The sequence below is a fragment of the Lissotriton vulgaris genome, chromosome 1_1 (assembly GCF_964263255.1).
Source record: "Lissotriton vulgaris chromosome 1_1, aLisVul1.2, whole genome shotgun sequence".
Taxonomy (NCBI): Eukaryota; Metazoa; Chordata; class Amphibia; order Caudata; family Salamandridae; genus Lissotriton; species Lissotriton vulgaris.
In genome coordinates this window covers 1,723,943,204-1,724,015,292 of record NC_141685.1, presented here as the reverse complement: position 1 = coordinate 1,724,015,292, position 72,089 = coordinate 1,723,943,204, and positions in this window count along the sequence as shown.

Here is a 72,089-nt window from a genome sequence, read left to right as displayed (position 1 = left end):
CTCCTTGGTGACGTCTTCAGTGCCTCAGTTAAGTATTTAGTGGTTGCTAGCTGGTTACTTCGTGAGGGTTGTTAAAATCCTTTTTGGTTCTTGGTTTGGTTTGGTTTCGTAAGATTATCACTGGTTGTTCTGGTTATGATAATCTATTTGGTTTAGTTTGGGTATCGATACATTTGTTCGCTTTTGGTAGGCCTAAGTTTTTGGTTCGAGTGCACATCCCTGTTTGTGTTGTTTGTTCTGTGTTCCGGATTACAAAATGGTAAGTCGGAGAAATTGTATGTTGTCATGTTTTGGTTGCAACAGCGATTCACGATTGGAGGACTAATGTCTGGTTCCTCCGATTGGGACTCCTTTATATGATCTTTACTGTAAGCATGGTGTGGGTCCTATATCTTATAATGAGGTATGGGTCCGATACACTGAAAAGGATGGTGTCCTTAGTTGGCCACTGCATGGTAGTTTTGAACCCGAAATCCTTGACAATTTAGAAGTGAAATTGTTTAAGAAGAAAGCCCGGCCGGCAATGTTTGATTCTTTCCGTTACTGGCGAAAAGAGTCTAAACAGAGAGAGATTAAAAGGTTGAAAAAAGAACAGAAAGAGCAAGAGTTAACTTTAGAACAAGCGGCTAAGCAGCTGCAAGATAACGAGTCTGAGAAGGCAATGGAGATAGCTACTAGAGAGCGTAACTTAGCGATAGATAAATGCTATCCTGCCTTGCCATCGAGTACGACTAAGATAGTAGAGGACCCTGAAAACGATCCTCTGTTGTCTTACTTGTTACGGTCACCACCACCGTATGCACAGGGTACTACGGCTCCACCTGTACCAAATGTTCAATTGCCGGTTGCTGGACAACCTGGCATTCCTGCTCCTGCCCCTCAGAATCAAGCTCCTGTACCTCCTGTGGTCAATGTGAATGTTCCTACGGCACCTCCTCTTCCTGGGTTGCCGACTTCTCTACCTATACCTGTATCGCTTACACCTACTGTTCCACAAGCTATCTTCCTCGATACTCCTACTGTCCCGCTATCCGTTCCAACTGCTACTGTGTTCTCTGCATCTGCCAGTATGTTGACTCCGCTTTCTGTTCGTCGAAGAATCACTGATTCTGTCTCTAACATTCTGTCTCCTTTCTATAAATCTTTGATTAAGACTCCTGCTTCTGACTCCGTACAAAGACGTAGTCAGCTCCCAAGTACTGAGGAACGGGGAATATTAGATTCCACGGCTCTCAGATGGATTTCGAAAAGTAGGAGATATAGTACGAGAGATGTACTAGATACATTTATGCAGTGGAATGAACCAACGCAACGATATGTCTTTGACGAGATGTGCTCTCTTTTACGTGAGGAACTAGAAGAAGATGACTCTGAATCGAATTTAGAAGACTTAATTAAGGTTCAGAAAGAGTTTGCTGCAGGAATGATAGTAGGTCAAAATATAAAAGAAGCGATGGAACTGATTTTAAGTTATAGGAATGATCCATCACTTCGTTCACCGAGAGACTTAGAGAAAGGTATTACGAATCAGAATCGCCAATATCCAATGAGGGAGGTTCCTCCAATTTGGCGCGAAGCTGTGCAAGCTGATGCCATTAATGGTATTCCAGCCGCTCCGGCGCAATTCCAGAGAGTATGGATACACATTCCGTGGAAGCGAGCCGAAGTGTTAGCAGTGAAGCAGGCCTTGCCAGACCCGCGTAAGAATCCTGCTGGATACTATAAGGAATTAGCGCAAACAGTTGAGGCCTGTGTGATGAATCTGGCGGACATTGACATGTTATTTGGCAATGTAGTTCCGCAACCAATTTGGGCTAAAATTCGTAAAGAGAATCATCCAGTTGCCTTAGGTGGTGATTGGGCAGCTATCATTGCAGCGGATGGTCAGCAAATAGGTGGTTCCAAACCCGAACCTCTAATTGCTAATCTTCCAGGTAGAATAATCGACTTAATGAAGACTCTGATGCCCGCATTGCGTGTTAATTGGGACAAGTTGTCGCATGCAGGCAAAAGAAAGACGAAAGTGTCTACGACTTTTTCACGAGGTTCGAAGAGACTTTTGTAGATCATAGTGGTCAGGATATGAGCACAGAAGGAGGACAGAGACTATTCGTCGATAAATTCGTACATAATTTGTTACCTGAGCTGTGCAATAAATTAAAAGATTCCGAGAGTGCGTGGGCTGTTTCTACAACTGCGCAAATACTTGCAACTGCACAGTATTATGAAAATAGGGATAAAGAAGAGAAAGAGAAATCAGATAAAAAGACGAAAGACTTAAAGACTAAAGTTCTTTTGCAGCAGGCATATCCACCTCGCATAAATCAGACTAATACACAGCAAGGATCGTATCAAAGGACAGATTATAGTTCACCTAGGCCACAATACCAGTGGAATCAGTGTGCGTATTGTAAGAAAGAAGGTCATTATAAAAATGAGTGTCCAGTCCTAGCGCAAAATAATGCAGCAGCAGCTCAGAGAGGTCGTGGTGGTTTTGTGCAGAATTCTAGAGGTCGAGGACGAGGTGCTATGCCTCCACAGACAAATGATCGCCCTTCCAATCACTTTGATCAACGAAATGGACAGTCGGCCCAACAAAATAGATCTCAACAATATCATGTTGAAGACTATTGTGAACATGATGAGGGATTTCAACAAAATGAGTACTAGGACAGCCATGGACAGAGAGAGGGAGTAGTATCAGTTCCAGTGGATCAGAGTGGGCCTTATGTCGCAGTAGCAACATCAGGTGTAGTCGAACCGTTTCTGTTGGATACTGGTGCCGCAAAAAGTTCTATCATTCATGCAAAACTCCCTGGCGCACCTTTGTCCGGCTTAACAAATGTTTCTGTAGGTTTTTCAGGCGCCCCTGTTTACAACCCGGTATCTGGTCCTTTGTCTATTTCTGTTGGACCGTGTCAATTGAAAGCACCCCTGATTTTGACGACAGGTTGTAATGAAAATCTGCTTGGTTTAGACTTGTTAAAACGACTATATGCGACATTGTACTGTTCTCCGGAAGGAGTACAGCTTACGTTGGGTAAAAGAATCACCTCTCCGATGTACTTGTCTATGGATGCACTCCCGCCAGAGCTGCGTTCACTCCCTGATACTCTTTGGGCGACTGGTCCTAACGATGTAGGCCTTTTAGAAATACCACCATATGTAGTCACTTTGAAAGCAAATGTAAAATTTCCACGAATTCCTCAATACAAAATATCTAGTGAAGGTGAACGTGCACTTTTATTGATTGTACAAGATTTGATTAAGAAAGGTGTGGTTGAAGAAACTAGAGGAAATGTCTGTAACAGTCCTGTATTACCGATTTTGAAACGTACTGACCCGACAAAACCTCCAGTATATAGGTTTGTCATTGATCTCAGAGAAGTTAATAAGATTGTAGTTCCGCAGTTTCCTGTGGTTCCAGACATTACTGCCTTGTTAACGTTGATTCCTGCTACAGCTACATGGTTTTCAGTCATTGACTTGAAAAATGCCTTTTTCAGCATTCCGATAGCCGAAGAAAGCAGAGATATTTTTGGCTTCTGTCTAGGAGGTCGAAGCTTCAGATTTAAACGCGCTCCACAAGGCTATTGTGACAGCCCTTCCATTTACAGTCAGGCATTAAAAAGTCAGTTAGATTCCTTTGTACTTCCTCCAGGTTCTGCTCTAGTGCAGTATGTAGATGACCTTCTAGTGGCTGCCGATGACAAGGAAACTTGCAAAGCAGCTACAATTTCGTTATTGCATCATTTGTCTAATTTGAATCACAAGGTGTCACCTTCCAAAATGCAATATTGCTGCCAAGAAGTGACCTACCTAGGTCATCTCTTGTCAAAGGAGGGAAGGAAGTTGACCCCAGAAAGAATAAAAGCAATTACGCAGATGAGTGTTCCTCGCACACAGAGAGAAGTACGTGCCTTTCTAGGTATTACCTCTTACTGTAGACAGTGGATCCCAAATTTTTCTCTTTTAGCAAAACCGTTGGTAGCTTTGACTGGGAAAAATGTTCCGAGTCCGGTGCCATGGTCTGCTGAATGTCAGGAGAGTTTTTCTGAGTTACGAAATGCACTTTGTTCAGCTCCTGTATTGGGTACACCCGATTACAGCAAGCCATTCACGCTCTATGTTCACGAAAGAGAAGGTTGCACGTTGAGTGTTCTGACACAGAAATTTGGTGATAAACAACGCCCTTGTGCGTACTTTTCATCAACATTAGATCCGGTAGCTAGAGCGTTACCTAGTTGTTTGAGAGCTACAGCGGCAGCTGCGGCTTCCATTCGACAATCTGCTGGTTTGGTGATGAATAACATGCTAGTGGTCATGGTTCCTCATGCTGTGGATACACTCATGAACAGAACTAAGACACAACACCTTACCAGTGCAAGATTATCTGGCTACGAGCTGACATTGCTAGCGAGTCATATTCAGATCAAAAGATGCAATGTATTGAATCCAGCAACACTGTTGCCGGCTAATAAAGAGTCAAGTGATTCCGAACCTCATGATTGTTGTTTCAGAACCGAGGAAGAGACAAAAGGACGAATTGATTTGAAAGACACTCCATTGTCAGATCCCGATGGCACGTTGTATGTTGATGGGTCATGCTTTAAATTGGAGAATGGTGATGTGACTGCTGCTTATGCAGTAACGACTTTGAGTACGATTGTGGAGACTGCAAGAGTGAGTCAGAATTCTGCCCAAGCTGCAGAGTTAATCGCTCTAACAAGAGCGTGTGTTCTAGCTAAGGGAAAGAGAGTGAATGTGTTCACAGATAGTCAGTACGCGTTTGGCGTGGCCCATAGTTTTGGCCGTTTGTGGAAAGAAAGAGGTTTCATTACGTCCCATGGGACTAAGATTCAACATGGTCAGTTAGTTAACGACTTGTTGGAATCTCTAACCTTGCCGACTGAAGTTGCGATTGTGAAATGCAGTGCGCATAAAGCAATCACGGATGATGTTGGTCGTGGGAATGCTTTTGCTGATGAGACTGCTAAACAGACAGCTAGAAATATGATGAGTAGAATGTATGTTGCAACATCTGCAAGATGGATTTCCGAGTCTGGAATGTGTGAGGATACAGTGGAAAGTGTGAAAGAGATTCAGAAAGAGGCAACTGAGGAGGAAAAACGTGCATGGAAAGAAAGTACAGGCAAGTTGGATTCGAGTGGGTGTTGGATTGACTTGTCGGAACAACAGCGTTGGATGTTGCCTGATGCGTATGTGCTTGCAGTGGTGACAATGGCGCATGGAGTAGCGCACATAAGTTCCAAAGGAATCTGTAAAATGTTGGCCCCAGTTTGGAAGAATGATGGGATTAGTAAATGTGCAGAGAGAGTGGTGAAAAATTGTATGGTATGCCTGATGCATAATCCTGGCAAGGGAACTCCTACTCCTGCTGGTCATTTCTCTCCACCCTCTTGCCCCTTTGAAGTGATTCAGTTAGATTTCATACACATGGATCGTTGTAATAATCTAAAATACGTCCTGGTGGTAGTCTGTGCATTTTCCAGATGGATCGAAGCATATCCACTAAAGGACAATACTGCCCTATCTACTGCCAAAATTCTTCTCAAAGAATATTTCCCTAGGTATGGAATGCCACGGATTGTATGGTCAGATAACGGAAGTGAGTTTATAGGGAAAGTTATGCAGAGTGTGTGTGCCGGTTTGGGCATTAAACAGAAGTTTCACAGTGCAAACCATCCCCAGTCTGCTGGTTTAGTTGAGGGTTACAATGGCACCCTCAAACTAAAACTAGCCAAAATACAGGCATCCACGGGTTTATCCTGGCCAGACGCACTACCCTTGGCTTTGTTATCGACGAGAGCAACTGTGCATTCTAGAGTAGGGCTTAGTCCATACGAAATTGTCTTCGGCCGTCCTGCTAATGTTTGGGGAGTGCCTAGGCCGAAAGAATTTTGTTCTTTGGAATATCCAATGTTGATTGATTACCTTTACGACTTGACTGCTAAATTGAGTCTTATTCACCAACAGGTTTTCGATGCATTGCCAAAGCCTCCGGAGAGTCCAGGTCATCAGCTAAAACCCGGCGACCACGTTGTGGTACGAAATTTTACGAGGACAAAGAACCTTCAGCCCAAGTTTGTCGGCCCCTTCCAGGTGCTGCTTGCAACGAGAACTGCTGTTCGTGTGGCTGGACGCGAGCACTGGATACATGCAACTCATGTCAAACGTGTGCCCCTGCCACTTCCTTACGACAACTGGGTGAAGAAGGGAATTGGTGCCTCTGAATTCGAGCAAACACCCAAGTTTATCCCTTTCAGCGATGCCGAATTGATAACTGACTCTCCTCCTGAAACTACTTCTTTGACTCCTGAACACTTGCCCTCTGCATCAGAAGAAACTTTGCCATCTGCGAGCTTGAACATTGCAAACTCTATTGACAACACACTGTTTCCTGATCAAACGGTTCCTGCGAAACTAAGATACAACTTACGATCTCGTAATATGGACAAATAAAGCAGGAAACTGCCTATCGTGATATTTGAAATTTTGAACTTTTGCCTTCAGCCAGGAAGTTTGCTATTGTTTTATTGTTTTTAAAAATTGCCTTGCCGTCTGGGTAGCCGTAGGGTCGTGGCTGTGTGCCTAGTTGAATCTGCGGGGGTCAGACACAAGGTCGATCTTTCTGTTGGTTCTGGGAACTCCCAGGGCTGATAGAGGCATTTTCTTCTACGTACACATCATCAGTGGTCGCGAGCGGATTGTAGAAGATGGAGCTTCCTGCGCTGCAACGAGAAAATGTGATTTATGTTCGCAGAAATAGACTTTACAGAATTCTTCACAGCAAATGCTTTCTGATACAATGTGCCATTACATTCTTGATTGTTTTGATAACGTTGGTGGGTGGAATCGTCTTTGGTATGAGTCTAATTTTTATGCCAGTAACTACAGTACCTCCCCTTGATCCTGCTACCTCTACTGTTTCTTCCATACACTCTTTTCACTCGTTTCCTGAACATGAGCAAGCTCGACGCTCAGAATTCATCAATAACACCTTTGTACAGCTCTTGCACCAACACCAACTAGTAGTTAACACTACAGACTGCTGGGTGTGTGGCTTGATACCCCACACTATGGATAAAGGCATTCCTTACCTGGTTTTGCCTTTCAGCTATAATGGATCATTTCAGGCCTTTCAAACCATCTTTGCTTATGCCCTTGAAACCTATCCTCCGCGTCCACCACGTTCCACTAAATATAACTCTGCCAACAAAGCTCTAGTCCAGGGAATTATTGACATGATCAAGGACGTCAATAATACTCCATCTTACCCTAGAGATGAATTACGAGTATATTTGAGTTGGAATTCTTCAGAGTATCGCCTTAGTTTGGGAGAAAGCAAACGGAAAAGCTCCACTCCAATCTGGGTCGTACCTCACCGAGGTCAGGTCTGTTTACAAGGTAATGGGAGAAATCCGAGAGCTCAGCTAGGGAGGAGTGAGTGCGTAGAGACTTACGTGTTTCCGTCTAACTCTTCCCCTGCCTTCCTTACTGCTAGGGGTACCTACTTCATCTGTCAAGACAGAGCGTATACATGGTTGCCTGCTGACTTTTCAGGATCATGTTATATTGCTCGATTATTGCCTCCAACATACACTGCTTCATCTGACTATCACAAGACCAGAGTAGCAAGAGGTATTTTTAGCAAGGAAGACACCGCTGGTCAGGAAGCTGGAGACTTCTTCAAAGGCTTCCTTCCGTTCTGGGGGCCTATGGCCAATAGTAGAAACATACGTCAGCTAACACGGGTAGTTGAATCTACTATTACCGAAACTGCTGGTGCCCTTAGCAATTTGACAGCTGAGCTTCAGGCGGATAGACTCATGACGTTGCAGAACCGTATGGTTCTAGACGTAATACTTGCAGATCGAGGTGGGGTATGCAGAATGATCCAATCGAGCTGCTGTGTCTTTATTCCCAATAATGCTCCAACAGTCTATGAGGCGATCTCTAAGCTACACAAGATTTCTGACTCTATACACGTAGACAAGGGAAACTGGTCCTTCATGGAGTGGTTTTGGACTCTGATATCAGAGTGGGGATGGAAGGTTCTGATGGTCATTGGTGTCATCTTAGTATTCCTATTCTCATGCTGCCTGATTATCCAGTGTGGTCCTGATCTGTGTAGTCTTTGTGCTGCAACCTGTTTTAGGAAACCACCTGCGTTTGGAGAAAAGGCGCGAGAAAGGATGATGATACAACAACATGTCACTGACCTGATGAGCATAGAATTAGACTCGGACATAGACTGAGTAATTGCCTATGTAAGGGCAAAAGGAGGGTCTGAGGTTCCGTGACGATTTGAACCCGTGTTTTCAATATTGTCGGAAATACATAATATTGGTATCAGCGAACCGCAAATGATCCATTTAGCATATCCTGGTGTTTTCGCTACGCTACGAGCAAGAGTACTCCTGTAGGGAACGCATTTCTGATCTACCCATGGCATCCATCTTAGATCATGGCAGCCATTTTGTGTTTCTTGCCCTCACATACGCAATAACCCCTGATCACTTCATTTCGATTAAGGACACGTAGCCTTAGCCGGAGATTCACCTCTTTAGTGACACGTGCACCTTGGAACAGAACACGCTGTAGCTGCATGACTCGACAAAGGCTGCCTCCTCTGCCCGAGGCCAGTCCAGCTATACGGGTTCTTGTGGTCGTTGGCCTGATCACGATTAGGCGGCCGAAGCCGGTAGCCTTGCCCATTTACAACCCACAAACATCCCTTATCCTGCCTTTCTATCTTCTGCACCTGGCTCTGCTCCTTTCCTTCTGGGCCTTTATTAGGGGGAGGTAACGAAATTTACGATGAGGCGGTCCGGGTCTTGAATGAAAAGTTGACATGAGATTATGATGGAAAAGTGGGAACCCCTCGTTCGTAATGTTTTGACATCAGATATTGTCGACGATTCCTGTGCAACGCCAAATATTTATTGTTTAGGACACAAAGGTTTGGGAATGTACTAACATATGAAGAATGTGCCTGAAGCCCAATTTTTAGTATATAAGGAGCAACCCTCTTTGTACAAATCGAACAGGCTCCTAGACACTGCCCATGCGTAGTTTCTGTGACTTCTGTGTCCCTGCAGTGATAAACCTTTGGTCTTTGATGCCACCATCGAGAAGCCCGTGTTTCTGTTTATTTGTGCACCAAGACAGGTGGAACTCCGGGGTCTTCGGGTGTTGTTCCCTGACACCTCTGGACGGAACCAAAAAGTCCAGAACTCCAACGGGAGCCGTTTAAGTACAACCAAGATGGATCGCACACCACTAGCCTCTCCTCCGTGTCGCCCCTTAGCACTCTGGTACATGTAGTGCATGTAGATGGACGAGTAAAAAGTAGTTCACCACAGTTGGTGCGAGTAGTTACTCATTATCCCCAAGTTCTCTGGACCCGAGACATGGCCCGGGTTTCGGGACAGTTTCCCTCGTCAGCAGAGCAGTGTTTGGGGTGGATGAGAAGGCCGCCAAGTAACCGTCACAGGCCCTGATGCCTCTCTGGCGCGCAGGTGCGTCTCCAAGAGCTCGTCAGCTCAGGGCTCACGGGAGCCGTTTAAGTACAACCAAGATGGATCGCACACCACTAGCCTCTCCTCCGGGTCGCCCCTTAGCACTCTGGTACATGTAGTGCATGTAGATGGAGGAGTAAAAAGTAGTTCACCACAGTTGGTGCGAGTAGTTACTCATTATCCCCAAGTTCTCTGGACCCGAGGCATGGCCCGGGTTTCGGGACAGTTTCCCTCGTCAGCAGAGCAGTGTTTGGGGTGGATGAGAAGGCCGCCAAGTAACCGTCACAGGCCCTGATGCCTCTCCGGCGCGCAGGTGCGTCTCCAAGAGCTCGTCAGCTCAGGGCTCACGGGAGCCGTTTAAGTACAACCAAGATGGATCGCACACCACTAGCCTCTCCTCCGGGTCGCCCCTTAGCACTCTGGTACATGTAGTGCATGTAGATGGACGAGTAAAAAGTAGTTCACCACAGTTGGTGCGAGTAGTTACTCATTATCCCCAAGTTCTCTGGACCCGAGACATGGCCCGGGTTTCGGGACAGTTTCCCTCGTCAGCAGAGCAGTGTTTGGGGTGGATGAGAAGGCCGCCAAGTAACCGTCACAGGCCCTGCTGCCTCTCCGGCGCGCAGGTGCGTCTCCAAGAGCTCGTCAGCTCAGGGCTCACGGGAGCCGTTTAAGTACAACCAAGATGGATCGCACACCATTAGACTCTCCTCCGGGTCGCCCCTTAGCACTCTGGTACATGTAGTGCATGTAGATGGATGAGTAAAAAGTAGATCACCACAGTTGGTGCGAGTAGTTACTCATTATCACCAAGTTCTCTGGACCCGAGACTTGGCCCGGGTTTCGGGACAGTTTCCCTCGTCAGCAGAGCAGTGTTTGGGGTGGATGAGAAGGCCGCCAAGTAACCGTCACAGGCCCTGATGCCTCTCCGGTGTGCAGGTGCGTCTCCAAGAGCTCGTCAGCTCAAGGCTCACGGGAGCCGTTTAAGTACAACCAAGATGGATCGCACACCACTAGCCTCTCCTCCGGGTCGCCCCTTAGCACTCTGGTACATGTAGTGCATGTAGATGGACGAGTAAAAAGTAGTTCACCACAGTTGGTGTCTCGGGTCCAGAGAACTTGGGGATAATGAGTAACTACTCGCACCAACTGTGGTGAACTACTTTTTACTCGTCCATCTACATGCACTACATGTACCAGAGTGCCAAGGGGCGACCCGGAGGAGAGGCTAGTGGTGTGCGATCCATCTTGGTTGTACTTAAACGGCTCCCGTGAGCCCTGAGCTGACGAGCTCTTGGAGACGCACCTGCGCGCCGGAGAGGCATCAGGGCCTGTGACGGTTACTTGGCGGCCTTCTCATCCACCCCAAACACTGCAGTGCTGACGAGGGAAACTGTCCCACAACCCGGGCCATGTCTCAGGTCCAGAGAACTTGGGGATAATGAGTAACTACTCGCAACAACTGTGGTGAACTACTTTTTACTCGTCTATCTACATGCACTACATGTACCAGAGTGCCAAGGGGCGACCCGGTGGAGAGGCTAGTGGTGTGCGATCCATCTTGGTTGTACTTAAACGGCTCCCGTGAGCCCTGAGCTGACGAGCTCTTGGAGACGCACCTGCGTGCCGGAGAGGCATCAGGGCCTGTCATGGTTACTTGGCGGCCTTCTCATCCACCCCAAACACTGCTCTGCTGACGAGGGAAACTGTCCCGAAACCCGGGCCATGTCTCGGGTCCAGAGAACTTGGGTATAATGAGTAACTACTCGCACCAACTGTGGTGAACTACTTTTTACTCGTCCATCTACATGCACTACATGTACCAGAGTGCCAAGGGGCGACCCGGAGGAGAGGCTAGTGGTGTGCGATCCATCTTGGTTGTACTTAAACGGCTCCCGTGAGCCCTGAACTGACGAGCTCTTGGAGACGCACCTGCGCGCCGGAGAGGCATCAGGGCCTGTGACGGTTACTTGGCGGCCTTCTCATCCACCCCAAACACTGCTCTGCTGACGAGGGAAAGTGTCCCAAAACCCAGGCCATGTCTCGGGTTCAGAGAACTAGGGGATAATGAGTAACTACTCGCACTAACTGTGGTGAATTACTTTTTACTCGTCCATCTACATGCACTACATGTACCAGAGTGCCAAGGGGCGACCCGAAGGAGAGGCTAGTGGTGTGCGATCCATCTTGGTTGTACTTAAACGGCTCCCGTGAGCCCTGAGCTGACGAGCTCTTGGAGACGCACCTGCGCGCCGGAGAGGCATCAGGGCCTGTAACGGTTACTTGGCGGTCTTCTCATCCACCCCAAACACTGCTCTGCTGACGAGGGAAACTGTCCCGAAACCCGGGCTATGTCTCGGGTCCAGAGAACTTGGGGATAATGAGTAACTACTCGCACCAACTGTGGTGAACTACTTTTTACTCGTCCATCTACATGCACTACATGTACCAGAGTGCCAAGGGGCGACCCGGAGGAGAGGCTAGTGGTGTGCGATCCATCTTGGTTGTACTTAAACGGCTCCCGTGGGCCCTGAGCTGACGAGCTCTTGGAGACGCACCTGCGCCCCGGAGAGGCATCAGGGCCTGTGACGGTTACTTGGCGGCCTTCTGATCCACCCCAAACACTGCTCTGCTACGAGGGAAACTGTCCCGAAACCCGGGCCATGTCTCGGGTCCAGAGAACTTGGGGATAATGAGTAACTACTCGCACCAACTGTGGTGAACTACTTTTTACTCGTCCATCTACATGCACTACATGTACCAGGGTGCCAAGGGGCGACCCGGAGGAGAGGCTAGTGGTGTGCGATCCATCTTGGTCGTACTTAAACGGCTCCCGTGAGCCCTGAGCTGACGAGCTCTTGGAGACGCACGTGCGCGCCGGAGAGGCATCAGGGCCTGTGACGGTTACTTGGCGGCCTTCTCATTCACCCCAAACACTGCTCTGCTGATGAGGGAAACTTTCCCGAAACCCGGGCCATGTCTCGGGTCCAGAGAACTTGGGGATAATGAGTAACTACTCGCACCAACTGTGGTGAACTACTTTTTACTCGTCCATCTACATGCACTACATGTACCAGAGTGCCAAGGGGCGACCCGGAGGAGAGGCTAGTGGTGTGCGATCCATCTTGGTTGTACTTAAACGGCTCCCGTGAGCCCTGAGCTGACGAGCTCTTGGAGACGCACCTGCGCGCCGGAGAGGCATCAGGGCCTGTGACGGTTACTTGGCGGCCTTCTCATCCACCCCAAACACTGCTCTGCTGACGAGGGAAACTGTCCCGAAACCCGGGCCATGTCTCGGGTCCAGAGAACTTGGGGATAATGAGTAACTACTCGCACCAACTGTGGTGAACTACTTTTTACTCGTCCATCTACATGCACTACATGTACCAGAGTGCCAAGGGGCGACCCGGAGGAGAGGCTAGTGGTGTGCGATCCATCTTGGTTGTACTTAAACGGCTCCCGTGAGCCCTGAGCTGACGAGCTCTTGGAGACGCACCTGCGCGCCGAAGAGGCATCAGGGCCTGTGACGGTTACTTGGCGGCCTTCTCATCCACCCCAAACGCTGCTCTGCTGACGAGGGAAACTGTCCCGAAACCCGGGCCATGTCTCGGGTCCAGAGAACTTGGGGATAATGAGTAACTACTCGCACCAACTGTGGTGAACTACTTTTTACTCGTTCATCTACATGCACTACATGTACCTGAGTACCAAGGGGCGACCCGGAGGAGAGGCTAGTGGTGTGCGATCCATCTTGGTTGTACTTAAACGGCTCCCGTGAGCCCTGAGCTGACGAGCTCTTGGAGACGCACCTGCGCGCCAGAGAGGCATCAGGGCCTGTGACTGTTACTTGGCGGCCTTCTCATCCACCCCAAACACTGCTCTGCTGACGAGGTAAACTGTCCCGAAACCCGGGCCATGTCTCGGGTCCAGAGAACTTGGGGATAATGAGTAACTACTCGCACCAACTGTGGTGAACTACTTTTTACTCGTCCATCTACATGCACTACATGTACCAGAGTGCCAAGGGGCGACCCGGAGGAGAGGCTAGTGGTGTGCGATCCATCTTGGATGTACTTAAACGGCTCCCGTGAGCCCTGAGCTGGCGAGCTCTTGGAGACGCACCTGCGCGCCGGAGAGGCATCAGGGCCTGTGACGGTTACTTGGCGGCCTTCTCATCCACCCCAAACACTGCTCTGCTGACGAGGGAAACTGTCCCGAAACCCGGGCCATGTCTCGGGTCCAGAGAACTTGGGGATAATGAGTAACTACTCGCACCAACTGTGGTGAACTACTTTTTACTCGTCCATCTACATGCACTACATGTTCCAGAGTGCCAAGGGGCCACCCGGAGGAGAGGCTAGTGGTGTGCGATCCATCTTGGTTGTACTTAAACGGCTCCCGTGAGCCCTGAGCTGACGAGCTCTTGGAGACGCACCTGTGCGCCGGAGAGGCATCAGGGCCTGTGAAGGTTACTTGGTGGCCTTCTCATCCACCCCAAACACTGCTCTGCTGACGAGGGAAACTGTCCCGAAACCCGGGCCATGTCTCGGGTCCAGAGAACTTGGGGATAATGAGTAACTACTCGCACCAACTGTGGTGAACTACTTTTTACTCGTCCATCTACATGCACTACATGTACCAGAGTGCCAAGGGGCGACCCGGAGGAGAGGCTAGTGGTGTGCGATCCATCTTGGTTGTACTTAAACGGCTCCCGTGAGCCCTGAGCTGACGAGCTCCTGGAGACGCACCTGCGCGCTGGAGAGGCATCAGGGCCTGTGACGGTTACTTGGCGGCCTTCTCATCCACCCCAAACGCTGCTCTGCTGACAAGGGAAACTGTCCCGAAACCCGGGCCATGTCTCGGGTCCAGAGAACTTGGGGATAATGAGTAACTACTCACACCAACTGTGGTGAACTACTTTTTACTCGTCCATCTACATGCACTACATGTACCAGAGTGCCAAGGGGCGACCCGGAGGAGAGGCTAGTGGTGTGCGATCCATCTTGGTTGTACTTAAACGGCTCCCGTGAGCCCTGAGCTGACGAGCTCTTGGAGACGCACCTGCGCACCGGAGAGGCATCAGGGCCTGTGACGGTTACTTGGGGGCCTTCTCATCCACCCCAAACACTGCTCTGCTGACGAGGGAAACTGTCCCGAAACCGGGCCATGTCTCGGGTCCAGAGAACTTGGGGATAATGAGTAACTACTCGCACCAACTGTGGTGAACTACTTTTTACTCGTCCATCTACATGCACTACATGTACCAGAGTGCCAAGGGGCGACCCGAAGGAGAGGCTAGTGGTGTGCGATCCATCTTGGTTATACGTAACCGAGCATACGCCCAAGGACTCAGCTATAAATAACGAGCAGCCCTCACAGAAACGCTTCGCTTCCTTGATTGCCTCACAGCGAGCGTTCCTGTTCCCCGAGCCCAGCTGCTTCAGGAATCTCTTCGTCCTCCGTCCTCCCGCATCCCTCCCCTTCAACAGCCCAGCCCAATCGGCGCTCTTGCTCCTTCCCTGCTCCTTACCTGATCCTGTGTCTTGGGAGCTTCCACGGGACCTTCATTTTGCGGGCAGCCTTCAGCGTTGGAAGCGCCCAGCACTCCTCGACGTTTCCGGAGCGGTCCGTCGGCCTTCTTCTTCCGACACTTCCGGTGGTGTCACAGATCTTCCTTCCGACGATCTACAAAAGCAAGTAAGAGCTACCTGAAATAATAAAGCCTTGGCAAATGCAACCTGCGTTTCATGACTTTATAAGAGACCACTAGCATCGGAGAGTGCTTTTCGTTTTTTGTGCTTATTTGGTGAAAAGGAAAGACTTTACTAAGACCTGCATCAAGAGTGTATAACTTCACAAATTAACAAACATTGGCAAGAACAAGAACTTTTAGGATGCAAAAGACTTGTGGAAGAGTTGCTAAATGTTAGTAGCAAATACCTTGTATAGAGAAACTTGTGATAGAGTTGCTAAATGTTAGTAGCAATACTTTGTATAGAGAAAAAACGTAGTTAAGTGCAATTACTAAGAATTGCTCTTGTTTTAAGTTATTGACACACAAAAACAAAGCCACAACCTTAGTGTGAGGAAAACAAAGGTTATCAGAGAACCTGGTTGTTTTTTGTTTTTCTTTTGTTTTCACTGTTTTTCAGAATCCCTTCTGAGGAGACCTTCGAGTATTTGTCAGGTTTGACCACAGCTCAGATCAACCCAGGCAAAGGAGTGTAGGAAAGGACTTCTTGATTTATTGGTATGTACTGTAATGTAATCCATTCTAAGATTACTGCAACAGGATTTTTATGTGTATTCAAACTGATTATTGTACCTGTTCTCTAAGATACTACAAAAGGTCCTGAACACTTCAAGAGAAGCAGACGTGACACTGAGAGAGACTGAAGGAAGACTCTAGTGTTTTCTTGTTTGTCTTGTTTCTCGATACACTTCCCCTTTCCCTTGTGGGTTAGCCAGCCCCACAAGAGTTGACATCCTTGCGAACTGGTTGAGTCATAGGGGAGTTGGGAGCGTGCATCTTCAAGAAGGAAAAAACAGGAGCCTCGTGTGTGAACGCTGACATTCGCTGCTATTCCATCGACTCTGTGGGCGACGGGGAATACAGATGTTGGTTTATTAAAAATTCCACCTGTCTCTATCACATTAAAGCCAAATGCTTGTTTGCCCCGCATACCTCAGTACAAGATTTCACCGGCTGGTGAAAATGCTTTGCTTGCTATCATTCAGGATTTGATTGATAAAGGTGTAGTGGAAGAAACAGCTGCAAATGCATGCAATAGCCCTATATTACCGATCTTAAAGAAGTCCCCTGTTGGAAATGAATTTGACCATGTTGACACTTATCGTTTTGTAACTGACCTACGAGAAATTAACAAAATAGTGGTGCCACAGTGCTATTCTTATCATGATTCCTCCCACCGCAAAGTATTTCTGGTTATCGATCTGTAGAATGCTTTCTTCAGCATTAAGATCCATCCTGATAGCCGTCATATTTTCGGCTTCTCCTTATCTGGGCGCAGCTTTAACTTTTGCTGCACACCCCAGGGGTACACTGAGAGTCCTAGCATTTATAGTCGGGCTTTGAAAGCAGAATTGGATGAGTTCACCCTACCCCCTGGCAACGTGCTCCTCCAGTATGTTGATGATCTGTTGGTGGCTTCCAATACTGAGGAAGGCTGCAAGGAAGCCACGGTTAAATTATTATCTCATTTGGCAGCCAACGGTAACAAGGTATCCCACTCCAAATTCCAATATTGTCAACAGGAGGTGACTTATCTTGGTCATCTACTGTTGAAAGAGGGGAGGCGACTGACTCCTGAACGTGTGACAACTATTTCTAAAATGTGTATACCTCGTACCCAGCGTGATGTTAGTGCATTTCTTGGCATAACTTCCTACTGTCGGCAATGGATTCCTAATTTTTCTCTTCTTACTTAACCCCTCCTGTACTTAACCACTAAAGATGTGCATGAACCCCTACCTTGGACTGATGAATGTCAGGAAGCTTTTGATTCTTTGAAATCTGCGCTTTGCTCTGCACCCGTCTTGGGTACTCCTGACTACCGAAAACCTTTTGTGCTCTATGTACATGAGGTGGACGGTTGTTTGCTTTCAGTGTTAACACAAGGATTTGGTGGTAAGCAAAGACCTTGTGCTTATTTCTCGGCGGTGTTGGATAACGTCGCCAGAGCGCTTCCTAGCTGCAGATAACGGGGGACACTTTAATGCAGAGCTTATCAGTCATGTGCGTAATGGGTTGCAAATTAAGCAGAAGTTACATGCATCCCGACACTCCCAGTCTGCGGGATTGGTTAAGAAATACAATGGAATTCTGAAATTAAAAATGGCCAAAATTCAAGATGGTACTGGGATGAAATGGCCCGATGCCCTACTATTAGCTTTGATGTCTTTACGAATTATCCAACATTCCCGGTCTGGTCTGTCACCTTATGAGGTCATCTTTGGAAGACCAGCCAATGTTTGGGGTGTCCTGGGATCCAGAACTTTTCGAGATGTTGACTACTCTATGATGACAGATAATTTGTATGCTTTGACTAAAGATCTCCGTTCCATTCATCAACAGGTGTCAGCAGTGTTGCAGCCCCTGCCTGATGGTCCCGGACATCGCCTGGAACCAGGACAGTGGGTCCTAGTAATGATGATACTTGTAATGTAATGATGATACTTGTAAAGCGCGCTGTTACCCCATCTCAGGGTGTCCTGGCGCTGAAGACCGCTGGGGAACCCGTCCTGGCTTTCCCTGTGAGATGGTCCATTCTGGGTATCTCCAAGGTGAAACCAGGCATCCCCGGTGTCTGTGGGGGGCCGTTGTAGAGATGAGGCAAGCTTAATGCCCAGAGTTGCCGAGTGTGATCCCTGGTTAGAGTAGGCACCGAGGGAAGAATTATCGAGTCCGTTGACCCTGGTCCACAACCCTGCCGCGTCGGGAATTGAACCCTGGTCCCGGGCCGTTATCTGCTTCCGGGTCCGCCGCCTCTAAACAGTGAGCCACACCACTCCACTGAAACTATCCGCAGAAATCGTGTTTGGACCCTTGCTGGTCAAAGCCCCATCAAATTCTCCTGGCCACGCGGATGGCGGTGAAGGTGGACGCCAAGCGGCATTGGATACACATATCACATGTGAAGAGAGTTCCCCCCCGCTTCCACATAATCAGCGAAATGTGGAAGGAATTTTGACCCAGGAGAGTGAACGAGGCCCTCGTTTTGTTCCTTTTTCTGACGCCTTCGAAATCAGAGAAGGGCAAGGAGAAGGAGTACCAGGCACGGAAGGGGTTTTGGCATCTGAATCAGCAATTGCCCCTGATTCTGTTGCTCCTGTTGTTGATCAACGAGTCCATGATATTCCTGTTGCAGAAAAGGCACCTTCCTTTGTTTTATTCTGTCATCAGGAAACGCCTGGCCATGCTCGATACAACCTGCGGCCCAGAAAACAACGCAGTACCCCAGATGAAGACGGCAGGAGATAGGGAGAGATTTGAGTAATGGGGTTTGTTAGAAACCTTTCTGGGGTGCTGAGCGGGACACTGGACTGAACACGTTGAGAGCCTGGAACATTTAGTTCGCTCTGTTCAGAAAAAAAGACTGAACTTCCTGTAAAAGGGCCCAGGTTGTGTACTCTCCAAGAGTTGTGTAAAGTCATAACTCCAACGCGGGGATTTGTTTTTTGGTTTTCTTTGATGAATGATAGGAGCCTGCCTGTGAGGACACAGGAAACAAGAACCCTCTTGCAGGTTGGACTGCATTGCCCGAGTTTAGTTTTGGACTTTTAGTCAGCATGTATCCCTTTGCTTGTTATGTCCCTGACGAGGAACGACATTTTGCACCCCGTTATTATCCTACATATGTACCCGTCTTTTCCAGTTGGACCATGAGTAAAGATAGCCTTTGTGGTCACTATTACGATTTTGTTAATGATATTAATGAGTGTTTTTGTATATTTGGAGTTTTGCCATCCTATGCCTACTATTCTGGGAACAATGACCCCATCTCCAGAGCATCAATTCTATACCTTGGCCCCACACAAAGAAAGGCACCGTCAAACCTACACTGAAAATGTGTTTGTAGAAATGCTTCATCAGACGCACAGTGCCACGAATACTAGCAATTGTTGGGTTTGTGGCCTCATGCCCTCCGTGATGCATAGACATGATTTATTTATTTCTTTGCCCTTATCATATTTAGGAAGTTGTGAGGCTTGGCTTAAATTGTTGTCCATGACGTATATGCACTATACTGTAGATACTGCTCGTTATTCTGAGAAAGACTAAGAGATGATTTTGGCATACATAGAATTGCACCAGGGTTTTGACCCCGCGGGAAATAATGGAGAAGGGTCATTAGTTCCAAATGCCTGTATGAAAATGTACACGGAGTATGAAAATGTTACTTGGCTCAGGAATGAGATCTTAGATTTTGCAGAGTTTAATTTCACCCATTATTTCCAACAATTTAAAGAAATAGATGTCACAGATGACAAGGCAATCCCAGTACCTATACTAAACAGTACTTCAGCCTTCTGTATTCAGGGGGCAGGACAAATATCAGTAGGAGAGAGCCAGTGTAATTATACCTATCGACTGCACACTTTCAGTAGCCCTCCATTATTGACCGCTCCTAATGTGTACTTTGTATGTGGAAAAAATAAATTTACATGGTTCCCTCGTAGTTGGGCGGGTCGTTGTTATCTGTCCTTCCTGTACCCTCCAGTGTATATAGCTCCTGCTAATTATCATAAGGACCATTGATTAGAGAAGCGAGGCCTACCCTCATTAGAAATGTGAGGGAAATAGACACCACTGACATTGATCAAACAGACACTGCATAGCAGCATTTTGTTGATATAATGAAGGGTGTATTTCCTATATGGAGACCCATTATCACCCGTAAGGAAGTGAGGCGTTTGTCTAGGGTAGTTGAAAGGGTAATTAATACCACTGCTAGTATATTAACAAATTTAGCTGTAGAGCTTCAAGCTACGAGACTTGTCTCGCTTCAGAACAGAATGGTTCTAGACGTTATCTTGGCTGATCGAGGAGGAGCATGCTGTGTGATCGGCAGTTCCTGCTGCGTATATATATATCCCGGACTCCACCCCTTCTGTTCATTTGGCTATCCAGAAGCTACATTGCTTGGCATCCGAAGTACATGCATATACAGGGACCTGGTCTTTGTCTGGTTGGTTCTGGGCTCTATTGTCCACTTGGGGATGGAAACTTTTTATGATATTAGCAGGCATAGCGGGTGTTATATTTACCTGCTTCCTATGTATACATTGTGGGCCAGCTTGTTGTTCTTATTGTGCTACTAAACTTGCCTCTTCCATAACCACGCCTTCCCCAGGGGCCGTAAAGGCTCAATTAGTTCAGGAGAAATAAAATACCTAATGCAGATTGATGAAGGAATTTTTGAAGACTGATTTCTTTTTAGTTAGCTACATCATGCTAAAAGGGTGGTTCTGAGGGATAAAACTCTGATTTCCCCTATGTTAGTGGGATGGGTCATATATGTATATTGTGTTAGCATGATGTATCTATATATTCCTAGTATACAGGTATGCATAGAATGTAATCTATAACTTATTTAACTGAGTTTGTAAGGGTATTGCTGTGTGTGTGTTCTGTTTTCACTGAGTAGGCCGAAAACGATGGATTAAACCCAGATCTGTGATTGGGGGTGAATGTTTTGCCATTGTGTAACATTCCGCCCATCATCTTGTGTGTTTTGCTGTTCATCACCCTATGTGGGAAGGGTATACCCAGACGTGGGTCCCTTGCTCACTACGCCACTGGAGTCAAGCTATCCTGGCTGAAGATAGCTGATAGCCAGAAACCGGTCCTAGGATGCTTGATTCCGGTCCAGGGAAGACATGGCTTGGCAGTTCGGGCTGGACTGCTCCCATGAGGCACAGGGTCAAGACTGATTTGCATATGACCATGTCTGAACTGGGGTGGCTTGGTGAGAAAAATAACGATGGATTAAACCTAGATCTGTGACTGGGGGTGAATTTTTTGCCATTGTGCAACATTCCGTCCATCATCTTGTGTGTTTTGATGTTCACCCTATGTGGGAAGGGTATACCCAGATGTGGGTCCAGTGCTCACTACGCCACTGGAGTCAAGCTATCCTGGATGAAGATGGCTGATAGACAGAAACTGGTCCTAGGATTCTTGATTCCGGTCCAGGGAAGACATGGCTTGGCAGTTTGGGCTGGACTGTTCCCATGAGGCACAGGGTCAAGACTGATTTGCATATGGCCATGTCTGAACTGGGGTGGCTTGGTGAGGAATATAGCGATGGATTAAACCCAGATCTGTGACTGGGGGTGAATGTTTTGCCATTGTGCAACATTCCGTCCATAATCTTGTGTGTTTTGCCGTTCACCCTATGTGGGAAGGCTATACCCAGACGTGGGTCCCGTGCTCACTACGCCACTGGAGTCAAGCTATCCTGGCTGAAGATGGCTGATTGCCAGAAACCGGTCCTAGAATGCTTGATTCCGGTCCAGGAAAGACATGGCTTGGCAGTTCAGGCTGGACTGTTCCCATGAGACACAGGTTCAAGACTGATTTTCATATGGCCATGTCTGAACTGGGGTGGCTTGGTGAGCAAAATAATGATGGATTAAACCCAGATTTGTGACTGGGGGTGAATTTTTTGCCACAGTGCAACATTCCGTCCATCATCTTGTGTGTTTAGACATTTAGGAACGGCACCCACAAACTTCAGGACTGCAGGAGCTCTGGTTACAGATGCCACATGCCCTCCTGGCGCTGGGTGTTCTTCCTCACACAGCTGGCAAGTAGGCACTAGGCCTCCCACCTGGTGCTCTTCTAAGGTAACCTCCAGTCTTTGGCATGGTGTGGTGAACCCCTGGGGACGCTGCTCATGCTCCTTTCCTCTCCTTTGAGACATGGCCCTTGCCCGCATGCCCCCCACTACTCTGGGACCTAACTACTCTACTTTACTTCCCTTCCCTCTCTAATGCCTCCTGAGTCCCTTGGACCTTTGACCAGGGGTCAAGCGCTTGCGCAAGCTCCTGGGAATCAAAGAGCTCGCAACCTAACAATGGTAGGAACAATCCTGGAAAACAATTACTGATATATAGGAGATCATTCTCCCAGTAAATCAAGTGTGACCCGGACGGATCACCTGCTGCCTGGTTTGCTGCCTGTTGCCGCAAACCTACAAGAGAAGGGCACTTTTTCTGCTCCTCACAGAATTCCTCCCTGGAGGGCCCTCCCTCCTGGTTCCATTCGGTCAATAAATCAATCAATCAATCATAGCATTTATATAGCGCACTATAGCGCACTACTCACTCGGAGGGTCTCAAGGCGCTTGGGGAGGGGGGGGTCCGCTACTGCTCAAACAGCCAGGTCTTGAGCTGCTTCCTGAAGGCGAGGTGGTCTTGGGTCAGGCGGAGGTGGGTTGGGAGGGAGTTCCAAGTCTTGGCGGCCAGGTGGGAGAAGGATCTTCCTCCTGTTGTGGCTCTTCGGATGCGGGGGACGGCGGCGAGGGCGTGGCTGGTCGATCGAAGGTGGCGTGTGGGAGCGTAGAAGTTGAGGCGGCTGTTGAGGTAACTCGGGCCTTGGTTGTGCAGGGCTTTGTGTGCGTGGGTGAGGAGGCGGAAGGTGATTCTCTTGTTGACCGGGAGCCAGTGCAGGTCTCTCAGGTGTCTGGAGATGTGGCTTCGTCTGGGGGTGTCGAGGATGAGTCTTGCTGAGGCATTCTGGATTCGCTGGAGTCTCTTCTGGAGCTTGGCGGTGGTTCCAGCGTAGAGGGCGTTGCCGTAGTCCAGACGGCTGGTGACGAGGGCCTGGGTGACCGTCTTTCTGGTCTCGGTGGGGATCCACCGGAAGATCTTACGTAGCATGCGCAGGATGTTGAAACAAGACGAGGAGACGGCGTTGACTTGTCTGGTCATGGAGAGGGAGGAGTCCAGGATGAAGCCCAGGTTGTGTGCGTGGTCTGTTGGTTTGGGTGCGGAGCCCAGGGCGGGTGGCCACCAGGAGTCGTCCCAGGCAGAGGGCGAGGAGCCCAGGATGAGAACTTGCGTCTTGTCTGAGTTCAGTTTCAGGCGGCTGGTCATTATCCATTCGGCTACATGTTTCATCCCTTCGTGTAGGTCGGCTTTGGCGGTGGCGGGGTCGTTGGTCAGGGAGAGGATCAGCTGTGTGTCGTCGGCGTAGGAGATGATGTTGAGGTTGTGTTGGCGTGCGATGGCCGCAAGGGGGCTCATGTAGACATTGAAGAGGGTGGGGCTGAGTGAGGAGCCTTGAGGAACGCCGCAGATGACTTCGGTGGCCTCTGACCTGAACGGGGGTAGGCGGACTCTCTGTGTTCTTCCAGCGAGGAAGGAGATGATCCATTCCAGTACCTTCTCCTGGATTCCGACGTTCCTGAGGCGTTGCACTAGGGTGCGGTGGAAGACAGTGTCGAATGCCGCGGAGAGGTCTAGGAGGATGAGGGCCGCTGTTTCTCCGTTGTCAAGCAGGGCACGGATGTCATCCGTGGCAGCGATGAGGGCGGTCTCGGTGCTGTGGTTGGCCCTGAAGCCCGACTGTGAGGGGTCGAGGGATCCATTCGTCTCGAGGAAGGCGGCCAGCTGCTTGTTGACTGTCTTCTCAATGACTTTGGCTGGAAACGGGAGGAGCGAGATGGGGCGGTAGTTCTTGAGTTCAGTGGGGTCTGCTGTTGGTTTCTTTAGTAGAGCGCTGAGTTCGGCGTGCTTCCAGCTCTCAGGGAAGGTTGCGGTGTCGAAGGAGGCGTTGATGATGTCCCGTAGCTGGGGTGCGATGGCGGCGTCGGCTTTGTTGAAGACGTGGTGAGGGCAGGGGTCGGTTGGAGATCCGGAGTGGATGGAGTTCATTGTGCGGATGGTGTCTTCGGTGTTGATTGGGGTCCAGGCGCTGAGGGTGGTGGTGGGGGGCGTTGGTGCGGTCGTGGGGAGCGTTGGTTGTGTGCTGAAGCTGTTGTGTATGTCAGCGATCTTGTTGTGGAAGTAGGAGGCGAGGGAGTTGCAGAGGTCTTGTGATGGGGTGATGTCGTTGATTCCGGCGTTGGGGTAGGAGAGCTCTTTCACGATGTTGAAGAGTTCCTTGCTGTTGTGTGCGTTGTTGTCCAGTCTTTCCTTGAATGCTGTTTTCTTGGTGGCGCGAATCAGTTGATGGTGTTTTCGAGTGGCGAGCTTGAGGGTGGTCATGTTGTCCGGTGTTGGGTCTCTTCTCCATGCTTTCTCGAGAGCTCGGCAGTTCTTCATGGAGCTCTTGAGTTCGTCGGTGAACCAGGATGCTTTCTTGCTGCCGGGTCTGCTGGGTGGGGTCCTCAGTGGGGCGAGGTCGTCTGCGCAGTTGACGATCCACTTTGTGAGGTTGTCGGCGGCCTGGCTGGGGTTCGCGGAGCTGGCGGGAGGGTGCTGGTTCAGGGCTGCGGTGAGCTGGTCGGCCGTGATCTTGTTCCAGCTTCTTCGTGCAACCTGTAGCTGGTGGTGGTGGATCGTGGTCCTTCTGAAGCTGAAGTGGACGCAGCTGTGGTCCGTCCAGTGGAGTCCGGTGGCGTGGCTGAAGGCGATGTCTTTGCTGGATGAGAAGACGGCATCGAGTGTGTGTCCGGCGAGGTGGGTGGGGGTGGTCACCAGCTCCTTGAGTCCGAGGTTGGCGAGGTTGTCAAGCAGGGTGGTGGTATTGCGGTCATTGTTGTTCTCCAGGTGGAAGTTGAGGTCCCCGAGGAGGATGTAGTCAGCGGAGGGGAGGGCGTGCGGGCTGATGAAGTCGGCGATGTCTTCACTGAATTGTGTGCGGGGTCCCGGGGGACGGTAGATCAGGGTGCCTCTGAGGGTGGTCTTGGGGTTGGTGTGGATCTGGAAGTGCAGGTGTTCGGCGGTTTTCAGGGTGTCGTCGGTGTTGGTCATGATGCGGATGGTGTTCCTGTGGATGATGGCGATGCCTCCTCCTGTCTGGTTGACGCGGTCCCTCCGGGTGATCTTGTATCCGTACGGGATGGCGATGGCGATGTCGGGCGCTGAGGAGGCGTTCATCCAGGTTTCCGTGAGAAAGGCAACGTCTGGGGATGTGGTGTCGAGGAGGTTCCAGAGTTGAACAGCGGGTCTGTGGATGGAGCGGGTGTTGAGCAGGATGCACCTCAGGTGGTTGCTGCTGGTGTTCGGCTTGGTGGGTGCTGGTGTAGTGCAGGTCCGGATGCATGTGAACTTGCAGGCGTGGCAGCTGAAGGGTCCGTGGGTGCGTCTCGGAGTGGCTCGGTAGCATCCCGGGGCTCGGCCGGTGTTGAGTGCGTTGAGGGTGGCGGCGGCGTACGTCCGGCGGGAGGGGTGGCCTCTGCGGGGGCCAGGGGTCCTGGCACTGGGCGCGGTCAGCTCAGGTAGGTCCGCCAGTTCAGCTACTTGCTCCCCCGTAGGCTCTAGGGCATCCCCCTCAAGGGGTGCCTCCTCCTGGACCGTGGGAATGGTGGTGGCCAGGTTCCCGTGCCCCCTGCCTCTTCTCTTCCAGGAAGTCATCTGGGCCACTGTTTCAGGCTTCAGGTCCTCTTGAACACCTTTACTGGCTGCAATAGACTGAGTGGTCACACAATCCCACTCAGGCAGACCCAACATCTCCAAATGCAGGTTCGGTTCCACCTCCTTCCAGGGGGAACTCTCCAGGTCATTCCCCAGCAGACAGTCTACAGGCATGGACAGACTTACAACGACCTTCAAGAAACCTGAGACCCCCCCCATTCAAGGGGAACTAGCACCACATTGCAGAGGTGCACTGAGTTGTCTGCTGCAACTACAGGGTGAAGTACATTGGGAATTACCTGACCATGAAACACCCACTGACACCTGACCAATGTAAAACTGGCCCCTATCTGTCAGAGGCTCCAACCTCCTTTCATTGATGGTCACCCACTGCCTGTACTTCTTAGTATTCTCATGCAGAGAGACTTCTCTTGATCTCTTAATGAGACCAGGGTCATAAATGCTTGCTCCTCCACATTCCAAGGATTCAATGCTACACTCACTAAACCCGGTGTTGGAGCACCAGTAGGTGCAGGTGACTTCTTGGATATCTATGGGCAATGTGACCCACTTCTTCACAGAAATAACAAGTAGGAGGACCTTGGTTGTCCCGCTTGCCCTTATGGGGCCAGGACCTCTTAGCCTTGGGGACTGGGACCCTTTTACCTGGGAACTGCTTTGTGGCCCTTTAGAGAACCCCTTGTGGTTACCCTTTTCCTCCCCCACCTTCTGCTGGGGACCATGTACACCTTTGGTAGTGGTAACCCCAATCCCCTTCTGGACCCTGGTGCTGGTCCAGCGGTCCGCCTCTTCAGCATGCTTACTGGGATCAGTCAGCTTACTGTCCAAAAGATGCTGGGGCAGCTCTAGACCACACAGAATACTCAAGTGCTCCCAACTAATTAAATCGCTTAAGCCCTTAAAATCAGTTACCTTGGTGCCCTTCATCCAACCATCTAGTGCATGCGTGTACGCATTCACACACTCAACCCAAGTATTGGATTCCAGTTTCTTGAAGTTCCTGAATTTCTGCCTGTACTGTAGTGTAGTTCCTATATGCCAAATAAGCTCTGCGCATTTGAATAATATATCCTATAGATTTGACATAGGACTGAGGTCAACTAGGTCTCTATCGAATATACTAAACTTAATAAAGGGTGTCAGATAGCTCAGAGGTCACTAGACACTTTCTCAAATTCACAAGAAGGGATTCGTTTCTGACAACCGCATAAACATGATACATTTCTTTCCCAAGAATAAGAAATATATCTCTCAGAGTCGTAGAAACAATAGACAAGTATTTCACTCAGTCAATCGTGCATGCCTCGTTTCAGCAGAGTTGCAGACAAATAGAAAGACGGGTGTTTTCAATAAGAAGGTTTATTGAACAGTCTTCTTTCTCATACAAGAGACGTGAACTGCTACAATCATTATGCAGACTGCAAAGTATAATGCATACTTATTTATTTATTTATTTAAAGTATTTATATAGCGCAGCTGACACCTTACAGGTTTCCTGGCGCTGGAGAATACTCTTAACTGAGGAGAACAAGAACGAGTGGCAAGCGGATAGAGTTAGGGAAATAGCCAGGTCTTGATACGTTTCCGAAAGGGGAGGAGTTGAGAAATTTGGCGGATGTCAATGGGCAGACTGTTCCACAATTTAGCCGCTGCGACTTTGAAGGATCTGCCCCCAGTTCTGACTTTGTTGTATCTAGGCACTTTTACCAGACAGGCTGAGGCAGAGCGAAGGGTTCTGTTAGGAGTGTACCAAGAGAACAAGGCTTGCAGAGGTCTGGGACCGACTCCATGCAGAGCCTTAAAGACAAGGCAAAGGGCCTTGAATGCCACACGCTGCTTCAGAGGTAGCCAATGTAACTCGGCTAAGGCCGCTGTGGCAGAGGATCTCCTGGTCCAGCCGAGAGCTAGCTTGGTAGCGGCCGACTGAATTCTTTGAAGTCGATCCAACAGCACAACTGGAGACTCAAGTAACAGTGCGTTACAAAAGTCGAGGCGACTAAGAATAGTGCACCTGACTATCAATGCCCGAGCTTGTGCGGGAAGGAGTGGCATAATTTTGCGCAGGGAACGCAAAAGGGCGGAGCAGGTCCCCACCGTTTTTGCAACCTGGGTTTCCATACTCAGCTTGTTATTGAGCAAGGCCCCCAGGTTGCGGACCGAGGTTACTGGCTGTGGTTTATCCGGTGTTTCCGGAGGCCAGAAATCGCTCGGGAACGGGCGAGGTATTCTGTTTCCAGCGCAGAACAGAACCTCAGTTTTGGAGGAGTTAAATTGTAGGGAATTTTTGTGCAACCACCCAGCCGTCTCTCTTAGGCAGTCGTGGAAGGATGTTAAGGGGATAGAGTCTTCTCCCTCCCAAGAGAGAATGAGCTGGGTGTCGTCCGCGTAGTTGATAGTTTTTATCCTGTGGGACTTTATTAACGTGATCAAGGGCTTAAGGTACACGTTAAAAAGAATGGGACTGATGGAGGAGCCCTGGGGAACTCCCTGGGGCACGGATGCGAATGCAGATTGGAATGGGGGGAGGGATACATCCTGTCTCCTGTCCCGCAGGTAGGAATGAAACCATAGCAGAACCGTGCCATCCACACCGGCCTCACCGAGTCTCTCCAACAGAGTCCCATGGTTGACCATATCGAATGCGGCAGACAGGTCCAGCAGTATCAGAGCGACTGCTTGGCCCCTGTCTGCATGCATACGAAGATCCTCCATGGCTGTCAAGACAGCTGTTTCGGTGCCGTGGGCTGGGCGAAAACCGAATTGGGGTCATCCAGGATGTGGTTCTGCTCCAGGTGATTGGAGAGACAGGAGCTGACCCATCGTTCGGCGATTTTTGCTGGGAATGGCAGGAGGGAGATAGGCCGATAGTTTGACAAACAGTCAGGACTTAAGGAGGGCTTTTTCAGAAGCGGGGTGACAAGAGCCTGCTTCCATAGAGTTGGAACATATCCGCAATGCAGAGATTGGTTGCAGATTCTGCGCAGAGTGCCGAAGAGTTCGGTTCCAAAGCTTTTCCAGATTTTTGGAGGTAGAGGGTCAAGAGGGGAGCCCGAGGTGATTCCGAGCGCCAGTCTTTCAAACTCGGTTTCTGGAATGGGGGGGAATTCCCGCAACCTTACCGTGGGGAGGGGACCTGAGAGCGGGGAGTCATAGCTGATGGTGCTAGCTCCCGGGCTGTTGGGGCAGCCCAACGAGGGGGTGGTCTTCAGATTGTGGATAATGGTGTTGATTTTATCTATAAAAAATGCTGCAAGATTGTCGCAGAGTGCTTGTGTAGGTGGCATAGTCATTGTGGCACAATCTGGGTGGGTTAGATTTTTGAGAATCTGAAAGATACTTTTCGAGCTGTTGGAGGCGTTGGCAATGGTTGAGCAAAAGTAGTTGGCTTTACTTTGCACAATAGCAGTTTTATATGCCCGAAGGTTATCTTTCCAGAGAGACTTGTTGGTGTCGGAGTAGCCTTGCCTCCATTTTCTCTCCGATTGTCTGCAGGCTAATTTAAGGGATCTCAAGGAGTCGTCAAACCTGGGGGCTGGTGCTCTGCTCTTAGGTTTGCACTTTTTCTGGGGGACGAGGGAGTCAGAGGTATTGGAAATCATTGTGCAGAGGGCATTGTAGTTGTCCTCCACCGATTTAGAGGGGGAGAAGCTGTTTTCCACATTGAATACAGAGCCGGCCGATCTTAGTTTGTCCAGAGCTTTCCAGTCTCTGTACAGAGAATCGGGAGAGGTGCTATGTGGCGGCCTACTGGCTCTGTTGCCAGCTATGTGGAATTTGATGAGTGCATGGTCGGTCCAGCACATAGGAAGGATGTCGCTCAGGTATACTAGCTGAGGGGAGGAGAAGATTAGGTCGAGTTGATGCCCTGCAGAGTGGGTGGGTTTGTTAACCAGTTGGGAGAGTCCCATACTTTCACAAGAAAGTATAAGATTGTTTAAGGCAGTGTCCAGGCTGCCGTTTGGCCAAAGATTGAAGTCGCCCAGAATAATCAGCTTGTTGTGGGTGGTAGCCATATTGGTAAGGGTGGTGAGTAGCGACTGTTGCTGCAGGGAGTTAAAGGCTCCCGGGGGGCGATAGCATATCATGGCCGTGAAGGTGACTCCGGAGTGACAGTTTATGGAGAGGCCGAGGATTTCCGTCCCAGCAACTGGATCCATGTCTAGGATGTTTATGGACTAGGAGGCTCTGTAGATACAGCGAGAATAGTATTATAAAATAATACTGTAAAAGCATTGTATGGTTTCATATAAAAATACATACATAAATATAAAAGCTAAAATACTCAACTGGTGCTTCTAAAATACGACTACCCCTATGTACCTAACCTAAGTCTAGTACGCAGGAAGAAGTAAGTATTGTGTAGCATAGGTTTAGTTGTTTTTGCCAAGAATCTACCAAAGGTTTCTCTAGGTTCTAATCAGCACCATACCTTAGTTAGAATGAAGGAGGTCTGGTATCTCAGCATTGGGACTCGATTTCCTAATGCCCTGCAAGGGGAGCTTGGAAACACTGGAGCTGGATTCTCGGTAGGAGAAGGGCAGCTTCTTAATCAGTGCATCAGCTGGAGAGTCGGCTTCCTTCGGCACTTGCTGTATCGAGCTGCGTCATGCAAGTAGATAGTCGAACTACTCCAAACTACTGTGTCTTGCTAGAGCAAGTGAAGACATATTTATACCTTGAAGGTGTTTAGGAATGCCATAGTTTGACGTAAAGTCGGGCATATGAACGCCAGGACAGAACCCCTAGGGAATAGTTGTTCTTTGCAAAGTACATGAGTTCTTGGACAAATCAATATTCAAGCAAGGGGAAGTTACCTAACTGCTTAAGCCGATTTTCCAAGAAATCGCTGTGACCTTTGGTACGGGTGGAAGTAGCCATGCCTGTATTTGGGTAGCATGGGCCATGCCTAAAGAAGAGATTGATTTCTATGCCTATGTAAGGGCAATGTGAATTGTACCTATATAAGGGCATGAATCGGGGAAATTCACTTGGAGCTCTAAACGCCACACAACACCCACTACACTTTCTTATGTACGACATTACTAAGTTCTAAACACATTAAAACACATCTAAACATGATGTGTCAAATGCCACCCAAAATACATAAAAATGCATTGGTACTGGTTGTACACACAAAAGCATATGTGCTGTACGCATTTAAAGCAATGTTTCATACACAGCATATAGTTTGACATTTTGAAAATGCTATCTCAATGAATCACGAAAATACATTTATGAAATGACTCTTAAATACAGAAGAAAAAGTCGAGACCATTCCATGGCAGATTATATAAACTGGTTGAATGTGGACAAGGTCAAATATTGTCTCTTGGAAGTTTTTCAAAGATTTCTAATTCTCTATGAATAGCTCTACTTTAAGCAGATTACTTTGTGCCAAAAAATGAAAAAATACAAAAGTTTGATCATAGAAAAAAAAAATTGAGTTCCAAAGTTAGAAACTTGTTTTGAAAAAATGAAGGTCGAATTCAGAGTCTTTCAGAACACTGCGTGCCAAATCAATAGTCAGTGTTATTGTTTGGAGAAAACATCAAGTCTTCTAAGTCTGAAAATAATTTGTCTACCATTGTAGATGAAAGTTGGATTATCTCGTTAAGTAGATTAATTGCATATAGATGTGAAGCATCGCCGTCAACGTTGGTCGCGTTAGCAATGTTTGAATTGGATGGTACCTGTGTGCCGCTTTGCTCTCGTACCTCACCATCAGTATTTTGCATCTTTGAGGTCTCAATGAATGCCGTCATCAGAATTGGTAGCCGCTGGGGACAACACTGCGCATGGGCCTTTACTGGGTCCAGCAAAGTATCAACATCTGTTGGCATGACTGATGGGAGTGTGAGACAGATGTCTAATACACATTCTTCTCCACATAGCAGGCATCGTAGAATAGGAAAGATGCAATCTTGCCAGATTGGTTTGAATGACATAAACCATGTGGTATTTAATTTCCTCAAACGAGTTAATCCCAAAATTTGGACTATGCGCTCACGACACTTCATCGCCAGAAGAGTGTTCTCCGCGGTGAACTGGGTATCGCTGGTGATTTGGCTTGCAATATCAGAGCAGAAGGAGCAAAAATAGTATCCCTGCTGCGAGTCCCAAAATGAGAGGCAGTCCGCCAAACACCGAAGTTTGGAAATATTCCTAGGACTGCTTCAAAAGTCCCGAAAAAATCATCTTAAATACATGTACAATATCACTTGTATCAGACATGGTTAAGATATGACCTAACATTTCTGAGAAATGTACAGGGTCGTTTGTAGTTAATAGGGTGTGTATCTCTGCAGAAGTCCTTGCGACTTGCAGATCATAGGTTTCTTTGGCTGAGGTCAATGGCACAGATTTTTGTAAAACAATGGCTTTCATTCAGCTTAATGTAGCAATTCATATAGAAGAGATGTTCAGTGAAGGCCATAATGGCGACTCCCGGTCTGTCTTGGTTTTTGGAAACTGTACTTGCATACAGCAAGTGACCCTGGCTGACACAGTTGCGAGACAGGCTAAACCTGGCAACATGCCACAACAGTTGTGCTCATTCAACATAATGTAACTTCCATTAGAAAGTTGCCTAAAAACTGGATCAATCACTGCAGCTGGTTAACCTTGCAGGTGGCAGCATACATTGTTAGAGGAACCATCGCAGGCCCCATGTAAGTGTTTACCCTGACATAGGAGAGAACCGCTTAGTGCGTTTTCACAATTATTACCACTAAGAAACACTTCAACATATGTGTGCATAAGGTAATTCCCAGTATGTCTTGATGTATTCTTTACCCAACCTTTCATAAAGGCCTACTGGTATACGTTTTAGGCAATATTGAAAATGGAAAATTGTAACAGGCAGAGTGATTGTACCTTGTATTTTCCATTCATTAGCTGGTTTTTCAGCGAATGAAAATGGCAATCTTTCCAGTTTTTTCAATGCTCAGCACCGTATAGTCAGCTCCCCACTGTGCCAATTTGATTTGTTTATCTGTGAGATTAAATTTAGAAAACAGTGACGTGTTGATTAAATGTCAAGGCACATAGGTTGAACAAAGGTTTTGTAACGTCCAGCCTGATAGCATTATAGAACGTAATTGCGACTGACCATGTTGCAACATGACCAAGTCCTGTTCCATTATGTCTATGGCAGAGGATACTATGCTGACAAAGAATATATCCTGGATTACAGAGTTGTTAACCCATTGTCAACTACAGAGAGAGATTTCTCTAAATTAATATGATAAATTTCTCATATTCGTTCTGCAGTCTGCGCTTGCGTAATCTTCAACGATTCATTATATAGAGCATAGATACTGGCGTATATAAAACATTTATGACGCGGTTTAGTAGGTCCTTGAAAAAATTCCTTCAGGTCAGCGCCATCTTTAAGTAAAGATAAGTGTTGTTTTACTTCCTTCAGTGTAGACTTGTGTAGCCACTCAAGGCACAGTTTTCCTATACTGTATGTTGTTACTATAATTGAATGCTGTCTCCGAACATATCTTGGATCTGGCCTAGTGAATGTGAACCCTTGTGTCTTATTCAGGAATCTATCTTGACAGGTGTTTGTGTCTGTGGACCAGATTAACTATTTATCCCAATCAGGATCTGTTCTGTTGTGAAGCAAAATTGTATGTACGTCGACCTCTCCCTCTGAAGTGTTAATGCTACCAGGTGTAGGTGTAAGTATTGACGGTTTGTTTAAATCTTTTATCTTGGCTAACCCAAGACAAGATGTCTGTTGGACAAGCTTCTAACTGCTGCATCTGCCAATCTTTTGTGCCCCAGACAGTTTTTGTCTCAATGGTGTTTTTCCAAAAGTCAAAACCTAATGTAGACAGCTGAGCATAAAAGGTCGCAGAATAAATTTGCTTTGTATTTGTCAACATACTATTTATTACTGTCCAATTAACATTTTTAAAGTAAAATGATTCTGGATTTGAAACATTATACCCTGAAAAGTATGGAAATTTGCCCAAAAATGCTTTTGAGCTACCCTTTGGTGGCATAGGACAATGCTCCCATTGATTATAAGTTAATACATTTCTAGGATTTGCAGATTTATGCAAGAAATGTTGACCATAGTGATTCCAACAGTACATTTGTTCATAATCTGATGAACCTTCTAAGTATTGATGATTTGTAAATTTTGCAGACATTTCTAAGTCTGACATCATATTATTACCAGTCTCGAAGACCCAATCATCAGAAAAGGTACTAGATGAAACAAAGTCACTCAAGGAAATCTTGAATTGGTGTAATATTTTTAATAGCTCTGCAAGACCAAGAATGTCATATTTAGTTCTTTGCCAAGCTACACCACCAGGTATAGGAATGGCTGTGAAGTTTACTGATGACAAGTCTCTTTGTTCATGGTGAGATGATTTGTGTGGCTTGAGGAGTAAGTTGATGCTCTTACTTGCTGTGTCCTTTTTAACATATCTTCCATTTATCAGCATTCCCAAAGAAAATACAAGACTCAACCAAAGTAGAAGAAAACGTACACCCAACACAATCCAAAGTTCAATCCATGGTGAAACCAAATAAGTCTTTTCCAGTTGATGAAAAAATTCTGTTGCTTGTTCTTTAAAAGTTCTTTTTACTGGCATTGTTTCAGGTTTGCTGAGATCTTCGGAAAACGTATCAAAGTTAATGAAATAGCCAGAGGCAGTTCTGTCAAACGTAGGGATTGCATCAGGATTCGTTGAAATCGCTGGAACCACTCGATCACTTGTTACATTTGTATAGTCAGATGCTATTTCATTGTAGACAGGCGTTTCTTGATGAACTGTTATTTGGGCCTCAAGAGGTACAAGTTCCATGGCTTTGTTGCATAGTCCTTCTTTTCGCACTGTAGATTCTGTCAGACTAGCCACTAACCTGTTTCTCCTTGATTCTTCTTCTTCGATGCTTGAACCCAAGCCCTCCTCAGTTGCCCCTCAAACAGCAGATGTCTTAATAATACTCTGTAGTCCGAAAGGCCCCCGGGGGGGAAAGGGTACTGGGAATCAAAAGACAAGAGAAAACTCGTAGTTTTGTCTGGCGTCTGGTCACCATTCATGAATGTGCAGTTTTCTTTTCTGACAACACCATACGGTTATCTAAAATAAACAGTACAATAAAATCAGTATACTTATGCAAGAATTCAAATATTTCTCTGAAACACTAGTTATCATAAATAGGATTACCTAAACTTATTACAGTGGTTGCTGATTACTTGAAAACACATTTGGAAATACTCTCTTGGTGTTTTCTATCATTCTTGTCCTGTAAGGAAGAAAAATAAGTTATGCCTTTGCACTTTTAGAAATAATTTGTCACTCAAATTCTTTCTGCTGTGACTCTGTTTACCTTTGATGTGTGGTAATTATTCTTACCACATTACTAATATCAAATATGTAGTCTTTAAAAGTCTTTTGTAATGTCTTTAGAAATCCTTCATCCTTTTTGTTATCTTGCTGTAATCAAATAAAGTTCTGACGTCTCATAAAGGAAGATACTGAATGGTTCTATATTATAACAATGTTCATAACTGGAGTTGTTAAAAAAAAAACTCCCAAGTTTTATTAATTCAGGCATCAACAGTTTTTAATCTTGAATGCAATGAAACACTCACCGTTCTTTCTTTAATTCTAAATTCGCATTAGCTGAATAGTTCTTTCCTTTACTTATCTTGTTTGTTGATTTTTTGCAGGGTTCAGGAAGGCGCTCCGGAAACGGAAGATCTACTGCTGAAGGTCCGGAACGTAAGGAGAGAGGAATGCACCCGGAACCAAAGAGAAATCCCTGAAGCCGATTGAGGAGCAAAGAGGAGGCAGGGTATTCCAACGACGACTGCAGCGGAGAAATAGGTAAGCGCTTTTTGAAGAAGAGACCAAGCGGGGGAGTGGCATGCGCGAGCGGTTTAAATACCTTTCCACTGCTCGTGTATGTAGCGTGAGAGTCTTAATACCGTTGCTGATGTTTACACGTGCCACATGTTTGGTGACGTTTGGCCCACACTTCTATTACGCTAAACATGCTGTACTATCCCACATGTGCAAAAATGTTAATAGTCAATCCACACGTGAGAGTTTATTTCCTGAGAATTTTTCAATACCTCATGAACAAAATATAAGGGGAACATGACTCAAAAATGGCAGTTTATGATACAGACAGTTGCAATACAATATGTATAAAGATAAGTGGGTACATGACTTGAAGATTGTAGTTTGCAGAAGAGGTCTTAAGCATTTACATATGGTGTGGGTTTAAAGACTGATTGATCAACTAGGCTGTGCAGTAGCAACATGAACAGGAACCCCTGCTACCATGACAAATTCTTCAAAGGTGATGAGTCTCTCAGTTTGAACCTCTTGGATAGTAGCTAGATTCGGGCATCTGTTACATCTTTGGAGTCCACTTGGCCTACTGCTTATGATCGGCCACATGGTGTGGTTTTATCAGGTTGATGAACACAAACCTGTTTTCCTGTTTACCAGCAAGGAGCGGCAGTAATACAGTTCTTCAGCCATGGATTGCTAGGACAGGTACTGGTTGTCTGGAAGAAGGCCCAAATTCCTTTTTGTCCGCGATCTTTTCTCTGACTAGATCCCCAATCTTTGGAATCCAGACAGGTCTTGCTGGGACGGATGGTTTTTATTCAGTGGTTGTTGGCTTCAGGAGTACATTATTTTGTTTGGATCTTGTTTCATTTAAGTCCTGCAAAACAGCCAAACGTTCTTTGGTAGCAAAGGATTTTTGTTCCACCACTGAAGTGTGACAAGCGAGGTCCAGCACAATCATTTTAGTACCAAATAGGATTTCATGTGGAGTGTTACCCCTAGAGAACTTATTGGCAGATTGTTAAGACTACGTTGGACACTTATTAGATGTTTGACCCACCCGTCACCCAAGCCTAATAACCTAGCTGTTATAGATTGCTTTATGCTTCGTTTTTTTCTCTCCACTATCAAATTTCCCTCAGTATGGAATGGACTAGAGTACCGCAATGCAACGCCCATATTGGCCATGGCCTCCTTGTGAGCTCAAGAGCTAAATGCAGGACCCTGTTCAGAATGTAACGTAACAACTGCGTATGTCCCGATAAAGACTCACAAATCTTTTATAACAGTTCTAGCGTCAGCCGAGCGCTGAGGCCACATCTAAATGAATCTTGTCTTAATATTTGTGGGACCCCATTTATTCATGCAGATGTGTGAATGTGACCATTCATCTCTGGCCACCAGTACGTCTCTTTTAATTCTAGTATAGATATAGAGATCCCCCGATGTATCAGACCCTCTCCCAAATGTGCTGTGTGTATCAAAGCTATTCTATGTTTCCTGTTTGGGATCACTCTATCCCCCACTCAAATAATTCGAGCAAAAGGAGTTTGCATCAATTATGTATGAATATTTGAGTGGAAATGTATTGGGTAATGCTGCACCGCTGCCTTTGCACGAAGCATTGATAGCCAGCACTATTTTGCCGTCTATTTTTGTTTTTGAACGAGTGATTGCAGCTACGGAAGCCGTTTGCACAGCTGCCTTCGCGGCTTCATCAGCCAATGAATTCCCTACAAAGTAACGCCATCACGTTGATGACTCAGTGCATGTATCACGTGAGCCTTTTGTAGTTCTTGTCGTAACTGAACTACTTGTTCCCAAAGCAACTTATGCTTGATTGTGCCACCTTTTGCATCTTTGAAACCGTTTTCAATCTAGTTCTGCAAGTATTCATTGTAAGATTGAACGCAATAATATGAATCGCACACTATAACAGTGGGGAATTCGCGATCAGTATTTTCAAGAGCCATCTTGAATGCATGTAGTTCAGCTCGATGAGCTGTACAATCCCCTAGAGATAGTGTTTTTGTGACCATTGGTTGAAATTTACCATCGCGCCAGTGACCTTTAATAATCGCACACGCAGCAGTATAAGCTTGTTTACCCCCAATAGCGGGCTGTGATGATCCGTCAGTATAAATGATGCATTCATACTGCTCTAGAGGCAGAATCTCAGTAGGCGAAGGACATTCTTGTTCATATTGTAGAAATTTTTGTGTTTTCAAATATGGGTCAAAAACGTATTCAATGTCTGTGCGGCAAGAGAATTAACCCATTGTATCCATCTCGGATGTAAAGCTTTAGCATTCGGAATGCTCGCTTTTGTCACTGCCTCTAAGGCAGGTACAGGTGTAATGACCATAATGCGCTTACCCTGTGCGAGGGCTCTCTCTTTTGCTACTGCAGTTTGAACCGCTGTCAGAATTTTTTGTGTTGATGTAAATTATGATGTGAGTATGATGAGGTATGATGTGTAAGCTATTGGTACTTTTTCTCCTTCATCAAAGGTTAAGTACGTGAATCTGCATCGTCCTGAAATGATTCGGATCACTAAGTTGCGTACATTTACACGTGTTTGTAAATGTTTTGTTGATAACATGTCTGTTTGGACTGAACGCAACATTTCTGTGTGTTTTTGCTGTTTTAAAATCAGGTTTGATTAGTTAGTTGAGAGATTTAACCCTTTCTGCATAATTTAGAATGTATGTTCTTCCGAAATTTAGGAGACCTAGAATTGACTGTAAAGTTTTCAGCGTTTTTTGAGGTTGGAGCATCGCACTCTTTCCTAAAAAGTTGGCTGCCAGGTTTTTGCCTTCACTTGATAACTCATATCCTAGGAAAAGGACATTGAGGTGGGAAATTCTTGATTTCTTAAAATTGAATTTGTACCCTTCAGAGGCGAAGCCTAATATTATGGTGTTCACCCTGTTCAAGTGCCTATACAAGTCATTGTGTGTTAGATAGGTTTGTAGTAACTCCGTTACTCTGGCTGAAAATAACCCTGGACTATTCTTGAATCCCTGGGGGAGATGACAGAATTGATGCTGTGTCCCCATAATTGAGAAAGCTGTCAAATACCTTCTTTCCTGTGCAATGTTTCGACGGAAGAAACCGTAAGAAATATCTGCCTTTATGCAGTTGGTTGATTTGTTAACTGGATTTTATTTTGAGGAGAATCCTCATCCCATCCTACATGATTTTTGTATAATGCTAGAGCCTGGTCTAGTGCCCATTTCCTGGCATAAGTTGTATTTGAAATGAATTGGAATATGGTTGGAAAAAGCTGGCATAATGATGTTTTAGCCATGTGGCACTCCCTGACAAATTCAGGTGGCCAGTCTTGTTCAGCTGGAAGGAGAGAGCTTCTCCCAAAAGAGTGCTCTTATTTTTCTAGTTATATCCCCCTCCTTCCGGAGTGTTATTTCATATAACTTATGTGGGACACTAACCCTGATGTCTGCAATTTCAACTTGGATGTACTCATTCAAGGCCGCTGTCTCCAGAAGATCTTCAAGTTCTTGCAAGCTATGGTGACTTCTGCTGCGCTATCCAACATCGTTTGAGCCCATTCCCCGTTCTTGAGTTGTGTCCTCAAGATCCTCGGCATGTCTGATTTTTAGACCTGCTACCCTTTTCTTAGTGAATTGAGTTTTCTCATGTTTTGGAATGTGTTGATCATCTTTGGACTTCACGCATTTTTCCTAGTGTTCTGATCGTCCTCTTCTGTTGGATTTTTGTGATGAAGTCTGAAAGGTAGGAGAGGAATGTGTATCAGTATCTTGATATCTATCAGGTTTTCTCAAATTATCCCTAATCCTGAGGATATACTTCCTTTCAGAGGGCTCCTTTTGAGGAGACCTACCTCGGGATTGACAACGCTTCTCTTTAGAAGTTTGTTTAATGTTCTCCCACTTCTTTTTGGGAGCAGTAGGAGTGTTTTTAATAAAGTTGAGGGTGCTCAGTTACATCAAATTCTCCTAACTTTTGACCGATGGCCACAGGTGCTACTTCACCTTTAATATTAGCTAATATTATTGTTGAGACCTGTTTGAAATATTTCAGTAATTTCATACCTACATTTTAAGCAGTCTCTGCCCCGTATTCATTTTAAATCTGTTTCAGGACATCTGGTATTATCGTCATTGACGGAACACCGTGTGTTTTTGGTGTATATTGCAGCAAAGACTGTACCCCAAGTGTCGCAGTCCTCCAAATGTGGTGCGATCCCCATTGGTAAACAGATTGTTAGAATTCTGTGTTTCTCATGAGTAGTAGTATCAGAAAATACTGCCTCGATTTGAGTAATTTTTTGAGCTATCCAGAATGGAATTTGTTCCCGTTTTGCGGGTAATTTACCAATGACCGATTGTATAGTCTTTGGTGCAATTTCATTTGTGTTCCCCTGGTAAGGGGTGTCTTGCGGAATCCTAATTTCCGGTTGGGTTTTAAGAGTCTGCATGACATATTGGACCAATTGTCTGTGAATTTTAATTAGCTCCTTTAAGTTGAACTAATAGTTCCTCATTTGTCATTACTTCAATGGCAGGATGTGGTGTATAGTTGCTCCTGGTCTACCTAGTGGACCGAACCTGGTAACCTGATTTATATGATTTAGGGTGCCTTTAAACTAGAGCCATGCTCTTGGTATGTTAGTGGACTTTCAACATCCTCAAAAGGAAAGTATTCTGTTGGAGCTTCATCTTCTTTGTTGTAAAGTGAAACATTTTTGTTACTGGATTTGCTTCAGAGAAGACTATCCATGAATAGAATACCTCTATCTGATGATATTCATGTGCTTCTATCACAAAAAAACTACCCTACCACCTCTTGCTGATAGGCTGTTTCTTATACGTTTTATAGTGATGGCTTTCCTTAAAGTTTCTGGAATGCTTATAACATCCTCGTCGGCTTCATTAAAGCCAGTTGCATCAAGAGCTTGTACAGCGTTTTCGTCTGTAGCTCCACCGGTCTAGGTGCTTTTGCCGTTATTTGATATTGTTTAATGAAAGTTGCATAGCAAGTTTTCAAGGAAACAAAGATATGGTGCACAACATTTTGGAACACTGTATCCTTCAACGTTGAAATACCAAAAACGAATACATAGGATTTTCGTCCTACTCAGCTATGGCGGATATTTTATCCCTTTACCCACTCCAGATGTCTATTGGAGTATTTTACGGGAAAGGGGGTCTCTGAGAAAAGCATGACTGAGTTACTTTAGTATCTAGCGTTAAATTAGTGCCTTGCCAAACTTGGGCATCATGTAGTGTAGTTCCTATATTTCCAATAGGCTCTGCGCATTGGAACAATATATCCTATAGATTTGACGTAGGACTGAGGTCGACTAGGTCTCTATTGAATATACTACACTCAATAGTGAGTGCCAGCTAGCTCAGAGGTCACTAGAAACTTTCTCGAATTCACAAGAAGGGTTTAGTTTCTGACAACCACATAAACATGACAACTTTGTTTCCCAAGAATAAGAAACATATCTCTCAGAGACGTAGAAACATTAGATAAGTATTTCACTGAGTCAATCGTGCATGCTTTGTTGTAGAGAAATAGAGAGACAGGCATTTTCAATAAAAAGGTATATTGAACAGTTTTCTTTCTAATACAAGAGAAGTGAACTGCTACAATCATTATGCAGACTGTAAAGTATAATGCGTAAAGCGTGAATAGTATTATGAAATAATAATACTGTAAAAGCATTCTATTGTTTCTAAGTCATATAAAAATACATAAATAAATATACAGGCTAAAATACTCAATAGGTGCTTCTAAAATACGCCTACCCCAATGTACCTAACCTAAGTTTAGTACGTGGGAATAAGTAAGTATTGTGTGGCATAGGTTTAGTTGTTTTTGCCAAGAATGTACCACAGGCTTCTCTAGGTTCTAATCAGCTGAATACCTTAGTTAGAATGAAAGAGGTCTGGTATCTCAGTCTCGGGACTCAATTTCCCAACACCCAGCAAGGGGAGCTTGGAAACACTGGAGCTGGATTCTCGACAGGAGAAGGGCAGCCTCTTAATCAGTGTGTCAGCTGGAGAGTCGGCTTCCTTCGGCACTTGCTGCAGTGAGCTGCTCCGGGTAAGTAGATAGTCGAACTGGTCCGAACCACTGTGTCTTGCTAGAGCAAGTGAAGATATATTTATACCTTGAAGGTGTTTAGGAATGCCATAGTTTGACGTAAAGTCGGGCATATGAACAGCAGGAAAGAACCCCTAGAGAATAGTTGTTCTTTGCAAAGTACATGAATTGTTGGACAAATCAATATTCAAGCAAGGGGAAGTTCCCTAACTGCTTAAGCCGATGTTCCAAGAAATTGTTGTGACGTTTGGTACGGGTGGAAGTAGCCATGCCTGGATTTAGGTAGTATGGGCTATGCCTAAATAAGGGATTGATTTCTATGCCTATATAAGGGCAACGTGAATTGTACCTATATAAGGGCATGAATCGGGAAAATTCACTCAGAGCTCTAAACGGCACACAACAGTACCGTTCAGGAGTGAGCCCATACCTGAGACATAAAGCCTATTTCATATTGGCATAGGTCAGGGTTCCCACCCTCTCTAAAGGGGGTAAAACATCCCTCCCAGAATCCTCAAAGTGTTTCCATAGGCCCGCCCCCCAATTTTTCTCAGGCACCTCATTCATCCTCAGTGCGATCTCATATGCCATGAACGACGCATAAATATCATCACTCTTTTGGTTATTTTGCACTAAGGAGGTCATTAGGATGGCGGGCGGACTTTGCCCGCCCGCCATCCTCACTGGGATTGGGAGCACCAGCCATAAGGGTGGGGGTCCCGTGGTGGGGATTATGATGCCCCCGCCACAGTGGCGGGCGCATCCCTCATTTTTAACATTGTGGTGGGCGGTGCTCTCTGCACCGCCGCCACAATGCTAAAAATGCATGTATGCATTTGCATACACGATGCGGCAGGCACCGCGCGGTGCCAGCTGCTTCGTGTATGCAAATGCTGGGGGGTACCACAGGTACCCCCGTGTGAACCCCCCACCTGTCCTTCAATCTGGAGGCCCGCAGAGACCCTCCAGAGTAAAGACCGCATGCCTTTCCGTGGCGGCATCACCGCCACGGAAAGGCATCTAACCAAGCCCATTGTAATATGGCTGGCGGTATCTAATAGACACCGCCACCATATTAATCCTTTTCCCCCTTGGTCGCAAGGCGACCGGGGCAGAAAGGCAGCGGACGGTCTTTCCGTCCGACGCGGTCCCCCCCGGCATACTAATATGGCAGGGGGGAATTTAGGTGCAGATGGAGGGCGGATTGCCCCCACCAGGCCGGCAGTGGCTACCGCCAGCCTGGCGGGGGCAATCCGCCCACCATCCTAATGGACCCCAAAGTCTTTGGAATGTACACTTTACCCACTGGCCCTGGTTGTGTGCTGCCACCATTTGAAATGGACTCAGCCTGTTTAACCTTCAAGTCCAGTTCCCTCATGCTTAACTCATGGGCTAAGAGAATTTTCTTCTTTTCCAAGGCAAGAGCGTTCCTGCTCTTCTTCAACTCATGCTCTCTGACCCTTTGGTTTTCCTCCACCTCCTCTGGGGAAAAACTCCTCCCTGATTGGTTACTACCAGCCCCTGAGGCAGGTTGTTCCACTGGCAAATCCTGTGGACCAAATAAATATACAGGCTAAAATACTCAATAGGTGCTTCTAAAATACGCCTACCCCAATGTACCTAACCTAAGTTTAGTACGGGGGAATAAGTAAGTATTGTGTGGCATAGGTTTAGTTGTTTTTGTCAAGAATCTACCACAGGCTTCTCTAGGTTCTAATCAGCTGAATACCTTAGTTAGAATGAAAGAGATCTGGCATCTCAGTCTCGGGACTCAATTTCCCAACACCCAGCAAGGGGAGCTTGGAAACACTGGAGCTGGATTCTCGGCAGTAGAAGGGCAGCCTCTTAATCAGTGTGTCAGCTGGAGAGTCGGCTTCCTTCGGCACTTGCTGCAGTGAGCTGCTCCGGGTAAGTAGATAGTCGAACTGGTCCGAACCACTGTGTCTTGCTAGAGCAAGTGAAGATATATTTATACCTTGAAGGTGTTTAGGAATGCCATAGTTTGACGTAAAGTTGGGCATATGAACAGCAGGAAAGAACCCCTAGAGAATAGTTGTTCTTTGCAAAGTACATGAATTGTTGGACAAATCAATATTCAAGCAAGGGGAAGTTCCCTAACTGCTTAAGCCGATGTTCCAAGAAATTGTTGTGACGTTTGGTACGGGTGGAAGTAGCCATGCCTGGATTTAGGAAGCATGGGCTATGCCTAAATAAGGGATTGATTTCTACACCTATATAAGGGCAACGTGAATTGTACCTATATAAGGGCATGAATCGGGAAAATTCACTCAGAGCTCTAAACGGCACACAACAGTACCGTTCAGGAGTGAGCCCATACCTGAGACATAAAGCCTATTTCATATTGGCATAGGTCAGGGTTCCCGCCCTCTCTAAATGGGGTAAAACATCCCTCCCAGAAGCCTCAAAGTGTTTCCATAGGCCCGCCCCCCAATTTTTCTCAGGCGCCTCATTCATCCTCAGTGCGATCTCATATGCCATGAACGACGCATACATATCATCACTCTTTTGGTTATTTTGCACTAAGGAGGTCATTAGGATGGCGGGCGGACTTTGCCCGCCCGCCATCCTCACTGGGATTGGGACCACCAGCCATAAGGGTGGGGGTCCCGTGGTGGGGATTATGATGCGCCCGCCACAGTGGCAGGCGCATCCCTCATTTTTAACATTGTGGCGGGCGGTGCTCTCTGCACCGCCGCCACAATGCTAAAAATTCATGTATGCATTTGCATACACGAAGCGGCAGGCACCGCGCGGTGCCAGCTGCTTTGTGTATGCAAATGCTGGGGGGTACCACAGGTACCCCCTGTGTGAACCCCCCACCTGTCCTTCAATCTGGAGGCCCGCAGAGACCCTCCAGAGTGAAGACCGCATGCCTTTCCGTGGCGGCATCACCGCCACGGAAAGGCATCTAACCAAGCCCATTGTAATATGGCTGGCGGTATCTAATAGACACCGCCACCATATTAATCCTTTTCCACCCTGGCCGCAAGGCAACCAGGGCAGAAAAGCGGCGGACGGTGTTTCCGTCCGACGCAGTCCCCCCCCGCCATACTAATATGGCAGGGGGGAATTTAGGTGCAGTTGGCGGGCGGATTGCCCCCGCCAGGTCGGCAGTGGCTACCGCCAGCCTGGCGGGGGCGATCCGCCCACCATCCTAATGGACCCCAAAGTCTTTGGGAATGTACACTTTACCCACTGGCCCTGGTTGTGTGCTGCCACCATTTGAAATGGACTCAGCCTGTTTAACTTTCAAGTCCAGTTCCCTCATGCTTAACTCATGGGCTAAGAGAATCTTCTTCTTTTCCAAGGCAAGAGCGTTCCTGCTCTTCTTCAACTCATGCTCTCTGACCCTTTGGTTTTCCTCCACCTCCTCTGGGGAAAAACTCCTCCCTGATTGGTTACTACCAGCCCCTGAGGCAGGTTGTTCCACTGGCAAATCCTGTGGACCAAATCCATTCCCTGAGTCATCCTCATCCACCTCAACATCCCTTATCTCCTGAGCCTCTGTGGCTTCCCACCAAGCCGTCAAGGCCATCTGCAGCTCTTCCTTCTTGGCACTACTTTTCATGGGACATCCCAAAGTTCTGAAGAATTGCCTCAAAAGATCAACTTTGTAGGTTAGCAATGCCTCAATGTCGAACTCCAATTCTGCAACCTCATTGGCTACTTGACTCCTCTGAGACATGATGTGTCGCTTAAAGGTCACTCAAAAATAGAATCAGAAATCAAAACACAATTTGTGGTTGCGTTGTGATCTGTGCTAAACTACTGATGGATTCCGGACAAAACGGTTGTTGGGATACGCACTCCCTTTTGTAACCAAATGTGATGGAAAGTCTGTATAGGTGGGTGGTGCCCGTGGAGTTGAACCCCCTGTACCTGGGGTTGTGAAAACTATTTTACGCACTGTTCCCTCGAGAACAGTGTCTCCCCAGAGCACTCAATGCAAAGTTCAATAAATGGTTCAAAAAAGTGTAAACAAAGTTCAATATATCCTTTTAATTGTTTGTTTTTAGTTCATTTCATGATTATTCTCATGGTCACCGGGTCAAAAGTAAAAAGACCATGAGAATAATCATGAAATGAACTAAAAACAAACAATTAAAAGGATATATTGAAGTTTGTTTACACGTTTTTGAACCATTTATTGAACTTTGCATTGAGTGCTCTGGGGAGACACTGTTCTCGAGGGAACAGTGCGTTAAATAACTAAACTAGTGATGTACACCAATTACTGTGAGTGAATTTGTAAATACATGTTCAAATCCCAAACCGCTGACCACCAATTTTAGAACTGGGGGTCTCTTGTTGGCTGAGGTAGGTACCTTAGGCCAAATAGGAACCCTTGCTTCTAAGTCAGGGAAAGGAAGGACACCTTCTCAGATAGCCCCTGCTCACCCCCTCGGTAGCTTGGCACGAGCAGCCAGGCTTATCCCCAAGGCAAGTGTGTAAAGTATTTGCAACCACGCTCTCAGTAACCCAATGATGACACCACAAATGGACTCCACACTAAGCATGGGCGAAATTTGCGAATTTGCGGTCCGCAAATTCAAACGAAAGCGAATTCGCGGTCTGCAAAATTCGCAAATTTGTGCGAACTTGCGAATTTTTTTTATTTTGGCGTGTTCGCAGGTTTTTATTTCAGCGCAGCTACCGCGAGCTTACCTATGCGGTCATTTTTGGGCACAGCCATCTTGTTCGCTGGAGGAAAACAGCTCAGCAAACTCAGAATCAAGGTAAGTCAACGCAGCGCGCGTGAGATTGTATTTTTAAAGCGCGAACAAGCAAAAAGAATTCGTGAACTTGCGAATTGCGGATTGTTTTTGGTAATTTCGCACGATTCGCAGATCGCGAAATTGCCAAAAATCCACATATTTCGTGAGCGGAACGAATTTTCAGCCCATGCTTACTCCACACAAGTTTCATAAAAAACGTTATATGTTTATATAAAAAGATATACGATGAGACTACACGATAAAAATCCAACATATGTATATATGTAATATTTCACCTGACCAGTTAATTGGCCAGCCTACCATTGTAGGTTCTTGCATTATTAATAAGCAAATCTAAATGATCCATTGCAGTCCCAATGCAATGCTATGCAGTTCGTAATGCAAGAATCAGGCACTTTGTAATGTAGAAATAATGCAGTTCGTTATGCACCAATAAGGCAGTTCATTATGCAAAAATAATGCAATGCATAATGCAACAATCAGGCACTCCGTTATGCAAAAATAATGCAATGTGTAATGCAACAATCAGGTAGTTGGTCATGCAGAAAGAATGCAATGCGTAATGCAACAATCAGGCAGTTCGTTATGCAGAAATAATGTAATGCGTAATGCAACAATCAAGCAGTTCGTAATATCAAAATGATGTAATGTGTAATGCAACAATCAGGTAGTTTGTAATGCCAAAATAATGTACTCTGGCACTGATCACGGTGCTCCGGACGGTCTCTATGCCACTCCTGCTGACTCGCGGTCAGCTACTGCCAAAATATGCCCACAGCAGGTATGGTGTAAAACAAAGTGTAGCTCCACACTTCGGCTCCGGTACTGCCACACCTCGGCAAGTAGGGGCCACAATACAGTCTTAAGCGGAGGCTCGTGCTGCAAAGTGAGGAGAGGCCAAGTGCGTTTCTCTCGTAGCCCGCACCCTGCCCCAGGCTCGACAAACGCACGCTCACTGAGCGTTACCTGGGGGTTGCGATCTCAATCTCCTCTCCTCGCAACTCAGGCCTCCGATGCGACTTCTTTGATCTTGGGCAGTGGAACACTGGTCCTCCTTGGCAAAGGCAGGCTCAGAATTGGGGCACAGAACCTCTGGGGATGTCGGTCTGGGCCGATGGCAATGACAAAAGTCTCAGGCTGCAAAAGGGCATACGCACACAGTATCACTGAGACTCACTTAAGCTCCGGGTGCCCACAATCACAGGGCAATCCTCATGAAGGTCTTAGACTGCACGAAGCAAACGCACACAGCGTCGCTGACACTCACTTGGATCCGGGTGCACACAAATACAGGACAATCCTCACAATGTGCTCAGGCTGCACGAAGCACACACACACAGTGCCGCTGATACTCACTTGGACTCCAGGCACCCACAATCACAGGGCAATCCTCACAAAGGTCTCTGGCTGCACAAAACACATGCACACAGCGTCGATGAGACTCACTTGTACACCGGGCGCACATGATCATAGGACAATTCTCACGAAGGTCTCAGGCTGCACGAAGCACATGCACACAGCATCGCTGAGACTCACTTGGACTCCAACTGCACACGATCATGGCTCAGTTCTTATGAAGGTCTCAGGCTGCATGATGCACATGCACACAGCGCCTATGAGATTAACTTGGACTCCAGGTGCCCCAGATCCCAGGGCAGTTCTTACGAAGGTCTCAGGCTGCAAAAAGCACACGCACACAACCTCGCTGAGACACCTCTGGAAACTTTTATGTTCCTGAGTTTCCACAACAGGGAGCCAGCTCTCCTCGGGCCCTTGGGGACAACTTACTTCAGGACACTGCCCACAGCAAAGTCCTCTCAAGCAGGGGGACACAGCACACAGCAAAGTCCCTAAGCCTCTCCTTGGTTAAATCAGCAAACTACAGGCCAGCCCCAGAACACACAGCCACACATTAAGGGTCAGTCCTCTCCTTAAGTCTCTTCAGCTGTTTCTTCCTTGGCAGAGGTTCCTCTTGACCACGAAATAGTTTCAATCCTTTTCAGTCTTGATCAGTTCCTTTCCATCGTTCAGTGGACAGTCAAAATATAGATTTTTAAATATTGAACCCCATTTATATAGAGTTTTAAATATCCTAGGGTCAGAATAGAGACATCAAGAATATTGACAACCAGAATATCGCACAAAAGGTAAGAAATATCGATGTTGCAAATATCGATGTTAGTAATATTGACGGTTAAATTATTGATTTTAATAATATCAATATTAAATATTAGAGTTATGTATTTTAGTATGTATTTTATATGTATGTGTTCTATATTTTTTGTTAAGTATGGTACAGTTCTTTTAAATATATGTTTTCATTTTTTCGAGATCAATAATTTGTTTTAAAGTAAGTCTTGCATTTTAGTACCGTAGCATGTTGTGGGTTTTAGGGGAATAGGCTGGGATTTAATTTACATTTAATTAAGTATGTTTTTTAAATATTGGTATTAATAATTAATTTATTGTGATTTAATTATTTAATGGTAAATAATTATTATTAATTTATAATTATTTTAATTGTATTAATTTATTATTGGAGTTGGTTGTGGGTTTATAGGGGAATAGGGTGAGAAGTATGTGTAATTAAGTAATTAACTAAAAAAATTGGGCATTGATAATTATTTTTTGTTAATTATTTATTGGTTATTAATTTTGATTGAATATTATTTATTGGTATCGATAATTCATGTATGTTTAATTAATTATTAATTGCAAATTCATTTTTATTAATTGTGTGAAATGTTACGTGGAGTGTGTTGTGTGTTTATTGGGGAATAGGGTGCGAAGTATTTCAAATTATACATGTAATTATTAATTTTGATATATTTATAGTTTTTATGTAGATTTATTAATAAATCATTATTAAATTACTATATTTTATTTATTTATAAGTATGCTATTATTAACATCTACGCTGTCCGACGCTTTCCCTACTGTTGCCCTCTCTGGAGTGGGTAAAGTAATTTTTACCCCTATGCTATCCAACGCTTTCCCTACTGTTGCACTCACTGGAGTGGGAATAGTAAGTTTTATCCCTACGCTATCCAGCGCTTTCCCTACTGTTGCACTCTCTGGAGTGGGAATAGTGATTTGTACCCCTACCCTATCCAATGCTTTCCCTACTGTTGCACTATGTTGAGTAAGTATATATATATTAATTTATATGTATATGTTTAATTTTAATTTTAATTTATTTTAACATTATATGTATTAGTTATATTTTTAAATATATTTTAATATTTTTAACTACATTTCTTTTAATTATGTGTATTATTTACTTAATTTTACATTATTATTAAAAAAATTTAAACAAACAATATTTTTAACATCGATATTTTTGACAATATTTTTTTCCGATATTTTTGACCTTACCTTTATGTAGATTAGACTTCAATATTTTTGACTTCGATATTTTTGTGTCGATATTTTGTAGGTCAATTTTCTCTCTGTCGATATTCTGTCACACATTCCAACGTTCAGGGGTTTCAGCTCTTATAGGTATACCCCTAAATGTCTTTACAGTCTATGTGTTCAGGGGGGCACTGACCCCCGTCCAAACCAGTTCTGGGTTTCTCCCTTCCAGGGACACCTTCTTCCTTTGATAGTGGGGGTCTGGATCTTCAATTGCTCAGCAGGAGATGGAGCCATTATTTTATGGCGGCAGCCCAGGCCTCTTCAACTCCAAGGGCTACTCTTTCCCCCAACACTCCGGATGCAGGTGAGCCTGTTACTGTCTCACCTCCTCCCTGGGTCAAGACATTTCCCAGATCCTAACACTTTCAAATCCAGACAGTCAATCCACAACTAGGCAGAGACACACAGAAATGTTAGCACACAAAAAAACAGTCACCTCTAAAGGTGCGGTTTCTAAACACACATTGCAAAAACCACATTCACAAAAATATGTGTTATTAAATTGTAAGTTCAGGCATACTAAACTTCACCTCTCCAACTTAAGCCTATGGGAAGATAGGCTGGAAATATATTACACAGCCTCCCCATTCTGTCCTACGGGCAAGATGGCCTTTCGACAGTAATAAACGAAATTGAGAGTATTTCACTGTCAGGACATGGTACACACCTCTGCACATGTCCTACCTTTCACATACACTGCACCCTGCCCAGGGGGGTACCCTGGATCTACCATATGGGTGTCTGATGTGCATAAAAATGGAAGGGTAAGGCCTGGCAAGTAGGTGCATTCGTCAGGACAACATGGCAATTTAACAAACTGTGCGCAGGCACTGCAGTGGCAGGCCTGAGGTCTCTTTTTAAGGCTACTGGTGTGGGTGGCACAATTAGTGCTGCAGGCCCACTAGCAGCATTTGTGTTTACCAGCTCTGGCACACATAGTGCACTTTACTAGGGACTTTACTAGTAAAACAAATATACCAATTATGGGCAATCAATTACCATTACACTTTAAACAGGGAACCTTTGCACTTTGACACTGATCAGCAGTGCCCAATGCATCTAAGTTGGCAACATCATGTCAGAAAAAAGTTCTAGGGGAAAGGCAAATAGTTTAGGCAACTTTAGCCAAAAAGGCCTGGCAAGTGGGTGCACTCGTCAGGACAACATGGCAGTTTAACAAACTGTGCGCAGGCACTGCAGTGGCAGGCCTGAGGTCTCTTTTTAAGGCTACTGGTGTGGGGGGCACATTAGTGCTGCAGGCCCACTAGCAGCATTTGCGTTTACCAGCTCTGGCACACATAGTGCACTTTACTAGGGACTTTACTAGTAAAACAAATATACCAATTATGGGCAATCAATTACCATTACACTTTAAACAGGGAACCCTTGCACTTTGACACTGATCAGCAGTGCCCAATGCATCTAAGTTGGCAACATCATGTCAGAAAAAAGTTCTAGGAGAAAGGCAAATAGTTTAGGCAACTTTAGCCAAAAAGGGCCACGTATATGAACAGTGATATCACTGGTGAAATCATGTACCACCTCAAATTTTCCAGCATTGATCACAGCACAACAGAGTATAAATCTGGAATAACACAATTCATCCTTGACACAAAGCAAAACTTTGCAAGGCATGACAATGTTTAAACCGGCTCTACTCTGGAAAAGAAAGGCTGATGGAATTAGGAATCAAACTTCTGTATCCAAGTCAAAATCTGCCTTTCAACCTACAGATGAGTTAGGGGGGAGTGAAGCATCTACATATGCCTATTTTGGCTATTAGGAATGGGGCTACAGGTGGATGATATTGGAAACAGCAATTACAATACAGCTGTTACCATGCAGAACCTTTACCACACATGCAATGCAACACAAGCACTGTTACCACGATTAGCCTTCACCACACATTTTTTTCCTCCAAAATATGTGATAAGGGCATAGGCTAATAACGGTGGTAAAGGCACCTGCGTGGTCAAGGCTATTGGTGTCATTTTAAGAGTGAAGAGATCCTTCTGCTTCCTCTTGATTACCTGTTCCGCACCTAACTACAGTTGCCTTGTCGTTGTCCTGTTAAGGCAAGGGGGATTGGGCCTGGGGCAGGTGGGTATGGATTTTGGGCTGTAGACTTGGCATGTTTTTTAAGGAACAGTGGGGCCAGGGGAAAGTTGAGCCCAAGTATGGATTTAGGGTTATTGACAGGGGCTAGGTCTTCTTGAAAAGGTCTGTGGGCCAGGAGGGGTTTGCTATGGGGTCTAGATTTAGGGCTTAGAGCAGGGGTCAGTATTTTTTTTAAAAAAAAATTGAGGTTTATTTTTAGGGATCAAGGCAGGGACCGGGTATATTTTTAAAAGGGTTGTGGTAGGGTATCGCTGGGGACTAGCTTGAGGACTGAGGGAAGGGGTCACGGAAAATGTTTATCACACATAGGCCTTTAACATGCATGCTTCATAACAAATTATATTGTAAAAGCCTGAGTAGTAAAGGTTATGCATGGTAAATGCATTTGCGTTGTAACACATGCATAGTAAAGGCATGCCTTGCAATGGAATGTGTTGTTCCATCATACAACTGGAGGATGATATGAACCAAAAACTAAGCACATGCTGTCACTGTGTAGTTGGTTATGTCCACATTGGGGCAAAGCACATGTCTTGACCAAAGGGCAGGCCATACACTCAAACATTGTTACCAACCATTGCATCCCATGCCTAAAATATTTGTGCAATGGGTTATGTCCAGAGAGAGACTTCACATTGGCTTGAATAAAGCAGAAATTAATACAAATGACTTAAACAGATGAAACAGAAGAAATAAAACGTACAGGTAAAGGATGGCAAAGATGGGAAAAGTCTGTTCATTCTTCTTTCTTCCAACTCAGCAAAATCTTAATCCTGCCTCTGTGGCAAAAATTGAAGTCAAACTGATGAAGCAAATAGAAATATGATGGTACGAAATGTTCCTAAGCATCGGAAAGCTTTACTTTAATCTTCGAAAAATACCTATATCCTGAAAGATTACTCCCACTGCTTAAAATGATTAGGTACTGCCCTGCCAGTAACTACACTTCTTTAAGTCGAAAGAGGGTGTGCCAGCACTTCTCAACACTGGTTCAATACTTCTCAAAGGCAAGCAAGTTCTATGGGTTAAGGAATATCTGAACTTTTACACATGTATTTTAAGCATGTTTTTACTTCATTTCCTGGAAAAATATATTCTCTTTCCCTTTCCTTACATTACCATATAATGGAAGAGTATTTTAACTACTATAAATATGCTTTTACTTTAACCTGGCAAATCCCAGGGGTCAAATGGTAAAAGAAATGGGCATATCTACAAGCCTCTATCACCACGGGAAAGCCACTTTTTCCAACGTTCCGGTGGCGATAAGGGCTTTACCTTGTTCACAAGGCTGTGTTAAGTCACTTAACATGGCTTAACACCGCCTTGTAAATAAGACCCCCTTTCACACTATACTTAGCTTGAAAGGGGTGGGCAATGGGTTTGGGGTGGGTGTTCTACCACAACACCCATTGATTTTGACACTGCCCCATATTTACAAGGGTGGCAAATAATGGGCCATCACCAAAAGTGAGACCAGGGAAAACCTTGTCTTAAACAGGCAAAACAAGGAGAAATTATTCATTTGTCCTCATTTTTGCTGTTTCTTTGTGTGCTGCAAGAAAAAGCAAAATGCCATGTATGATTGTTTATGTACAGGAAGGTGTGCCTTCCTGCACATGAATAATCATTTTAAAAATGATGAGTTGCAAATTCTGTGTGTTCTACACAAAGCAACACACCTAGAAGTTAAAAATCGATATTTATGATTGTTTATGAGCAGGAAGTCACACCTTCCCTGCACATATACAATCATTCACACAACACAGGCATCCTTGCACTCTGGTGCAAGGGTGCCTGCGTTGGCGCTAGGCAGCAACATTTGGCACCAGCGCAAGGAAAAGCAGAGGGCTGCATTGTATTGTAGATACAGTGCAGCCCTGGGTTTCTAAAGTGGTGGGGCACCATGTTAGCCTTCTTGGCTTAAGCCCATGCTCCTCCACTTTGCTTGTACATGTGCCCCCAACAGTATAATTTGTACCTACTGTGCTTTTGCTGTCTGTTAGGCTTATTGTAAAAAGAAGGTTTTTGACTTTCCCTTGAGAAAGGTGAGGATCTGTTCATGGGTCACACATGCAGAAACGAATGGAAGAGGCAGTGAGAACGTATTTCCAGCTCTAAAGACAATCCCCATACATACCACGTCATTGTGAGCTGTGAAATTGATCAAAGGCCTGAAAAGGTGTGCTTCTGACATCTGGCCCTCAAATACTGAACCAGCTTCAAATGTGTTACAATTAGATTTTAAGTCCGAATTCAGAAACATACAGTAAATAGAAAAGACCACAGATTTTCGGTAGCAAATTATCTTAAAAAACGATTGCAGTAGAGCAGTAAATTTCGATACAATATTGTCACACTGGTGTAAAGAATAATTAGCGTCCTGGAAGACATGGTCTGGATACTGAGGTTGCCAAAAGCGAATTATGCCCTGCAATTTGTTAAAAATGTGCTCGATTTTAATTCTAGTGGAACGTCTCTTCTTTTTCCCTCTAGTGATATGCAATTCAATGATGAAAAATCCCACAGACTGCCCCTGCATCCAGGTAGGTGCATTTGAAAGCTGGTAGGATGAAATGTCCGTCAGAGTGAGGGCTCCTAGAACTTGTTTTCCTGCTCTAGAGTCTCCACGAAGTGGCTTTGTGGGTAAAAGGATGTGAGAGTTAGGTTACCTGCTTTTTCCTGTCTGAAATGTGCGCCCCACACTTACTGAAGGAAGGCAGCAGTCTGTTCTCTGATTCGGCACACTGTTTCCTTGTTCTTTGCCAACGAGTGAAATGGTGTTAAAGTAATATTTTGTTGGCGTTACTGTGCTTTCAGTGTCATCAGTCTCATCAAGAAGTGGCAATGCCCCTGCCGCTTCTAATGAAAAGGCTTTTATATTTTTCTAAATGCATTTTTGTTGTGTTTGTACATTCAGATATCACACAAAAAGCATTTCCATTAGTCTCTGTGAACAGTCTCACTTAGTACAAATCATTTTAAAACGAGAAGCTCCCAGCCCCAGCAGCGCACATAAACTCAACTCGCCTAATCAGAAAAAGGCATTTTATTAGCGTTGGCAGTAATACAATCAATTCAACCCAAGGTTCAGCTTGACTCATTCTGCTGTACAAGGACACACACCTCTGCAGAGGTTTATTGTAAAAGGTATTAGAGGTTGCAGAGTGTGGCAGGCAACCAATTCAGCGCCTGTGTTAGAAAGTACATCTTGACAATGAGCCTCCACGAATTTAGAGCAACTGATAGGATAAAGGACACATATACATATGTATATCTTATTACATATGTGTGGGTGCATATGTGGATGCTTTATATTTGCTCCTATTGAAACATGGAATCTGCCACCTGAGTCGCTATATCAATTCCCCTTTTCATTTGTTTGTGTGTATGTTAACTATTGTTTTATTCCGTTTAGTGTCTCAAAGTTCATCTTTCAATATTACAAATAAATTGCAATGGTGGAGAAGTGAGACACTATTTTCATTAAGTCATATGAGTCCTAAAATGCAAAGCATGCTGGGCCAGATGTACAACTCACCAATTTGTGACTCGCAAATTGCATCATTTGCGATTCCCAATTTGCGACTCACAAATTGGGATGCACAACAGTGTCTGAGACACTGTTTGCGATTCCCAATGTGGTCGCAACTTGCATGCCTCATGCATATTAATGAGGCTGTTACAATTTGTGACCCCATTGGTAATGGTTGGCCCTCCCAGGAATGATGACCTGCTGGGCTCAGCAGACCACCATGTCTGAGACTGATTTTAAATAAAGTAGCTTAAAAATAAATTGCAGCCCGTTTTCCTTAAAACTTAAAGGAAAACGAGATTCATTTAGAAAAGTAAAAATTAAACTTTTCTGTTTCATTTTTTAAAAACAGGCAGTGGTCCTGGGACCACTGCCTGCCCTTGAAAAAACATTTGAGGGCCACTCACAAAAGAGAAGAGGTCCCCTGGGGAACCCTTCTCAGTTGCGAGTGGTTTACCACCCTTCTGTGAAGGGTGGTGAACTGCAGCGGTTTTGCGACAGCAATTGCTTTTGCAAAACAGTGACACATAGCTTCCGGAGTCGCTATTAGGAAGGGACACCTTTGGAGCGCCGCTTCCTAATAGCGAGTCTCTAATCCTATTTTGCGAGTCGCAAATTGATTTTCGACTCACAAAATAGGATTATTACATGGGCTATATATTTTTTTTGTGGTCTAAAACCCATTTGTGCCCGCAAAAAATGTTAGTACATCTCGCCTGCTATATTTTGTGTCTATTATCTGGTGAATATCAGCATCTACCCGGGGCACATGAACATCTTCCCTTGACGCACATACACACACACACACACACACACACAAACAGAGCTTTGTGTTCATCAGCACATTTTATGAAGCCTTTATCTCAAGAAGCTACATAGGGTAGAGTAGGGCACAGCAAAATTATTAGAACCTATCCCAGCAGAGGGGCGTGTGTATAGGAAACCTTTTGACACTCCCTGAGAAGGAATATGCTCACACCCACAATTGTAGACAGAACCCCACATGGAGAGACACATACCAACACTGTTTAGGGACACTCCTACCGGGCAGAGTTTGTCTTAATATTTAGCTCTGCAGAGGAGTTTCAACTACACTTGCAGTAAAGGAAATTATACATTCAATTTTAGGAAAGGATACATTGTAAATACTATGGGGGTCATTAGGATCGCGGACGGACTTGAGTCCGTCCGCGACCCCAGAGCATGAGGGAACGTCTGCATGGGCTGCGGCGTTCCCTCTGTGCAGATTAGGATATAACCGCCAGGGTGGCGGTCACATCCTCTATTTTTAACATTGCTGCGGGTGGAGCTTCAAGCTGCACCCGCAGCAATGTTAAAAATGCATGCACAGCATTTGCGTGCACAAAGTGCAGGCACCGCGCGGTGCCTGCTGCATTGTGCACGCAAATGCAGGGGGGTACCATAGGTACCCCCCATGTGCACCCCCCACCCCCCACTACACCTAGGGGGCCCGCAACGGGCCCCTGCAGTGCAGTTACACATGCTTTTCCACGGCGGAAAAGCCGCCGCGGAAAAGCATGTTCCCAAGCACATCCTAATCTGGCTGACGGTGTCTAAGAGACACCTTCACCATTTTAGTGCTTTTCCGCCGCGGTTGTAAGCCAGCCGCGGCGGAAAAGCTGCGGACCTAAACCATGACCCACCAGCCATCCTAATGTGGCGGTGGGTCCTGGTGGGTCCGCAGAGGATTTTCCGCATCCTCCGGGCCGGCGGTGGCTTCCGCCGGCCCGGAGGATGCGGAAAATCCTCCATCCTAATGACCCCCTAAATGTGGAACTAGGTCCACCCTCACTTGTAAGAAACAAGAAAGAATAGATAAAGAACACATTTTCAAAGCTAAGTTCACAAGAAAGTGTACAAAAACATTGTATACCACCATGTGAGTAAATCGCCAATCCAGGAGAAACAACTGTTTTTAGCAGCACCCCGCGGCGAAGAGTCACCTACACCTACACCATCAATGCTTGTCAGGATTCCCAAGGGAAGAGTTGCATCAGCTTTTAATTGTGTTTTTAAAGAAAATTATATATTCAAAGATACTGGTTGAACTGTCAGCCTTAGGGTGGTCATCTCCAACCCTTTTTGGATTTCTTCTCCATTTTTTGCTGATGCCATTTGTTTAGCCTTAGGACTCTATACCACTGCTAACCAGTGGAAGCTCTCTCCTTAAGACATGATGAAATTGGCTAAACTAAATTGGCACATTTAATTTATTTGTAAGTCCCCAGTAAAGGAGCACTACTTGTATCGCGGGCATATAAATTAAAAGCTACCAGTGAACCTGCAGCACTCATTGTGCCACTCACTTAAGTAGCCTTGCAAACAAATCTCAGCCCCACTACTGCAGCCTGTGTGTGCAGTTTAAACTGCCATTTCGACCTGGCAAAATCAACCTTTTGCAAAGCCTAAACCTTCCTTTTTAACACATGTAAGTCACCCGTAGGGTAGAACCTAAACAACCCACATGGCAGAGTGCAGTTCATTCAAAAAGTTTACTTTATGTGTTCTGGTAGTAAAAAACTCTCAAATTAGTTTTTTATTACTGCAAGTCCTGCCTCTCCCGTAGGATAACATTAGCTTACCATATTACATTTAATACATGATACCTTTCCATTGGAGGAAGGTAGGAACACTGACTTTGGTGTCTACAGAATTGTACTTTAAAGGCCCCTTTAATGGTAAAGTTTGATCTTAAGTCAGTCAGTCGAATAACGTTTCGGTTTAAATAAACCATACAAGTAAGACATTCATACACGATATATGCAAATATTTAATCTCAAGTTAATACAATAAAATGTCATTTGACTCAAATAAACCTAAAAAAATCATGAAATTATTAGAATACAGAACTCTAAAATTTTACGAATATAAGCAGGAGATGTCAGTTTTGTTTATGATTCATACCGTTTCCTTATTATGAAAGCATTCTTGATAAAATGTATAACTACAGTGTAAATTGCTTCATTCGATAAGGATAATAAAAGATCAAGGGCCAGATGTAGGTGTCAAAATACCAGTCGTAATCTGCCGAAAATACCGATTTTCTGCCGTTTCCGACCGGTATTTTGACATTGGTATGGAGGGGCACTGAAAACATACAGATTCGGTAATTTTATCAATCAGTAATTTTACCAAATCGGTAAAATTACCAATTCTGTAAAATTACAGAATCGGTAAATTTTACAGATTCAGTAAATTTACCGATCGGTAAAATTACCGAATCTGTATTTTCCTATGTAGGTTGCACTTCTAACAGTGCTACAGGGCCTTTAGAATTCGTTATTTACCATGCACACCTGTCATGACAAGGGCATGTATGTGTGCCACAGATTTACCGATTCTAAAATACCGAATCGGTAAAATTCGGTACTTTAGAATCGTTAAATCTAAATTACCTACATCTAACCCTAAAACCCTCCAGATAGTTGCAAGGACGAGCTTTTTTTTAAAAAGAATAAGGAACCGGGCCCTTGGTTCCCTAGAAAGTGCACAGAATAGAATAAGGTGCAAAGTGCTTTGTTTTGGTAAATTGTCGCAGGGAGAGAGGTAATTGCACCAACTGACCTGTTTGGGGAAGGCAATTAAAAAGTGCAAAGTCGAAATCTAGTCAAGAAAAATCTAAAATGTGTGTTAATTGTAATAGACAGATAAAATTGGGGATGCAAAAAGCGCTGGTTAATGTAGGGTTGCAGCCATACTATCCTCCTGGGTTTATCATGGTCATTGCGAAATGCATTTTTAATGGTTTGTTTTGCATTTGAGTCTATGCTGTCCGGATTGCCATAATAATTGGTTTGAAGGTTGCCATATTGCATTTTTGGCCTGCGGGACTACAGTGGAAACCGTATGGACTGTGTTATTCATTTGTGAGCAGAGATTTGGGGTGCTGGGGGGCTGTGGGGGGGTTCTGGGTTTTGGAACTGTCGAGGAATAATGACATGCTTGTTTACCTGTTTTGCACTGAAAATGCTAATAGGGATATTTAAAAAATAAAAATAAAAATAATGCCCAATGCCTATTTCTTTGACGTAACTAAGCCATGGAATGACCTCGGCATTGTCAAACATCATGCATTCCCTGACAATCTCTTTTGTTAGTGTTAAGTCTTCAGACAGCCAAACTTTCACCCAGAGGCAATACAATCAACCCCTAGATCAGTGTGGCAAAATGCTGAAGGGGCGCTTTGGGGAATCATAAGTAGTCTCTTTAGGAAGTTATTCTCTAATATCTGAAGTTTTGTGCTTTTATAATAACCCCATACTCCCGCCCCATAAGTGTCAATAGACAAACATTTTGATCTATATAAAGTTATCAGTTACATTACTGGCTTATAGCCCAATTTCCCCACAAAGCGGAAGAGACCCTCCACTGCACGACTAGTGTTCTGGACCCTGGATGTGATAAGGTGTTCCCAATTCAATTTATCATTAAAAACATTCCGCAAATAGTTAAAATTTGAGGTCTTGTCAATTTTCTTATTGTTTACCCTAAACTTTCTTGATTTGGCCTGACTAGGACCACAGACCATAATATAAGATTTATTAAAATGTACCTTTAGGTCCAAAGCTGACATAAATTTATTAAAAACATTCAAAGACTTCTATAGGCTGTTAGCGGTTAAGGCCATTAAAACCATGTCATCCGCATATGACAACAACGGAATTGGCTTCCCCCCTATTCTTGGCAGATCTAACATCTGACTTTTCGGGGCAGATTCAAGGCTGTTAGTGTACAAAACGAAGAGGAAGGGGGCCAGCATGCACCTCTGACGTACTCCTCCGTAGAGACAAAGGGCCCGTTCTTCCACCCTCTGGACCATATCGTATAGACACTGTGGTGGATGCATTCAGCCAACGTAGTAAAGTGACTAGGGGTTCCTCAAAGCCCATGACCCCCATCATGGCCCACAGTTTACCCCTACTGACGTGTCAAAAGCACTGGACAAGTCCATGAAGGCAAGATGTAAAGACCCCTTCCTTGCCTTCATGTACTTGCCCTGATTCATTCTGAAAATTGCACTTTGGGTAAGTTTACCAAAATGTAATCTGGTTAAAGTTTACCCGAAAAGCCTGTGTGCACTGCTGTGTGTATTTAACATCCTACCTTAAAACAGAGCGATAACTTTGCAACATTGTTAGACAAATTATTTCCAGAGAATTTTCAGCCACAATGTTCTCGAAATATTAATATATTTTTTATTCAGTTCACATCAAGCAATTTGAAAAATATACAAAAATTATACAAAATTAATATTGTGATTATAACAACATTCAATTGATCATAATCAAATTCCTGTAGTTTTGTCTATGTGATCCACATTGAAGTCTTGTTGTTGCCCTATGCATTTCGGGACCCACAATTCCTTCTTCATGAGCCACTGCGTTTAGAAAAATTTAAAGAATCAACAAATTCTCCAGATAATACTTCAACTTAAGAATAACACAAGCACACCAACATAAAACACAACTACCATTATCACTATTGAGTTTGCCATGTTGAAAATGATTCATGTTTTCCTCCGAGCGTCATGTACACAAATGTACAGATTGTGCACTAAGTAGACCCCACTCATACACCCGAATAGTTAGAAACATAACTGCAATTGTTCAAAACAACTATTTACAAACACCCACATTGGTGCTAGATACTCACATCTAATGTGGAGAAATCTGTCCTGCAATGATAACAGCTATAATTAAACCAAAAGCTCCTAGACAGTCCACTCAGTTCACAGGTGTGCACCATGTATGCAAAACTATTGCTATGCCTAAAAAATGATAAGACCTGATGATTCTTCATTCTCGTATGACTTAGGACTGTTTCTATGCAGCTACAACCATCCGATGCTGTTAAAAGACCAGAGAATTATAACCAACCCATAATCTAACTCTAGAACCTACACACATGGCCTCAATAGAAAGCATATAACCCCAAACCTGCGAGTATTCTTTTCAGCGCTTCCAAACCATTCGGATCAATCCACTGTATCGACAACAAGAAACTTCTGTTTTGATCTCCCTAAATGCTTCATTCATATGGCGTCTTCTTCATGTTAACACAGAGGATGGACTCGCAAGCAACGGAGTCACCTGGACCCATCTGGCGACTATCCTAGAGTAATGCAAAGGCAACAAGCAGCACTAAGTTAAAGTACTCTTCTCCAGGTAACAATAGTCTGAATAACATCATATTTCTCCTGTAGTGCTAATCGACTGGTAACAAACTAATAGAGTCTTCAAAATATACACCTAAACAGCAGTGTGTTGAACCGTGAGATCGCCTTAGTGCATACGGAGGTCATCTAAAAGTGGAAACACACAATGTATTCAGCTTGCCATCACCTACTAAGTCGGCCTAAACTTTTACTGAAAAAAATCTCTAGTGCTGTTTCTCAACTGATGGCTAAGCAATCATAGAGGCATTGAATCCATGATAACCACTATCAGCATAATACATGATGTTATCAACGCCACACGTAATACATATTTATCACTGCTTGAGGTGTGTCCATAAACATTCATAATGCAATTAATTACAAACATATGATAAATTACATCCATGAAATGCAATAAAAAGTGGCATTTGATAATAAGAGCCTTATGACGATGATGTTGGGAAAGGCTCCGACTGTCGGTGGGAGCCCCCCCCCCCCCCCCCGGTCGCATCGTTATATGTTGTTCGGATTCCTTTCTGACCACCTCATTACGATGGAGCTGGTTGGAAAGGAATCCAATTGGTCATTCCAACTGGCTTCAGATGAGCTCAGAGAGCCCGTCTGCCAGTCGGAATGCTGTCAGTAATACCAAGGGCGGCTCTTTCCAACCAAGGGATTATGATGTCGGATTTCGACAGCCTTTCTGTGCCGGCCTTTCCGACACAGAAAGGCTGTCGAAGTTGACTTTAGGGGCACCAGCAGGCCCCTATGGGTGCACTGCCTCCGGTTGGAGGCTGGGGGGAGCACCTATGGTGCCCCCCTGTTGATCCCTGCACCCCATGGCAGGCACCTTGTGGTTCCTGCCATGGGGTGCAGGGTTGAACTGTACCTCTGATTTTACAATGGGAGCATGTATTAAGGTCGGAATTCATGCATCCATTGTAAAGTATCGCATGCAACCGAACAGTGTTCGGTCGCATCCTAATCCGTCGTTCGGGGTCGCCGACCAAGTGTCGGTAGGTCCCTTGACCAAGACAATGTTGGACAGAGGAAACTCTGCCCAACATCATAATGAGGCCCTTAGTTTTCAATTTGTGATAAATTGTTTGTGTGAGATCTACATTTTTCTGTTCATGTTCGCAGTCTCACAATTAAAACTATGTGATAAATAGGCCAAAACTGTATACAGGAGAACCTGTAAGATTTGTGTATATGTGCGGGGTCTCTAAATGCGCCAGACTAGACTTATGTCGGCTGTAATCACCCTACAAGAAACAACTCATATCCAACTTGTTGCTCATAGCAAACTGAGTCATTGTATTAAATTATTCGATCCATAATGCCTCTCTCTGTTAAATAGTCTTACTCGGATCTAAAGTAGCTTTAGGAGTAACGATTTCTAAGACAAAAAATCATAGCTGAGCGACGTTATGGCCTTGTCTAACCAGAGTGCCGCTAGATTACAATTCATGTTCTTGTTGTGGATTGTAGTTCTATGTTCGGAAATCCTTTTTTTCACTTTTCTTTCTGTCTTGCCGATGTATAGCAGGCCACAAGAGCATTTAACTGTAGATTATGTTCATAGAGTTACAATCTGTTGAGTGTTTGAGAACTACTGTTTCACCCATTCTGGGATGTGTGATGATATTCCCTACTATGACATTGTTGCAATAGACACAGTTCTGGCATTTCCTTTCCTTCAAAATTAAAGTTTTGTCGCTCAATAATAATAATTTCTTAAAGTTTTTTTACTGGCTGTCAATGTGACTTGATTCAATTATGCACAAAGTGTTTCTGCTTGAAATTCTACAGTTATGGGGCGATTAAATTCACTCGTACTATCAATCAAACCAGTATTGCTTTTTACACCTTGTCTAGCAGTTAGTGATAACACATCTCAACCAGCAAATCTAAATGCCCAAGTTCAAGCATACCAGGTGTGAGACATAATACAGTACAAAAGGGGCTGGTGATGGATGGAGCATCTGAATCAATCAAACACTCACACCCAGTCAAAAGATCTGGGTTTAATCCATCACCGTTCCTTAGCCCACTCTGCCACCCCAGTTCAGACATGGCTATATGCAAATCAGTCTGACCCTGTGCATCATGGGAACAGTCCAGCCCGAACTGACAAGCCATGTCTTCCCTGGACCGGAAGCAAGCTTCCGAGGACCGGTTTCTGGCATTCCAGCAGTCTTCAGCCCGGCTTGCTTGAATCCAGTGGCAAAGTGAGCAAGGGACTCACGTCTGAGCATACCCTGCCACACTTATGGCGACCAAAAGCGGTACAAAAAGGGGTGGTGATGGACGGAGCATCTGAATCAATCAAACACTCACACCCAGTCAAAAGATCTGGGTTTAACCCATCACCATTCTTTAGCCCACTCTGCCACCCCAGTTCAGACATGGCTATATGCAAATCAGTCTGACCCTGTGCCTCATGGGAACAGTCCAGCCCGAACTGCCAAGCCATGTCTTCCCTGGACTGGAAACAAGCTTCCGAGGACCAGTTTCTGGCATTCCAGCCATCTTCAGCCCGGCTTGCTTGAATGCAGACTTTTAAACTTTTACGTTCACCTGGATGAAGAACCAGACTGTCCCGTACCTCAGCTCCTCCCGTCTTACCTCTGAGGAACACCGAGATCCGGCTCACTGCTCTCCTGCAGTTACGCTGGGCCTGTGACGCCGCCTCCCACCAGCCGGCGCTTGTCTGGATTGCCGATTCGCCGATGAGTGAGCCCCGCTGAGGAGATCGGGACCTTGCCCCAGCTGTAATACCTCTGCGGCAACACCATCAGCCTCAAGCAGGACGCCAGAAAAAACTATCATACCACTGAGTCAGGGACCCCCACTGTCGGTGAGTAAGTCGGAGAGAAAAAAAAAAAAAACCCGACAGTTAGTTCAGCCGCAATGCAGCCGCAATGCCGATGCGGAGAATGCGCTCTCCTCCCCTGCAGTGTGAGAAACGTGTGAGCAACGGCAGAGAGAAAGCGAGCACTCCAGGTGATGAGGTACAAACGGGAGAAGTACTTCACTTATTGAGTCTCTTCCTAGCCTCAGACATGTTATGCCCCAATGCGCTCCTCGATCCCAAACATTTCAAAACTGTCGAAAACAGCAGCTCCTCTCCACTCGCAACGCCATTCTGCAGCAGCCCAGGCACGAAGCTCCCGACTGGGCTTATCGACCGGCCGCCATCTTCCCCTCCGTTGATTCTGAGCGCTGTGCTCTTCCGGCCCAAACTAACATTCATAGAATAGAGGTTGAGGTGAAAAGGCTGTTGAAAGTTACCACTAACATTCCTGGGCAAATCTAATATTATAAAAATGTCAATCTTGCCGAAATTCACTTTCATTTTCAGCTCTATCTTGTTGGAGTTTAAAAGAGAAACCATAAAAAAGATTCAGGGAGAGCTATCGAGTTTTATTTGGTTCTCAAAAAGTCCAAGAATCACCTGGCATAAAATAAGGAGAAGGAAAGAGCAGGGAGGCCTGGCTAGCCCAGACCTCCTGGAATACTACAGAGCCTTCCAATTCGAATTTAGCAGGAAGTTGTTGGGCTCTTATGAAAACTACCCAATATTTCTACAGAAATTAACAAACAATACTAGCCATTTCTTATATAAATTCGGCCACCGGAAATTAAAAAAAAATAAAAAATTGAAGACTTTGAAGTCAGCCGCTAGGTTGTGGTACTGTGTTAGATCCACACTGGATATTCCTCTTTATAGCGACAAGGCACCGATTTGGGACTCTCCGAGTACACCAGATTGCCTCAAAGACAGCTTAGCTACACCCCTAAAATCAGCAGGAATACTGGAATGGAGGCAACTCTTGCTTCAGAATGAACTTTTAGATTGGGAAATACTATCAGAATGTACGAATTCCACATTATCGAAATTTAAATATTATCAGCTTCTAAGCTGGACAAAGTCACTCAAAGAAACCAGAAAAGGAAACAGCTCCCTAGAAGTAAAGATGTTGGATAAGAAGCCGTTCATGAAAGAAGTATCCTACTGGTACTGGGCCCTAATTTCATCAGGGGAGGAGGACTTCCGGATTCCAGAGAGTATTTGGGGGAAAGACCTGCGGAAGCTGGATACAAATAATATATGGCAAGGATCTATGAGCAAATGCTAGTCGATTGTAACTTGTGCTGCTCTTAAAAGAAATCAATTACTTACCACCCATAGAGCCTTTTGGTCTCCGAAAAGATTATCCAAACTGAACGGGTCCACAGTGAAGAGCTGCCCAAAATGTGGATTACAGAAGGCCGACAACCTGCATATGTTCCGGCAGTGCTCCAGTCTCGATGGTTTCTGGAAAGATGTGGGTAACACCTTAGAAGGGGTAATGGGAAGACAAATAACTGTAAGTACGGACTTAGTTATTTTCGGGGTGATGGGCGTAAATGCATTAAGAACAATAACTAAAGCCCAGGAAACCTAATGTTCTTGTTGATCCTTTTGGTAAGGAGGGAGGTCTGTGTAAAATGGATAAGTCAAATTTCACTGTCACACAATGAATGTCTAGCTTCAGTCTTAAAGGTGCATAATTTGGATAGAAAAAAGAAACCATTTTCTAAGAAATATAAATTCTGGTAAATTTGGGAAGAGTTTCACAAGGTTTAATTTAATTTTATATATGGGTCCTGACAACGTCTTAGTTTATATCTGTTCTGGTTTACCCAGTTAACAAGTCCAATGATTACGTATATGCAACAATATCAGATGAAGGCTTGTAAGAGTAGCCATAATGGCTAGCTCATCCCCCACTGGAAAAAAGAAACCTTCCTCTTAAAAGTATATGGAAGTAAAGGGCTCCTCTTCTCTGGAACGCCTGAAGGATGTGGTACTGGACCCACAAACAAGAAAGGTTGGATTAAGAGAAAGGACCCTGTGAATCTCCTTACTTTAACCTGTTGCGTAATGAGGACTAAAAAAAAATAAAGATAAGTGAGATCTACCATTAAAACTACATACCTAACCTGAAGTATTGCCGGCCTGAGACATAATGCAAGCACTACTTTTCTGCATAATAAACTTGAAAGTGTCACTTGTTTAGCACACATGTTAATGAGTGTTTCAGTTCCCAGCTGGAGCTATGATTCCATATGTATGTAAATGGAATACTAAATCTCCCCTTCTCTTTTGTGATATGTGGCTCTCTAAATGTGTCTGTAATGGCCTGCATAGATTGCTTCCTCTGTGTAATAGTGAATATTGGATTATTGAAGTTTGTAAGAAACTTTCTCTATTACCAGAAGATACATGTCAGTTGTGCATGTCTCTGTGGATTAATCTTTGTGTGCTTTTCTAACTACTTCGCTAGGTCTTTCAGTGTCTGTCTGGTGTTCTACTTAGGTATCTCAGATTTAAGTCTGGATGTATAATTAAGTTTATATGAATGCACATCACTCACTGAAACATCCAAGGGCAACTGTTCCTTTTTAAGCAAATAGCTCCCTGCGCTATGGCATAGCTACAGCCTAATTCACCATTCAGTTATATATGGTTTAAGGAAATGTATACCTTGTGTGCAGTTTTAATTGATAAGACAATTATAAGCATCTCATCATATGTACACATATAAAACTTTGACATGATATACTATGTGATTACATTTAGGTTTAACAATTAGTGTGAGATTATCTTTCCTACCACTTCCAGAATGCAGTAAAGCATTACAAGTGGAACATTGATCTCCATGGAAACACATTCCAAATAAACTTGACAGACATATGATATGCACCTGAGACAAACTATGTCTTAGATACCTATCAATAGATATATAAAAACAATAACAATTTTATTTACATATCTTCCTATCTTTTTTAAATTATTATATATTTCAAAATCTTTTATTACATAATTATGTATTATATTAATATATTTTCACTTAAAAATATCATTAATATATCAGAAATTGAGTTTGTTGGTAAAATAACTTTTTTTCTCTTATTAGGTAGATGCAATATTCTCTTTATTTGTAAAAACTTAGCACATGAATGTCACACCACTCTCATACAAAGCAACCATAAATGGCAACCTTATAAACTTTGGATTGATTGATACTGCAAAAGTCAGCAAATAAAAACATTGTTTTCATATTTCAGTCTTGTAACCAAATTTCAGAATGGTTACTGTTTATTACCCTTTCACTTCTGTTTGGAGGTAACCCAAAATGCATGCCTTTGTGTCAATAATCATGACGTAATCACGAAGATCGCAATGAATAATTTTTATTTCTAACACTATACTACTCTTTCATGGAACATCCTCACTAGGGAATCTTACCTACCTTATGAAACAATGAGCCTAAACCTCTCCAATTTATATACAAATTAATACCTGTTTCTTTAACACCCTTCCCCCAATACACACTCTGCAGAATCTCAATAGAAACCAACTTAAAACAGTAGGTGACAAGTTCACAACACATTCCATAAGGCCCATACTAGTTACAAAATTAACTACAGTAGGTGTGGTTTACTGCACACACTGTAAAGCATATCCAACTATCTATTTCGTCTTTTTCTATTTAACGGAGCCAATGAAACATCTATTTACTAATCATTTCCAAATGCAACTTACTTTTATTCACCTGCATATTCCCTTCATCCAATCAAATGTTTAGTTTTGTTCAAACCACCATCACACATGCATTTTCAAGGTCTTTCATAGTACCAAATACGATATTCAGCTGCAGACCTGTCCTACTCCTCCTTCCCACAAAAATCTTAGAGTGTGGATTGTCGGCCAAAGCTATATTTATTGGGCTAAAGAGGTTGCAAAAAACAAAGGTATTGACAGAGACTTGGGTTTGCCAAATGTGGAGATTAGTTGGTGGGGGTAGATATGGTTAAAGTTTCATCAGCTGCTGTCTTTGGTTCAAACCATTGTGGATTTCAAAAACGCCTCATCTAATGATTGTGCACTATGGTGGCAATGACCTAGGCACATTCACTGGGGTAGGGCTGGTAGGACTAATGAAGTATACCTTTGCAGAGCTGATGTGGCATTTCCCTCACACTTTCGTGGTGTATTCTAATATATAACAAAGACATAAATGGAAGCGGTCACATCCATCCAGCCCAGAGTTTGGCAAAGCCAGGGAACATGTTAATAAAATAGTTTCTGCTTTCCTCAGAGACCATAATATGGGCTCTGTCTACAACAGCAATCTGCATTTTGACATTCATGGAACACATAGAGTTGATGGAGTTCACTATACAGCTGAAGGGAACAGGGTGGTTCTAGGCAACCTGAAACTTTTCATACAGTCTTAAAGGGAGCTGTCTTATTCACAGTCCCAACACAAAGGCTCTTGTCAGAGCCACCCAAAAGACTAAAATGTTGTTCATTGTTTTGTTAACTAATTTTTTGAGTGAATTTTCGGAATTCAGGGCGATGTCGCGATGACCGCGATCACGTCACAAAAACGCAAAACAAATGCAAACGATCACCACCACATTAAAAAAATAAAACTTTAATTAGTAATTCTAACTATTAAAATACACACATTACCAAGTTAAAGAACATTATGTACACATATTTATGTAGATACTTTTAAAAAAAAACTGTATTTTAACCCTACTTCCTGTTTTGCGATGATTTTGATAGTCACAATGACTTTGGTAACCGCGAGGATTGTGCCTTTTTAAAGAAGTGTAAAACACACATATGCACACATTTTACAGAAATTTAGGCACTAGGGGCTTATTACTGCACTGTTTAAAGTCATATTTTTGTAGGGAGTTTCCATAAAAACAATCATTTAAACTGATTTTGTGTTTTTGCGGTGACGCCAGGCGTTGCAATGATATCAGTGGCCGTAATCTCCACGAATATGTCCAAAAATTACAAAACAAATACAGACATATAATCGCCACCACCACATTCAAAACTTATAACTACAAACTGGATTATAACCAACAGACTAAACACATTATTATCTAAATGATTGTATAATAGCATGTAAAACTCCCTCAATATCTCTATGTTGCAGTACATAACATTTACAGTGTAATCTGTAACTGCATGCATCACTGTATCAGTAAATCTCTCATCCACTGTATAAGTATTTGAATGAATCTGTAAGACGGTGCATCAGTCTATCAGTACTTCTGTAACAAACTGCGCGACTGCCTCAGTGCATCTATGAGTGGGTGCATAAGTGTCACAATGGGTCTGTGATTGGTTGCATAAGTCTCTCAATAAATCTGTGAGCAGTTGCATGAGTGCCTTTTTTGCGTTTGTAATAAGTATATAACTGTTTGACTGGATCTGTGAGTGGACACATGAGTGTCTGAGTGGGTGAGTGAGTGGATACATGAGTCTCTCAATGGGTCTATCACTGGCAGAGTGAATGTCTGAGTGTCTCTGTTAGTGGATGAGTCGGTCTCCAAGTGTGACTGTGAGTGGGTACATGAGTCTCTGAGTTTATAACTGACTGGAGGCATACGTCTTATCTAAGTGTGCCTATGAGTGGGTGTGTGAGTGTCTGAGTAGCTCCGTGAGTGGATGCCTTAATACCTGAATGGATCTGTGAGTGGGTTTATGAGTATCTCAACTGATCTGTGAGTGAGAACATAAGTCTCTGAGTAGGTGAATGAATGGATGCATGCATGAGTATCTGAGTGCATCTGTGACTTGGAGGGCGAGTGCCTGGGTGGGTCTGTGATTGGATGTATTAATGTTGAGTGGGTGAGTGAGTGGGCGTGTGTATATCTAAGTGAGTTTGTGAGTGGGAGTGGGAGCTTCTAAGTGTATGAGTGACTGACTGAGTCCTTAAGTCTCTGAGAGGGTCTATGATTGATTGTAGGAATTACTCTATGGTGTGAATGGGTGTATGAGTGTCTGAGTAGATCTGTAAGTGGGTGTATGAGTACCTAGGTGGGTCTGTGAATACATACATGAATGTGTGAGTGGTTCTGTAAGTAGGTGTATGAGTCTCAGAGTGGGTCTGTAAATAGGTGCATGACTCTGAGTGAGTCTGTGAGTGGGTGCAAGAGTATCTGAGTGGGTCTGTGAGTGGGTGCATGAGTGCCCACATGGGTCTGTGAGTGTGTGTAAACGCCTCTAAGTGGGTATGAGGCTGTATGCATGAGTCTATGAGTGGGTCTGTACATGGGTGCATCACTCTCAGAGTGAGTCTGTAAGTAGGTGCATGAGTACCTGAATGGGTATGTACGTGGGTGCATGAGTATCTGAGTGGGTATGTGACTGAATGTATTATTGTGGGTATGTGAATGGGTTTGTAGGTGTCTGAGTAAATTTGTGAGTGCATGCATAAGTGTGTGACAGTGAGTGTGTAAAAAAAAAATATATATATATATATATAATACATATTTTCACCAATATTCACTATGACATTGTTATAGTTGCGATGTACCCGCAATGGTACACAGGGGGCCGAGATGGTGCTTGCGGCATTGTCACAAATATCGCCCGCAATTAATAAATAAAAAAATTGTGGACACATACATTGTGTTACTAATACTACCATTTCTAAAGCATGAGATCAGAGTACCTCCACCCTGATCCCTTATGTTAGCTTTCACAAAAATGTTCAGCCCCGGGAACCATTCCCAGTCAATAAAATGGTGGCTACAACTTTCTGTTCAGGTTGCGTCCAGCCAATCAGAGCATTACCATTGGAGCACGCATTCACAATTAATCGCAAAATCGTTATGAAATATCCGTGGCCAAAGATATCACTATAATTTTCAGCTTCAATTTCGCAAAATGTACTGAACAGATCTGCACCAAATAACAAAAAGTCCAACCTGCATTACAACATCTACCTTTCTGCCAATTTTGGTATCATTCCATCCAGCAGTTCGGGTTGTTTGTTCGATAATATGTTACTATGGGAATTAAAGTTACAAATGCACCCTTATTTTGCACCCCTATTTCTCGGTTCCCACTGTACGGATCACCCCTTAACTTTCCATGACACACCAAACCTACTTTGACACTTTTTTGGGCAAATTTCATGCAGATTGGTCAAATGAATGATGCCAACATTTTAGGCAAGTAAAAAATGCTTTTCGTATGGAAACTAGGTGGTAACTCTTACTACCTACTGGCGACCTATCTATGTTTTGATATATATATATATATATATATATATATATATATATATATATATATATATATATATATATATATATATATATATATATATATATATATATATATATATATATATATATATATATTCACTGAAAAAAATAAGTTTCAGGCACATTTAGTTTGGAATTAGCATTTACAAAACCTTAGAAATTCACTGAAAAAACCATAGGTTTCATGGGCGTTATAGTTAGTTGGAGATTTCACTCGAACAAAACCTTAGAAATTTCCCCGTTATAGTTAGTTCAGCTAACTATAACTCGCGCGCCCGGAATGCACTGCTGATGACATCACATATAACATCACTCATGACATGGTCAGTGACATCACTCATGACATCTCAAATGACATCACTCATGACATCACTGATGACACCATCCAGTGAATGTGTTTTGATTTTATATTTAAATATGTATTATATA